This window comes from Sinohyriopsis cumingii, chromosome 15, assembly GCF_028554795.1.
Source record: "Sinohyriopsis cumingii isolate HCF-2022 chromosome 15, ASM2855479v2, whole genome shotgun sequence".
NCBI lineage: Eukaryota > Metazoa > Mollusca > Bivalvia > Unionida > Unionidae > Sinohyriopsis > Sinohyriopsis cumingii.
Genome location: NC_142975.1, coordinates 65,173,595 through 65,245,683, shown reverse-complemented (window position 1 = coordinate 65,245,683; position 72,089 = coordinate 65,173,595). Strand labels below are relative to the sequence as shown.

Here is a 72,089-nt window from a genome sequence, read left to right as displayed (position 1 = left end):
TGTGTTTTCCACTAAATATATATAATCATAATGAAATCAGATTCCATACATTGTGTTTTCCACTAAATGTATATAATCATAATGACATCAGATTCCATACATTGTGTTTTCCACTAAATATATCTGATCATAATGAAATCAGATTCCATACATTGTGTTTTCCACTAAATATATATAATCATAATGAAATCAGATTCCGTACATTGTGTCTTCCACTAATTATATATGATCATAATGAAATCAGATTCCGTACATTGTCTCTTCCACTAAATATATCTAATCATAAGGAAATCAGATTCCATGCATTGTGTCTTCCACTAAATATATCTGATCATAATGAAATCAGATTCCGTGCAATGTGTCTTCTACTAAATATATCTAATTATAATGAAATCAGATTCTTAACATAATGAAATCAGATTCCATACATTGTGTCTTCCACTAAATATATCTAATCATAATGAAATCAGATTCCATACATTGTATCTTCCACTAAATATATCTAATCATAATGAAATCAGATTCCATACATTGTGTCTTCCACTAAATATATATAATCATAATGAAATCAGATTCCATACATTGCGTCTTCCACTAAATATATACAATCATAATGAAGTCAGTATCCATACATTGTGTCTTCCATTAACTAAATCTAATTATAATGAAATCAGATTCTTAACATAATTAAATCAGGTTCCATATATTGTGTCTTCCACTGAATGCATCTGTTCGTAATGAAATCAGATTCCATACATATTGTGATCTTCAAACTATTCATAACTAAATCAGATTCCAAAGAATCCATACAGTGTGTCATCCACTGAATATAACTATTCATAATTAAATCCGATTCCATATATTGTGTCATCCACTGAATATATAAATTCGTAATGAAATCAGATTCCGTACATTGTGTCATCTACAAACTATTCATAATGAAATCAGATTACATGCATTGTTATTCACTGAATATAACCATTCATAATGAAATCAGATTACATGCATTGTTATTCACTGAATATAACCATTCATAATGAAATCAGATTCCATACATTGTGTCATCTATTGACGAAGATACATTTATCGTTAACAATTTAAATGACACCATATAATAATCGATAAATTGCAACGTTTGATTATTTATTTTTTGTATTTGCCAATAACAACAACAGCAGCAGCAATAATAATAATAATAATAATATGAAGCACAAAAAGCCCCATTTATTAGCTCTAAGCCTATGAAGTCTACATATCTTTAAATATGGTTTCTTGTGCCATAATATATTAAAGACCATACCAGACAGTTATCATTGGATCTGAGTCTGCCAGGCATACACTATTCATATATTTTAAGCTCTATGGGATTTGTGGCTGTGCTCTTCATGGTAGAGAAATTCCGCAAGCAACCATGAATTATCCGCCAACAATTTATAATATCATAACCTGAACACATGATTGAATAGAGCGGTATTTCATATTTCTAATTCGATGAAAATGAATATTGCGACAGAAAATCGCTAAATCCTTTGGCGCCTGGCGAGCGTCTCAGTCGCTATTTATATATACAGTTCTTTAATCAGAGGGAAATCATTTTCGAGTCTTCGTATTTGAAACTCGTTGAAATGGAGAAATTTCATTTGGAACGCCATTGTTATTATTAAGACCTAACTAATCGAAATTAAATGGCCCTTTTAAATAGCAATTCCTGTCTGTGTGCGGTGCGCTGTCGCGAAAATCTCTCTGAAAGACTAATCCTCTCGGTAACGCTTTTTGCTGTACCCAGTTGACCGACCGCATGGTGGGTAATTCGGGTTCATGAGGACAAAAATAAGCCCCCCTCCCCATATGCTCTTAAAATAGTAACAGTATGTTATGTTGTTCTAATTGTGTGAAATATCAATAAATATATAATACAGTAATGACACACTATAAATTAAAGAGAACCCAAAAGCCTTCATAGAGCAAGCAGGAAGTTTGTAACCTAGAGTCTTTGTAGTAGGAGTTGATTATAAAACAGCTTTTGTAATATTTAATATTCTTATAGTAAGTATTGATAAATTAGTCTAAAAGAATTGTCCCTATATCATTTTGTATAAAAGTCCAAAATATTTCTAAAGTTGGAATTTTATGTCAAAGGTGGGTAAATATTTCTTCGTATATATTTCCTTATAGAGTACAACAGTAATAAAATGAAATTCATTTTCGTTTAATTACAAATTTTATAGGACTAACAAATACTCTTATATATTCCTATTTTACCTCTGATTTGTTAGTTACCCCCTCTAAACAAAGTGGTTATGTAACAACATACCTATCTGCTGACAGCTCTTTGATAAACAAAAATTATATTCTCAATGGCCAATAGAAACGCAATCTTTCCATTGATTTAATTTCATTTTGCCCAGAATAGTTTCACATATGTAACTAAAGATTCTAAGAAGTATACTTTCATCATTTAGCCCTTACTTCATCAAGGATTGCCAAATCCATACGGAAATAGAAGCTGTTTAACACTGTAAGCCCAGTAATCACATGTTTCTCCCCATATTAGCTGTAAATTGTAAGACTGTTTGGCATTTTAGAATTCTAAGCCAACTTTTGAAAATACTTTTCTATCGTAAATTCTACATGCTAATTCTTTATGATTCTTACATACGAATGCAGATGTAGATATATCAAGAATATATTTACAAAATGATTTTGTTGTTGTTGTAGGGTTTAATGCCATTTTTCAGCACACGATAGGCTATACATAGCGGCCAGTATTAATGGTGGAGGAAGAACCCGGGGAAATCCCAGAAAGAACTACCTACCCACGAGAAGCTACTGGCAAACTTTCTCACGTACCCGCATTGGCTCAATCCGAGACTCGAACCCACGCAGACAGAGGTGAGATGGCAGTGATCCGTAACGAAGAGCGCTTTAGACCACTCGGCCACTCGGGGCCCCTACAAAATGGCAAATGAACGTTTTCAATAGCATTGGCATCATAAAACCACCAAACCTCAATCCCATAATTAAGGATGGTAGCTATCTATATTACTACTTCTACCACCACCACCAAAACCAAAAACCAAAGTCATCACCACTAACAACAAAATAATAATAATAATAATAATAATAATAATAATAAGAAGAAGAAGAAGAAGAAGAAGAAAGATTTGTCCTAAACCTTTCTGCACTTGGCAATTTTCAAGTATATGAGCACAATACCTGGATATTGAATAGAAGACGATAAATAAGGACGATTAGTGGCTTAGGACGAATAGAAACGAGCAAATATTTGAATTCCACGTAGTATTCTAAATGAATGCATGTCAATACGTGTTTATATCAAAGAAAAGATTAAATAAAATATATACAAGACAATGAGATAGCTAGCGGTAAGTGACGATTTCTTTATGTCTATGGAAATGGTGCAACGATAGGGGACTATATAGCGATGATGAGATATATAAGATGCGATTTGGGAATGCAAGGAAAATTTAACATTAGCCCACAGGTTTAACATGATATGACTGTATGGCTATACGTAAACATAGCATGTTAACATTAATATGACACTGCCGTGGCAGTGACAATATCCAGTGATCAAATATCCAACGACCATCACTTACTATCCAAATCGCGGTTGGACTGACCAGCACCCCAACACCTAGTAGCGAACGAAAAGGGTAGAAATATTCACAAATAACAGCTACAAACAAACAAATATAATATCACTTATGGTATGTAAATGAAGGGTGGCAGAATGAAGTCACGCACACAAACGCGCACACTATCGCATACAAGCAAGGGTAGGAGTGTTTACATGCACTACATGGGTAAGAATTTATGTTTAGATTGTTTTGTATTGAAACCAAGATACATCCAGAAACATACAGAAACACAAAGCACAGTTATTGTTGGAGTAATGCTTATTCGATTGTGTTCTCTGTAAGAGCATTTGGTGGCCTGAAAAGAGTAGTTTTTTAATTGACTGCTTTGATTATTTTTTTTTGTGGGGTGATGTCATTTGGTGAGGTTGTTGTTGTTGCTTTTTCGGCCTCTACTTTAATTAGTTGTTGAGCTTGACTCCACAAGTAGCACATCATCGTTTCTATCTTTCATGACGACATGGTATGATGAGACAGTGAGGCTAAGATTAGACTCATCTGTCATCTCTTAATTCTCCTCTCATTATTCAAGGGTTGTTCTGGAACTTGTTGTTCTTGCTGCTTATTGTTTTCTTACCTTTGCGACAGTCTCCGTTACACTCTCATCATGTTCACTTATTCATCTTTTCTGTTCTTGCTCTTCCGTCTGCACCTTCTTAACTTATTTTTCCTCTTGCGCTACTTCTCCTTTTACAGTTTTCAAGACATAGGCGTATCTTTGTTAAACAGATTGAGCCTAAAATTATGTGTATCTGTTTCCATCTTCCAATAATCCTCTTCATCCTCCACTTCTGTTGCTGCTTTTATTGTTTATCCTGTATTCAGCACATCTTCAACGTGGTCTTTTGCCATCTTCCGAAAAATACATCAAAAATGGGTAAATGCAACCAAATAATATTTTAACGATTTTAATTGAGTGCAATATGTGTTAGTGTGAGATTTTAGGACGGTAGTCAAATATATCAACTATGTTCATTAAGATAGTTGTTTGCAAAATGGGTTTTTGAGGCTAAAAGGAAGACCCCTAAGACAACTGCAAATTAACCCTTTCAAACTCTAACGTGAACGGACACACGAAATGTCTCATGTTTTTGGACAGTCAATGTTCGATCTCGTTTGGACATCTGCGCAGTCTGAATAATTGAGATCAGCTACAATATAGTTGTTCATCGGAGGCCACGCTGTGTTGCGTTAGTTAAGCAATTCTTTCAACTCTATCAGAAAATTCAACACCAGAACCGCAAAGGGACATGGCAGCTACTTCAACTCAGTCTCAAACGGATATCCACACCATCCAACAAATACTTGTCTTGCAACCCCGTGTCCAACATATAAGTTTTAATCTTTTTATTTTTCTGATTTACTTTAAGCGATCGTTAAATTCAACAGTGTAGTTTGAATCATCAACAACAATCAACGCTGTGTCGTTGAACCTGCCCAACATTTTAGGTTTCGACACCACTCAGGCTTTCATGTATGTGGTGTTGGTTTCTTTTCCGTGTGTCAAGTGATTTTCGAAGGAAGATCGGTAAGGGTGAGTGTCCATTGTGCTGCTGACTAGGTACAAATCCACTTGAATGATCAAGGAATGCATGAACATTTCACTTTGACTTTCAAGTAACTGTTATTGAGATTGATGTTGACTTTATTTTCAAACTCGATAGAAGATGAAGTGGTCAAAGATGAACAGGATGAAATTATACCCTTTGGGAGTTTGCATCATCAGTGGCATGGCAAACGTATCGATTTCCGACTTACAAAATTTCGGTGCGTCAATTTATTTTAGTAATAAAAATCTTTAACCTTTCATCTTTTATTATATTTTTGATTGTGTTTATGAGGTATGAAGGGTTATCGACGTCTCCATCTGTCTTGTACATTCAGTAACGAAATGGCTTCTCACGGAGTTTAAAGTGAATTTACAGGTATGTCTTCTTTTGTTTTAATGACACAGTTTCCTGTTACCATTAACGCTTGTTTGGGACTTTGCTGGTTAAAGAGTTCGTTATGAAAAAAAATATTTTCCTTGCATTAAGGCCACGTCTTTTAAAGCACAAAATACCGGAGTGATACATAATTTTCAAAATGGGTACTACAGTACAAATGCTGATTTTAACATATCTTCCAAACTAAGTCCTCATTGTCCAGTTACTACTAGGTAAAGAGTAAGTATATATTACATTCACTGGAGAATCTTTTCCGAAAAAATAGTTCCAAGTAGACTGTTCCTTAAAAGAAATATTCAAATAATAGAATATTTTGTCGCACATCTCCTTTTATACTAACATTCACACTGTCAAATTATGATTTACTGACAGGAGGATACAGAGGATGTAGAATATATCGGTGAACGTGATGCGTATTTCCTGCTTCAAAGTAAGCAGTTATGGCAGAATCAAACTTGAAAGGAATGAGTCAGCAGAGAAGCAGCTGTTTCCCACCATGTTGTACTCAACGATATTAAAGTACACGAGAAATTTTAGCCACATTTTCAACTCAATAGGGCAGCGAAAAATCTTGAGGCTCGTTCGATGTTTTTGGTGTATTTGCTGGGAACGAGAATTATGTGTACAGCGAAGATAGCAAATGAAATGGAAGAAAATGTGATATACATCGTATCCGATTTAAGACGACGAGAACGTGAATGATACCCGACAGGGAAACTATCAAGAAGTTTATCTAGTAATTTGCCAAATTGGTCGTTGATAATAGTTTTAATCGTTTCTAAGAGATGTCGATAATTAAAATAATACCCGCAGACATTCTCGTGTCATGGAAAACTGACTTGACGCTTGATGTTGTTCCGGACATGAAAGGGATACGTGATTCCTACCAAAGCCACTTCCTAATTCATTTGTATGGACTGAGGTAATTTGGATGTGAAACGACATCATTTGTTGTTGGGGAAAACATCCATAGAACAGCCACGAGGTAATATTAACTTGGATATAAGATTCATAGTTTGATGGTTCTTTTATTTTCGTCAACTTACCGCTCATCTTGAAGGAGATCCAGCGAATAATCCTAACGAAGGAAAGGCCACTTTTCACAACGGTCCCATCAGCATGGACAGAAATTCTCCTCGTTGAGAGAGTACGTTCGTTTTCACTGATAGCATTTTCGTTCTTACCATTTGGGGAAGAAACTTGACAATGTCCTCCTAACTGATAAATATGTATTTTGGTCAAATGATTCGTTCCTTTAAAGATGTTCAAAATTCGTTTGATTCTCTTTGAATTAATTGTTCTCGCATCGTTGCACTGACAAATTTCAATGTTTAACTAAAAGAAGAGGGATAACTTTGTTTTCGTTTTGAAAGGTGTATTATATATTTATTTTGTGTACTTGACTTTTCTCTGTGATTTAGGATAGATGCTTGGCCTACCTGACTTTTGCCATTCTTTCAAAATGTATACTTCGATTGAGTCCAGGGCCTAACCTTATTTATGAACATAGAATGTTGATGTACGTTTTGTTTAAACCGTCGTTGAATTTCTCCTTTCTTGGTCTTCATTGGAAATTTCATCGACGATGATATGATGCGTTTGACTAGAGTCAGACACTATCCCATCGTCTTCGCGATGAATTCATTCTACAAACGAAATTAGTTGTCCTTGACTTTCTTTGGGTAACATAGTTCAAGTTCCCATCATTGTAATACCATACGATAGGTTGTAAAGTACAATGAACAAAAGTAATATGTGTTTGATGAAATGCTCGACAAATTCGCTTTTGGCTTAACCACTTGCCCCAATAATAAACATGTAAAAAGGATGGCAAAAATAGGGTGGTCTTGGCAATCTAACTTTTCGTCACTCACTTCTAGAACGGAGGTTGCTGCCATAACTCTTTAAGTTATGATCACATTTCATGAAATTAACAAGACAGTTTATAATGTTAAAAGAAACAGACTTAATTTATCTTTTTTATGGTCCAATTGTAAACCTGTTGAAAGTATCCAACATGATATTCACAAGTCGTTTCAAGTATGAAGGATCAATAAGGTACGGCTGATGTGCAGAAATCGTTTTATAAATAATCGTAGTAATTTTGAAACAACGAATTTTTCGTGCACAAAGAATAATATGGAAGTTATGTCTTTGCATGTACTGTTCATAACTTTGGCTAATACAATCACTTCTTTTACATTATTTGGTTATCCACTAAGTCCTGTACGCTGTCAATCGCTTCCTACAACGGAATGTGGTGCAACACGGATAACAGAAATTGTGAGATCGACAGCTAAATATCCACTCAGATTTTGATCTCTATCACAGTCTTCCCCGAACTTCAATCTAGTTTTTCCACAAAAAATTCAGCGTCGGCCAGTGGCCTTACTGGAGGGGGGAGGGGAGACCGCACCGGGTGACACCATCAGAGTTTGTGACACCAAAATGACTATCTATAAAATTTCGGAATTTTTGTGCAGGAAGGATGTCCATGGGGGTGACACCATGAGTTACACCACATGACTGTCTGTAAAAATTTTGAATTTTGTGCAGGAATGAGGTCCATGGGTGTGACACCGTGAGTAACCGCACTGGGTGATACCAACACTAGTGACGCCAATGGCGTCGGCATTGTTGAAAGATCGTCTTCCTTTGTTCTTTTCGGCGTATATTTTAATGATGCCTTGCAGAGATTGGTATCGTTGTTTGAATTCATCTTGGTCTTCTGGAATATAACACCAAGAAGGACAACCGCTAGTTTCATGCTTCATTATCAAAACGTCGAAGACGTATTCCTGTTGAGATTGTTCTGCTTTAGGAAAGTTCCAAATTTCGTATAATTTTAACAAGCGGTACCTGCGATCAAGAGCGTGAAACAATTTTGCATTCTGACAAGGTTCATTCTGGGTCATCGTAGCGACACTTTAGGTCTTAATTAACGTTTCAGTTCACGTACGACATCATGGAAACATCGGGTTGACGTGGTAATGATAAGGTAAGACTAGATTCAAGCATATATACACATCCAAGCATACAATTAACATGTTCGATGTATTAAATTTGTTTTCCTTGAGATTGATTAACTTTGTAAAGCATGTGCATAGCACTGGTTCGAACTATACCGTGGATTCAAACGTTCGATGTTCAACACATCTTGCTGATGCATTGAAATTCTGGATCTGTTTTGAAACGTCGATCATAGTCGTGCTACAACATGTCTCCACAAACGACTTGAGGATGCATTTCAACTTATAATGTACGGCTTGCACGACTAGAAGTTTTTGCATTTCAACAATATAATGAACAGAGTATTCAGCTTCAAAATTATCAAACTTTTTTCTCCAAATTTTGTTATTCCTTTCAGTTCAATTGCACCGATCTTTTCTCGTTTAGAAAATCACGTGCTTAAATTTTAAGTTAAGACAAACGGAATTTTTAATGTTATATCAGCTGGTAAGTTCAGATAATGGTTTATGTTATGGTTATTTATTAACTGTCTGTACGACTATATGTATACGAGTTAATAGAGAATGAATACGGCTGTTGTATACAGTTATCATATATAACCTGTATAACATTACATATACGAGTTTTTCATCAATCATGCATTGATTTTTCTAACATTAATTAATTCCTGGTAAGTTAACTCGTTTTCAATAAAAGCTACCCACTAGGTTTCCCACCTATCGCAAAGCCTAGTTTTGTTATATCACTTAAAGATAAAGAAGAAAAAAACAGCTGGAATACCACACATTTAAGGTAGCAATGATATTGAAAAAATTAAATGATGAAAAGCATATTGTAAAAATATGACCAAATATTGCATGCAGGGGCGGATTAAGGCTCACTGGTGCCCTAAGCACTGACAAATCTTGGTGCCCCCCTCCTTTCCACGTACACCTGGGAAGATAACCCTAGGGTGCACCATGATCAAGAAACAGAACATTATGATCAATTTGCACTAGTTTCATCAATTTTTTTTTTACAAATCTTCGTTCGTTTTTTTTCTTTTCACCCTTTTCTCAACTTTGTGGTGCCCCCTTTGGCCCTGGTGCCCTAAGCAGGTGCTTAGTCTGCTTAATGGTTAATACGCCCCTGATCGCATGAAGACTCTATAAGACTGTGTTTATATGTATAAGAACAAGATAATTACATGTATGTAAAGATTAGTCCTTTCAAGTGACTTTCTGTGATCCAAAAATAATAGATCAGAAAATATTTTATATTTTGAATTCATATTGTAATGTTAATTTTGTTATGTTTATAGGTTACTGCATTTATATGGGGAAATACAAGCGAATTTGTTTTCCTCTTAATACTGCACGACCGTTGGAAGTGAAGCATTCATGCAAGAAAACGAGTTGGAAGTGAAATATTCATACAAGAAAACGAGTTGGGAGTGAAGCATTCATACGAGAAAACGAGTTGGGAGTGAAGCATTCACACGAGAAAACGAGTTCATATTTTCCGTACAAATGCAGTAACCTTTTCATTATATACTCCTTTTTTTATACTCCGCCTAAGGCTTAGTTATGAAAATAATACACTGCAAGAAACAAAGTAATTGAATTTATGTTACATTAAAAAATAAAAACACAATCGTAGATTCAATACACAATAACAATATAAATGCGCACACATCACAGTTCAGCGTCTATTGAACTTCGTCGCGCGCTCTACAACAGTTTCAAAAAATAATTGTCGTTTTTGTCTCCTTAAAACTGAAGTTTAGAGTTACTTCATATTGTGAATGAACGTGCATTGCAAAAACTTTTCCATTTTGTCTATGGATTTGTTTTTATATTGAACTCAATTCTGCTTTTCTGATTATGATGAACTGGATTATTGGGTCAATTCAGCGCAGTAAGGAGAATGGATTTCAGATGGAAACATACTCGAAATTCCAGCACGGTTTCGGTGTATATCAGGTTTTTCAACACGTCATTCGGATTTACAGGACTAACTAAGAAAGTACATTTTGAGACATTTCAGTATGCATAAATGTAAGTACATGTATCACCATTCTTTATGCCCTGTCAATTTCATCTCGCTGTTGGAGGGACCCCGCTATGACATGTATCATACAGAGTGTCTTCTATCGCTAGCACGACACATTTATACGGGGAAAATTGCAAAGTAGCTGTTGGCTTATTGGATCTGCGGCTCTTAGTTTAATCCCTTAACCTTCAGATGCATTTTTTCTCGAATCTAGTATTTTGACAAGAATTGCACAATGGTACGTCTCTGATAGATATGCGATAGCTGTTGGCCTCAATGTGATTTTCTATGCGTATTCTATATTTTTATAAACCCTCGAGAGCATTAGACATAGTCTGAACCATTCTATTTGCGAGAAGATACGAGTATTTCTCCTAAATGTTTCAATGATCAGATCGGTATTTTCAATTACTGCGTCTCTCACGTTTGTTGTTGACATAGCGAATGTCACATTCATTCGTGTGCTTGTTTGAGAGTTTCGTTTCTGACTCAGTGAACTCGTCCACATCGTTAACTTTTTCATCTTAACTTTCAAATGGACGAAACAGCTTGTTTAGTTCATTCACATACAAATCTAATTAACGAAAACCTAAATGTCTATTACATGAATGTACATTGTTTGTTTACTACGTAGTTCCTAAACACTACTAATTTTAGGACCATATGTCATGCACATGTGTGCAATATCGAGGTGTCAAGGTGTGCAGTATCGTAAAATGCTGCACGATTCTGACAATGTAAAGTTAACGAAGACAAAAATAAGAATATATATATATATATATATATATATATATATATATATATATATATATATATATATATATATATATATATATATATATATATATATATATATATATAGTTTCGCAATTACCAAGATTTCCGGTAACTTTTACATATACTTTTGATTCATCCAACAAGCAAGTCGAGAGAGAGAGAGAGAGAGAGAGAGAGAGAGATTTGGATTTTTAACGGAGTTTTAACAATGTTCCAGTCATATCGCTACGATGTCTGCAGTGTGGCAGTTTATAGCTGTCTAGCACTGGGGCGTAATGCCGCAGACATGTAGCATCATTTCAAACCAATCATATTATCCAGCCACCAGGCCGACCAGTCGTAACACTAACCTCATAATGCTGAGCACCAAGCGATGCAGCTGCTAGTACTATTTTTATTATAAGTCTTTGGGATGACTCGACCGGGCTTCGAACCCACGATCCCCGCATCTGAGGCAAACGTGAGAGAGAGAGAGAGAGAGAGAGAGAGAGAGAGAGAGAGAGAGCTATGTAAACTTCTTTCTGGTAATTACCTTTTGAAGAACCTTTTTAATAATTTTCCGACGTAATGTTCTTGAGCACACTGAGTCAAATAATCAACTCTGCAAGATGCTATTTTTCCTCTCTAATTCATCGAGTGCTGTTTGAACAGTCAATTGAATGTGTCTATTTTCATGGAAATCTTAAGTTAAATAACCGATTTAAGTTTAATGTTTCGGAAACTTTCAATATGGACTTACAGCATGCACCACTGCGTCATATTTACGTCCATTGTCGGTATACCAGCTGTCGATAAGGACACGAACACTATTAATAGCCCCTACAATGTCTTTACCCTTATAGAACTTAGACGAACTGTATCAAAGTATTGGCAATTACGTCTTATTCCTAATGTAATTTGCAATGGTCCAATAGGAATTATGCTTTATTTATTTGTTTATGGAGATTTCATATATCCCGTTAGTAAGCGATACCACCTCTATCCCAGACATAATATAAATGGAAAGCTTCATTAATTGAAATGGGTTAATTTGAAATCTCGGTTTAGTTAATTGTGCTTATCCTTTGCATCGTGCATATACCATTAGCTCGTTAAGCTAGTGTTTCGCAATTATCAAGATTTTCAGTAACATTCACACATACGTTCAATTCATCTTGCAAGCAAGCCAGTTTGTTCTAGCGATGAACTTCGCAAACACTTGACTGCAATCACAATAATTAGTAAGTTGAGTAGGCAATTACTTGGGTATGTAAGAAAATGAGTATGGGTTTTGGACGATAGATAAGATATATGTAAGCAGAGTGAACGATAGACAGACAGACATAAAAATAGATAGATATATTATATATCCGTACAAATAATAATCATAATAATAATAATAATAATAATAATTATTATTATTATTATTATTATTATTATTATAGTATTTTCTAAAAGGTTGATGGATTTTCTACAATATTTAAATGAAAAGTATTAATATTTATTAAATTTTCGGAAATGGAACTGATGTCATTTTTGTGAAATGACAGCAGTTTTACGTTAAATTTAATTCTTTTGTAAATATTATTTACACTAGTGGCTTTAATGGGAATGAATGTAATTAAACGCTGAAACAAATGCACACGCAAACACCCAAAATCAATCAGGTATATGCATGCTGTATGTTATTTGTTCTTGTATGAAGATTAACATAGGAAGACATTTATTTACATCACCGGCGGACACAAAAGCTATTTTTATGTTCCACACATTATTCATAATTACTTGGATCATTACATCTTGGTATATTGTATGAAGTAGGTAGAGAGTGAGAGAAGATGAATAGGAGGTGGAGATTAGCTTTTTTATTATTGGTTTGTATAGTTGATAATAGAAACCAGAACATTATATAATCTGTATATATACTCACACATAATGAGAGTTTATTGATTTTATTTCAGAAACGAGTCTGAAATATAATTAGTATTGAATATAAATGAAGTTCTGCATGCTAATAGCCAAATCGCCAGGTTCGAACAAAAGACGAAGGATTATCATAGAAATTCATAGTTTTTATTTATGGTTCATTTCTATTTGACTTGTAAAATTGCCATGCAGATTACAATACTGTCACTACATAAGAAACGATAATAAACAAAATCGTTGCAACGTATAAAACGATGACAATGATGGTTGGAATGACGAAAAGTATCAACCACGACGATGATGACAGTGTGGATATAGTACGCTAACTGGATTATCACAACAGTAACATAATTTAAAATGAGATTGGACTTATGATATGGATTTTAAAATGGACGATGACAAAGTTCAATCTTCATTCAAATATTGGTAATATTAGAGATTTTTCGACTCCATGAACAAAAGCAATGATAACTAAATTGAACACCTGCCTAAACTACTTATCTAAAAGTAGTTAAATCATGCATTTACAGTGCTATTAAACAGAAAGATAACAAATATCATGATTGTTACGTAATCGGGGAATAAATTTGTACACAAAGTCATAGTTAGTGAGGAAGTTCATTCGATACTCGTATCCACCAGAATTTATTTCTAACAGTTCCTTCATATAAAGTGTTATAGAAACGAAAAAAAAATCGTAATATATGTACGGTATTTATGCCAAAGCTAACAGTATATTAACGGGGGTGTCGGGCACCTTGGTCACAGACAAATAACAGTCATTTGCCGCCATTTCTATTTTACAGAGGGCAACACAAAAACGAAGCTTTGAAAACATGGGTACCTGACACTGACTCGTACTAGAACAGTTGAAAATAGAACCGACTCGTACTAGAACAGCTGTAAAACAAAATAATAGGAGCTACGTGCACAATATTTTTCATTCATAGTAATAACTCCTGTATACTCCATCTCATTCAAATGGGGCAGTATACACATGATGGCATGGAAATATCTAACATATATACAACGGTAATACTGTGTAGGATGTTCTCGTTTACAGGCATAAACCATAATGTACCATAATGTATTTCTCAACATGCTGGTATTTGATGGTACGATAGATTTATAGTGCTAAATACACTGTTATCAGCTCTGCTGTGTCTCCTGAGTTGGTCACGGATTGCAGCACTTACTAACATCAAAATACGCCTACCTAGCTACAAAACTACACATGGAATAACCATCATGCAGCATTTTATCAATGAAACCAGTATTTAGGTAGTCCATTGGGCACATGACGCATGCTCTCTTATCAGAAAAGGCTGAATACAGTCATTTTTTCCTTATGCACATGTGCACCCTTTTTCTGTATGTTAGGAGATTTGGGTAAGTGCCATAATTTAGCCACTGTCCATTTGCGCGCATGCGCATATAGCCGATCAGAATCCTGCAGACACTCGACCATTGTCGGGTGTTTGCATCAGTCCTAAAGCCACTGAATGCTCACGAGACTTCATCCTCAATGCTGCCAGGCTCTCGTCAGCAACATATCGGTCCAGGCTTGAGACTGAAACACCAAATGGAAAGAGTTGAAATATATCGTTGGTCAGTTTTGTGAACATATTCAGAAAGAATATACATTTTGATCAAGTACAGTTTATTGTTATTCATCCTGAATCTGGATTAGTTTCTTACAGATATAAAACGTTGTTAAGATCTACCTGATACTGTTTAAACAATCTTGCAAATAAATATGACCTGAGACTCGCAAAAAAGGAAGGCGTGGTTATTCGCCATGGCATGATATAAAACCATACGTACATTTTTATTAAAAATTCAAATTTGTGTCCTCTAACAATTCTAGTCATACTTTTAATTTTGCACATTTTATTTACCATTTGTCAAGTGTCCGTTGTAATGGAGGCTTGCTTTGCTGACGTCATTGTAATGGTGAATATGGTTGTTACCCGGGTAGCATCCGATTCCCCCCATGCTGGAGCTGACGGTTGAAGTGGGCCATACAGTACCATGGGAGGTATAGGCGTCATTTGTTGATATAGTCTGGAAGTTATGTACCTTTAAAAATATCAATGTCAGTTACTTTGGCAACAACTTTACAAACTTTGACAAGCATGCTAATATTCTAGCAGTCTAATACACAGTAACACCAGTTTGAATTTTAATTCCAGCAAGCTAAAATAAGTGAAGAAAACAGTTGACAAACTTTGTCTAACTTTAAGGTTCGAGAAGATGTCATGTGACAATTTTGCTTTAAAAATGCCAATTACTACTTCACAGGTTGGTAACTTAAAAACCTGCGCCCTAAAGTTTCATTTTGATAGTTCAAAAAGCTGTAAAAATTGTTTTACAAAGTAAGTGAAATCTTCGGAGAATTTATTCGAAGGCTCATACAAAATATCTCTGTGTGTGTGTGTGTGTGCGCGCGAACGTGCGTGCTTGTGTGTGTGCTTTACTGTTACCTGTGAGGGATGGTTGAAGTATCCCTCCATGAATCCGGCGTAGTGTGGGTCTTGTTTCATCGATTGCCCAAGGGACTGGTGAAGAGCTGGGGCCATGGAGGTTCGGTGCCATATGGCATCTGGAATAAATGAAGACGGCGCAATTGGTGTAGGATTACATTTTTGTGTTTATAAAGTAATGAGAGTCGTTTAAACACTCTTAAAAGTCAAAGAGTACATAGGCATTGACACAAATGACATACGAAGTTAAAAAGGTTGGGTTGGGTTGGTTTTTTTGTTGGGGATTTTTGGTTGGGGGTCTGGATCCTCTTACAAGCAGAGCAAATAACGGAGTATCCAAGAATATAACGAATGGTATACTGGAAAATACGAGACTTATTTAATCCTAAAAATTAGGTCACATTAACCAACAGTTTATATAATTTAGTTTCTTTCTTTGAGATACATGCACATAACAATTTGTATGACTTGGATCCAAGATACGGTGCATATAACGAACAGACAGTATAAAACACCAAATTACCCGAGAGTGAAAATTTGGTCAAAATGACCTACTTTCGATATGGTGTGATTATATACCTTCATATGCATCAACGCTGTAGTTTTCCTTAGTATAGGTGGAATATGGTCTAAGATAGTGACGTGTAACGAACAGATATCTAAAAGTAAATGAGTCACTCAAGTCCATTATGGACACATTGACCTAGTGATGGAATAGTTGAGATAAGCTACTCTCGTTATAATGCATTCACAAATCACTTTTCATGAGCGTACATAAATAAGGGTCCAAAGTACTGAGGGCGTGACTAATGAATTGCTAAAGAAAAATCAAAAGTAACTCAAGCTTAAATATTAGGTGACTTTGGCGAGGTCTTGGTATGGTTGAGTTACTTTCGTCAAGATGTATCAAAACGTTAGTTTTTATGAATGTATGTGAAATAAGTTACAAAATACTTTGGGTGTAATGAAAAACAGCTGAAAGTACTAAAGAAACTAAAGTATGCAAATTAAGTCAGTGACCTAGTTTAGGCACGACCGAATTACTATTTTTGAAATCCACCCAGCAAGCAATCAGTGTTCGTAAGCGTAGGTATTGAGGGGGTAACACAATAGTGAGTGGGTAACAAACGAACAGTCAAAACTATATACCCACCCCGATTTCGTTGGCGGGCATATACATCAGAGTTACCGATTGGAAATTTGACGTTGGAACCTGGGGCGAAGCCATGTTTTCTCAAAGTTTCCAGTGAAAATAGCTCACTAGAATTGGCATGTCAATAAAGCCGAGAAGAGTTTATTCATTAGGTATATTTGGTAGTTAGGTAAAAATATAATACTATATACTCGTCTAGCTCTGAACTCCTCACATATTTAACTTACAAAATACACCCAAACAAAAAACAAAATTAACGGTGTACTAAAAAAACCACTATATAGTGGTGCTTGACATAATTATATCTATCAAGGTTGAGACTGGGTAAATGGTGATTTATTTACTTGGAAATGCAAAGTGAGTTATCAAATTGTCTGTTGGATGTGAGATATCTTGTTTTGTTGTTGTTATTGTTTTGGTGTTTTACGCCTTTTCTCAGCAAAATATAGGCTATATATGGCGGCCAGTAAAACTAGTGGAGAAGAAAAAAGGAGGAACCTACGGGAATACCTCAGTAAGAACCACCGACCCACGGAAGCTACTGGCAGCTTTCTCACATACCCACCTTTTCTGAGCCCGAGACTCAAACCTGCACGGACAGAGGTGAGATGGCAGTGATCGGCAAAGGCGGGAGCTTTTAGACCACTCGGCCTCCAAGGGCCCGATATGAGATACAATTTTTTGTTGTATTCTGACCGATACAATTTACAGAGACCATGTCATCTCAATATCGATCAGGCAAAATCACAACTAACCTTGAGCCGCTGGAAAGGAATATCCTGTTGCTTCGTGCAGCATATAGGAGGGTCCATTGACACCTTGTGGAAGAAGACTGTTGAAAGGTGTTATTTGATTACTCCCCATCTGCTTTCTCCATCGGGCTCTCCTGTTGCTGAACCACACCTGAACTCGAGCCTCTGTCAACTTAGTTCGCTGAGCTAATTCTTCTCGCGTATATATATCTGGATAATGAGTTCGCTCAAAGGCTCTTTCAAGCTCCTCCAACTGCTCGGCGGTGAAAGTAGTTCTGCTCCTTCTTTGTTTCCTTTTCAGCTGAAGACCTGGTTCTGAGTCACAGTCCGAACCATCTAACAAAAAAGGATAATCTTTTTTTAATAATTTCACAAGACGTCACATTTTGTTCTGATCTGAGACGAGCCTTCTACCTCTCAGTACTCCCCACCCCCCAACAACCAACTTATTCATGCAAACCTGACCTGCAAACATGGACACTCGTCGGTGTCATTGTGTACCACGTATGCATTCCAAGCTGACTTTCCTGGAGACAACAGAATCAAATAGCTTCTGAGTAGTATATAAAAACTTTGCAAAGGTTTCATTTCTTTGCTGATGCGAAGGAAAATCTATGAAAGGAATGTTTCAGCTTTACTTACGTGACTGACACACGTTGCGGCGAAATGCAATTAATGACATCTGGATATTGTGATTTGCGTACAATTAGGTATTTGATTGACTTATCAATTAATTTAATGTATTCCTGTATTTGTTAGCGTTGTCCAATATCACGTATTATTGTAAGCCTAAAAAAAAGGTATTCACCTGTTGTAATCATGCATAAGTTCCAAGTCTCTCTTTTTGCGAGAACAAATATACTGGATCTCATTGATAGTGTCTACTTAAAGTAATGTTTACCGAAGGTCTCTGGTGATACAGGGTTTCCAGAATTTACCCTAATAGGTAATATACTTAGTTATGATTAAGGATGACACTCAAGTTACAGTAACCATTACACAACTGTCTGAGTAGATTATGATTTTATGGCGTTTAGATGCCACTTGTAGCTGTCTTATAAGAGTTGATCATATCGTCAAATATGAAATGTGTGTCGCTCATGTCCATTAATAATACCCTTTAAACAATGTATAGTCATATTTCTAACTACTTTATATTAGACAGTACCTGAATTTAAATGAGTTTTTCTGGACCTGACGAAACTGTTGAATATCTATTTGTAATGTTACTTATATTAATGTTTCAAAACTGTTATGTTGTGCTCTAGTTTATATTATCTTGTTCTTTATTTATTTATTTATTTATTTATTTATTTATTTATTTATTTATTTATTTCTATCAATGAGATTCGCTAAAATGATCAATCTACACTGCCATCTTCCCTGGTAATGCATCAATTACTAAGTGTTTACGAAGCTGCTTCTTGAAATGCGTGATGTAAGATAGGCTTTGCGATATACATCAGAGCGTATAAAACAAATCAAGTGGAACCCGTTATTTAGCAACTTAAGTTCTGATTCAGGTTTAAATAATGACTTTCCATGACAACAATTGTGACGGCTGCATGTATGAGCCCAAATAGTCAGCGGAGAAACTGAAATGAAGAGCTTAAAACTAGCAAATTTTCCAGGAGTGGCCAATGGGAAAATACGTTGTGTCATTTGGAATGGCTCTGAACGTTTTACAGGACTGGGGATTGTGACTTATTCGTTCGTTCTTCACTTTTAATGGTTACAGTTTTAGCTTTGGCTGATGGCGTCCTGGAGAGGTAATGTCCCTAACATTTTCGACAGTCACTATAAAATTTTTCACCAAACCGGAATAAAATACATGTAGATTTATTTGATAAAATTGTTTATAGTCTTTCTTTGAAAGGGGGCGGGGGAGTTATGGGGCTTGACATCTTATTAATTTTTATTGTACTAAAGCAGACTTTTGTTGTGTGTGACCAGGAAGTGACGTTGCAAAGTCAACTAATAGTGCGCCTTCTTTGAAAAATATAACATCATACCAATGCCCGCTCATTTTTCAACTTTAAAGACTAATCACAGACGAGCAGAGCATCCTGATGAACAACGAACAATAATTAAAACGCCATGATTCATAAAGCATTAACCTGCTTTTTTCGGGGTGGGGTTATCAATCATAGTTTTGAATGTTAAGGAACGTGTGGCTATGGCCAGAAAGTTTCCAAGACTTCATATTAATTTTACAAAGTTCCCGAGGAATCAGTTACAGATCGTTTTATGGATATGTGAGCTGTGGTGAATTATATGGATAATTTGTGTATTTATGAAGAGGGAAGGAAGCTGATTACACACAGTTTAGTGATATAAGATAATAAGTGCTACAAACATTCTGTACAGAGAGAGAGAGAGAGAGAGAGAGAGAGAGAGTGTGTGTGTGTGTGTGTGTGTGTGTGTGCGCGCGCAGTATAATCTCACACACCAGGTACAACACTTTCAGTTTTCTATCCAACCCCCTCTTTTCATTTGACCATGTAATTTGCGGTTTCGATCCTTTCACATTCTATATTTGTCAGTCCATTGAAAGAAAAGTCCAAAAAGAAAACAATGAACTTTTCATAAATATTATTTTCTTTATATGTTTCCTTTTAAACAAAATGTATAAAGCAACTTTCTCTCGTCGTTTGCACTCGGACACATTCTCCAATTTAACAATTATCAATTCTCTCTCTCTCTCTCTCTCTCTCTCTCTCTCTCTCTCTCTCTATATATATATATATATATATATATATATATATATATATATATATATATATATATATATATATATATATATATATATATATATATATATATATACTTAGAGTACCACGATCAGAGCACACCTTCCCGCTGCTCTGTACCCTCCACTGGCTATCCATTCAATCCAGAATCAATAACAAAATTTGTTCTCTGTGCTACATTTCACTGTCGGACTCCAGTCCAACATACCTATCTGACCTCACCCATGTGTACACACCAGCACCATACTTACGCTCTTCTTCTGACAATCGTATACTCATTATTCCCACTAATGAAAACAAAGTCATATGGACAGCGTTCTTTTGCATACCAGGGCCCAGCAACGTAGAATTAATTGCCCACTGAACTTAGACACAAAGACACAGTGATCACATTCAAGAGGGCTCTCATAGCTCACTTATTTCGACTGCAAGAACAAACTGAAAGATCTAATAATGTTTCCTACCTGAAATATTCTCAGCATGTTTTTATTTTTTAATGTTTTTCTTATTTCATGTGGTTTGTTTTTGTAATAATATTATTATGTTTCTTATCTTATAGGTGTTGTCTAATGTTGTAAAGCGCTTAGAGCTTCTAAAGATTAGGCGCTATACAAAGTCCTCATTATTATTATTATTATTATTATATATATATATATATATATATATATAGAGAGAGAGAGAGAGAGAGAGAGAGAGAGGGGGGGGGGAAGAATATCGTACATATTAGAGAATTTTAATTCTTATTTTACTGATGTTCGAACCCGGCAGGTTCGCGGGTTACGACACTAATCATCTTGCTTTCATGCACCAACTCAAAGACATATTTCAATGTTTGATACACGCTTAGCTTCCCCACCATCTTGGATATATTTACTCTCGGTTTCTGCATTACGTTCAGAGACATTTAATGATATACATGAATTCTGTTTCTAAAATGACCAAAATAAGATTTGACTCGAAGTAAGGAAAGCAAGCATTAAATCAGTTGTCGGTTTTTAGCATGCCTTCTTTTGCTGACTGATAGGATTACGACTTGGTGTAAAGGAATCGAATGAAATGGACTTTTAAAGGGTAATGCAGTTAAAATGGCGCTAGTATGTCTTTTATCAACGATATTTACATACATTTAGATATTAAATTTACGATGACTTTCCTTTGAAGCCACTTAAGTTTGTTCTCAGCCGTCCCGAAATCATGTGGTCGTAGTGCAGGAAAAGTAATCACCGCGTAAAGCATAGACTTTTATGCACGGTCCTTCAGACATAAGTATGATTTACTTCTCATTGACCGATTAGGCAAATGATCACACACTATTCTAATTTGATTATTTGGATCAATAGAGTACCAAAGCGATTGATAGGGTTTATCACACTCTTTTACAATCGTGTCGTGAAAGGCTCATATCTGATCTTTACAACTTAAAATTAGCTAGGAGAAAAAGAAATCCTGATATAAATAGGAAATTAAACTTAAAATCAGCTGATGAAGAATCAATGCTCTATTGAATATAGTCAACTTGCTTATCGCTTCACTAAGCGTGCTTGGTGTTGTAACAAACACACTAACAATATTTCGCAGTTAAATTTAAGTATCTATAGTCATGATAACTGCAGTTATTTAGAAAAACGGAAACTTTTTATTCGGCCGTACATAGTGGGGCTTTACACGATAGGCTTAAAATGGCGTGGAACAGCGGTATGAAGTTTCTTTTTTACCAGATTTCAGATATTTCGATGAATATGTATGTAAGTGTTTATATATGTATATATACATACATACATATATATATATATATATATATATATATATATATATATATATATATATATATATATATATATATATATATATATATATAGATAGATAGATAGATAGAGAGAGAGAGAGAGAGAGTTCTCTACGGAGATTCGAACCCAGGTCCGCGGGTAAATGGCACCCATCGCCTTGCCTGCACACTCGAGGTAGATAGATAGATAGATAGATAGATAGATAGATAGATGGATAGATAGATAGATGGGTAGGTAGGTAAGTAGGTAGGTAGGCACTGACAAAACTACAAAACTTAGGATCTCAGAACATTCACCGAGGGTTGAGAAAGAATGTATTACAAACCGCCGCCGCTATTGAATGTCCTTTTCTAAAAGTAATTTAAGGAACATATATTGGGGTCATTTTATTCTTCGCACAATGAGCGAAAGTAAAGAAAAAAGGAAAGTAATCAATCAGTAGGTTCTTGAAGGCATCAAAGCACAGTAGGCGCTTGCGTCTTTTCATGATCAAAGCGTCTGCCACGCGGGGAGCTGTCATCTCGAGACATTTCCCCACGAAGCATCCAATCAATTTCCTCTAAAAGTGCTAGTTTGATGCGCAAGTAATGTCCTAACACTCCTCGCTGCGGCGGACCTTTTTAAGAATCGTGAAGAAAATAACAAATTTATGACGAAAATTCTATGTTAATATCAACGTGAATCAGTACTTGGACGTCGGAAAATTCCCATAGGTCTTTTGTCAGTTTTAGTGGTACATTTTACGGTTAATAATTCCCATTAAATTATATACTAAGGGGAATCATTTAAAGTATGATATATGTGACATTTATGGGAATAAACTGTCGCTTTCTGGTTATAAAAAAATCACGAGGAGAAACCATCTTTTAATTAGATTTCGATTATAGAAAAGATTATCGTCTATACACGTCGCGGTCTCAATAGGGGGGAATTTAAATAAGGGTATCGAATTTCGGCAAGAAATTAAGACAAATAGGTTAATTTACACAGGTGTCTTTATACTGGTGGGCCCGGAACAGGTAAAAGTAAAGACGACATTGAATTGGAAGCTCGTCAAACATTGACTACTCGGGTATTAGTTGGCATTAGTGACCTTTAGAGATGAGATCAACGGGGTATTTTTGAGTGGATAGAAATTTGATTTTCTACAAATCTGTCGGTTTAAGTCATATGTGACGGCTTGCTGAGTTTTTAAAACTTTCATTTCATGTTGGCGATTATACACTTATTGAGAGCAGGGTTAGTGTCCATGACTTGTTTTATCAATGCCACCCAATATTGAAATTTTAATGTACTCAATGACATGGAATTAAATGTGACATCCAGCCGACATTTCGGGCGAACTTAAGCCTCAGTTCGGTTTCTGTCCTGACTAAATTTCATGCTAGCGTGACTGTATAAAATCTTCAATCTCTTTTCTCTCCTTCTGACATTATATCGTCGTGTTATGTTTTTAAAAACATCGTATAAACATACCGAGTGTACTTTGGACACTATTGTTTAGCGTTAGTTTCATTGTCATTTTAAAAATTTAAAAAAAAAAACATCCAAAAACTAAGATTCGTGGATTAAGTATAAAACGCTAATAATTATAACAGAACGATGAATGGAAAAGCAGGTAATGAACCAAATAAACAGTTTTGGTTTGATTTTTATGTATAAGATTAAATAAATTCAAATTATGTGCCAATATTACCATAGACATGTTTTCGATCCCCACTAAACTGTATTCTACCATGATATTAAAGATTCTGTAACATATTAATTCAGCTCATATCATTAGATTGATTGATGGGAACGTGAGCTTCTGATATTGTACGACATGTCTTGAAACACCACCTCTTCCACCCAAAGGCCATTGTCTCTCAATACAAGTGGTATCTCGCAGCAGGTCACAGCATTATATAATCAGTTTGTGCATTGAGAATCCAATCTCTTAAGGTGATCTCGCAGCAGAGATCTTGAAATAGATTTTACTGTACTATCTAAAAAAAATTAAAATACTGGAAGACGGTAAGAAATAAAATTAAAATATTTAACTAAGCTAAAACTTAAAAAAAGGTTTTTACATTTTGCTAATTTTCTTGAATGACGGAACGTATCGAAAACTACTAAATAGCTGTTTTTGAGGGACGGGGTGCAGTCGGGGTGGCGTTGGAGTTGATGCCCGGCCTTTGAGTGCTAACAAAGGTGAATTTATATTTACAAATGTTGTTATGGAAAAATAGATTATCAACAACATTCACCCGTACGAAAAGTAATTAACAGAACCAGGTTTAGGTCATTTATTTACATTCCTAATTTTTAAGAAAGCTTAAGAAATTAGGGCTTGCATTTTCCTAACGTTATAAGTGTGTTAAGTAAATTAATATATCACATTTGTTTCTTGTTTTCGTGTCTATTTCAATCTTGATCTTGAAACGAATGTGACAGCCTATAATGTCATGCTAGAATAAAGTTAAATCATCTTTTGACAAATTTTGATTAGGTGTAACAAAACTGAGAGGAACCGAGCTTTGTAAGCTTCTTTTCTATTTGAATTAGTGGTTCAGAGTATAGTCTGGTAGATGTGCTGGACTTTGACCTCGAGAAAATAAATGTTTTATTGCTTCAAACATATAGAAAATAAGAAATTTGAGATATATTCACATAAAATATCTAAATTTTGTTTAAGAAAAGATATTCAAAAAAATACAAATGCAGGTTATTCCGCTGATGTGAAAAATAAAAATGTCAAATTAGAATTTCCAGAATTGCCTTTCAGAAAAAAAAAGAAATATATATCCTTGAAACGCTGACATTTAAACATGAAAAGAGAATCTGTTTAAAATGGCTGGCCTTGCGTTTAAAATTTATATTTTTTAAGCTGGAACTTCATTGTATATAACGAATGTAACTGATAGACAGCTGCGAAAAATCGTCCAAAATGCAGAAGAAAAAACATTGTCGTTAATAATAATTATGTAGACATGTTTACAGTCATAACAACGAAACCTAAAATGCCAACCAAAGAAACAATAGTACCTATCATTAGAACACCAGAAGTTCCTAAAAAGACACATACCTACAACTAAAATCTCTCATGGCATTATATATATATATATATATATATATATATATATATATATATATATATATATATATATATATATATATATATATATATATATAATAATAATAAAATAAATAATCAAGCATTTATTGGCATGCATTTTTATTTTCCTTTTTAAAAAGATTATCCGCCTAGTTGATCTATGGTCCTAATTATCGCTTCAAATTTACATTAGTACAAAAAGAGAAAACAAACTCAGTATTATGGTAAGAATTAATATGATGTCGTTATCAGTTATTAAAGATATAACGTTTTCTGGTAATGTTAAATGCGAACCTATTACATTAACAATTATCAGAGCTGGGTAACACGAATAATTTGGTATTGCGGTATATCTGAACATACCGCGATACGTTCAATGGTACCGCATTTATTATTTTGTGATCAAAGATAAAGTCATGTTCTTGTATCACATGCGTTACCAACCTTCGGCTTATTCCTATGTAAAATTGGTTGTATTTTATAATCGAACATTTTCTCGTATCACGTGTTGCCAACCTTTGGCTTGTTCCCCTGTATAATTGGTTGCATTTGATATCTAATCATGTTCTTGTATCACTTGTGCTACCAACCTTCGGTCTATTCCCCTATAAGACTGGTTGTATTTTATCTACAAATCATGTTCTTGTATGACACGTGTTACCCACCTTCGGTCTATTCTCCTCTAAGAATGGTTGTATGTTGATATCATATATTGTTCTTTTATGACATGTGTTACCCACCTCCGGCTTATTGCCCTGTAAAACTGGTTGTATTTTATGATCAAATCACTTTCTCGTATCACGTGTTGCCAACCTTCGGGTTATTCCCCTGTAATATTGCATTTTTGACAGTTTGACATGATATTTGCACGTTTTGAATTGACAATATCAAAGACTGGGTGGTGTTATATCCATGTATATTTAAGCATGGACTGATTGTATTAATTTAATTAAGTCCTACTAAACAAATTAATCTCTCTCTCTCTACATTATATATATATATATATATATATATATATATATATATATATATATATATATATATATATATATATATATATATATATATATATATATAAAGATGTCACGTGCCGACGAACCCCGCTTATCTAAAGACTTTTACGGAAAGTTCCATATAGTGTAGTGTAGCTTACTACATATAAAGTGTGCTGCATTTTGATTCCATTGGAACATAGATTACATTTACATGTGGTCACTTTAAGCATCAAAAGACACCTCTACGCTACTTGCTGAACCTGCTCATCACATCTGGCTAAAATGCCATGAACTGTTATAGAGCTATGCTCCGAAAATGAACATGTGATGTTTTTACAGACTAACAGTCGGACAAATAAAATCCATATCCTCTGCCCCCGTACCGTATCATGTTAAGATAAAAAGGAATGAAAATAATCTAATATACAGATAAATGTGGATACGACAAAAATCGTTACAGGATTCTCAAAAATCTCGGATGAGTGTTTGTTAACAACTTTGATAATTGCATATTTCATCGACAACATTACTGTTCTAAAATTACACATGTTTGACGTCCAGTCCTATCCTAGTGTATGTGTGCGTGTGCTTGTGTGTGCAAGCGTGTTTGCTACCATACCAGATATGAAATAAGGCACTCCCGGTCTTAGCCGGTAAGCCTGTGCAACGAACGTACAGGGGGAATCTATAAATTGTTGAGATGGGATGGTTTTCAATTAAAACCCGCAGAATCACCACCCTTTTCGCTAAATCTCATTTCAAACAAGTTTAATTCGTCGTAAAATTTCCATTGATCTTTAACATTTGGGTTCAAAAGTATTTGCCTCATTTTCCCATCGCCGGATCGGCTTACCTGCTTCGACAGGTAGCATAATGTGGTTAGAGAACTGGGCGCGCGCCTGTTCTCCAAAGTACAAAAACTCTTAAGGGTTCTCTTTACGAACGTGACATTATGATCGCCAACTCCGTCAGGTTCCAGGTTACTTTTGCTGTCGGTTACGTAAAGACGACGGTAATACATCACTCACGCTCTGACGTGTCGATTACATCAGGGTGATAACCAATTCTGGACTGAACTGAAGACACAAAACATATCGCCAGAAGGCGCGTCGGTAGGGGAATCGGAACAATATCAAAATACGCGAAACATTCCGAGATGCGAACCCAAATAATTCGATATCGTGTCCACGCGAGTTGATTAGCTGGAAGAAATCAATGAAATTAAATTTAAAATGTTATCGACCGACTAACTGTCGTAATACTGCCCACAGCGACGTCGTCTTTTTTCTTTCTTTTGGATTTCACCCGCAGTGTCCAATATGAGAGGGCTGAACTTTTTTTTAAACCGGTATAAAATTGAACTAAACTAAAATGTCACTTAAAATAGTGACTATTACGTTTTCTACTTTGGTATTCAGCTGTAACCGCAGCCTATAATGTAGGTCGTAATCTCACTCGGTGCATGACTTATTACATTTTGTGAAGTTTCTATCAACAACATTATTACTACATGATGTTTTAAGTTTCGAATTTTCTAATGGGGAACTAATCATGAAATAAAAGTATACGTTTATTATTGTTTTTTTGTTTCTGTTTCATATTCCTCATATTATTTTCTTCGGAATTTGTACTTTTGTGATACGTCGCTTTCCACGTGTTCCGTCGTATTCCTCATACAACAGTGGCTTTTGTAATAAATAGAGGAATTATTGCCGGACCCCATTAACTTACAATGGCGAACCATTAGGAAAAGTTAAAATTAATTTTTCTTTTAATTTTTAAACAATGTATTTATTTATTCTTTATTTATTTATTTATTTATTTATTTATTTATTTATTTATTTATTTATTTATTCTAACTACAGTGTTCAACGGTATAGACATAAATATATCTATATCCTAATTACCATTCAGTAATTGAAGCAATTGTAAATGTATATTGAGGTAAACAATAAAAATGTTAAAGTCTTCAAAGGAACAATATTTTCTTTTACATGAAATATTATGACTGTATTCATTCAAATTCGTTTTTTACTTTAAAATAAAGATATGTGCACAAGTCTTCATAATTCCTGTTTCTGTCGGAATCACACAACAAATGTAACGACTACAAATATCCGAGAATTAACTGGAGTTTATTTTAAAGGAATATCACAAAATGCGTTATCAGTTTCACTCTCAACGCCAAGAAAACACATTAACTTCATCATTGTCAGACCAGCATTTACAAATGAGAGTGTATACACACACACACACACACACACACACACACACACACATATATATATACTTCATATAATAATATATCGCAGTTATATGCGTTTCTAGATCATATGCGCATCTTCATGCATTTAAAATTGAGTAAAACCAGTAAAATTTAAATCTGTAGGAATAGCAATCAAACAATAAAGAATACAATATATAAAACATATGTGTATCATTTCTTCCCTTTTTAACATGGAAAGTACGGTTTGAATCGAAAGCTGACTATTCGTGTATAACGATTACATTTATCAGTAAACACTTTTGTTCAATCAAGTTTTTGACTGAATCTCAAAATTCCGTTCTAATGAATAATATTGCAACAGATTTGAGTTTATGCGCTAGAATTTATATTGGTACTGTTATCCACGTTGTAAAAGTCTTTACTGTCGTTTTCAACGCATTGTTTTATTAAACAAAAATATTTACGCTTCATCAAAATAACGTCTTCTCTCCCAGAATCCTATTGATCTGCATAATTTATTTGTCTATAAGAGAAAAATGTTCATATTTATATATTTACAGATAATATCACCATCACCATTAAAACAATTGCAAATAAAATCAGAAATATACAAGTCTGATCAATCACTACACTGTGGCAATGATGGATGCAAACAAAAACTTTTTAAATGATTTGAATATTTTCTACAGTTTTTAATTGCTTTTACAATTTTGATTCATTTTGCTATAATGATTATTAGAAACGTAAGTTACAGTTTGAATATTTTATACAGTTTTAAAATTATGGGATAAATTTTACTTAAACGTTTTACGAAATAAAAGTTATATTTTGTATTCATTTCCTTCTGACAGTTCTTCAAAGTAGATAAGTATACTGAACAGTTAAAATTTGTATTATTATCTGCATTAAATGTAGCGTTTATTATTATTATCAAATTTTTTTAGCAGTAGTAAAATTAATTGATAAATAAACCATATAGCTGAGAGATTTGTAACACACCCAAACCCCCCAAAAAACAAACATTGTTTCTTATAAAATGAATTTAAAAAGTGTATCAATACGCTAGTCATTCATGATTTCCTCTTAATTATTCTCTTAAAATCCTCTTTTTTTTCTTACATAACATGCAGATATATGTGGACACGTGCATTTCTTGGGCGAAAATATCGATGTTTTGCTCACAGTATATTTAATTGTATTGCCTTCACAACAAGAAATTAAATTACAAATAAACAGTGCCTGTATATAACGACAAATACGGTATCCATACCATACAATAATGGACCAGTAATTGAAAGACTACAACTGTTTAACGTTAGGGTGTGAATTGCAATTTCAAAGTTTTGATGTGCAAACATTTATGTTTCATTTTACCCCTACCGCTGCCCGTAAGTTCTTCATAAACCACATCTAAGGGTACAGATACATTAACTAAATAAATACGTCCCCAAACGGATCTATAGTTACCATATCTAGGGGCAAAATCTGTGTAGGGACCGCTACATGAAAAGGGCTTACTGAGTTTCCAGATGGGGTGGATCCAAGCTAAGGAGGAAATTTGATTTGCCATTTTGTTCTGGCATCTGGGCTCAGCCAGCAAGTCTTAGAGTCAAGGAAACTGGATATCCTTGCAAGTGACTAATTACTTGGATAATATTATTCGCTGCGTTTAAATTGCCATTCTGACGAAAATTCCCTCTCGGCATTATTTTTTACCAGGAAATAACTACAAATGCATTATAATTAATCATAAGAACAAATTCGGAAAATCATTTGAAATCTTAAATAAAAATGAAATCTTAAATAAAAATAATTCTTCGTTCCTTAACTTGGATTAATATGTCATTCTTTGTCTAAATCATTAATATTTGCAGACAGTATGGCTTTCACGTCCATTAACGGTTTCATGTAAATGCATCATAAAGAACTTATTTCAATTGTACAAATACATTTTGCAGCTCAGATCTACTTGGAATGGAAACCCGACAATCTGTCTTCTGTACTAAGCCGGACTCAAACCCATGCGATTTTGAAAAAGGAGAAAATTATAACTGCCTCAACCATTTCTAGTTTGCCTGACCCTCTATATAACAAAGAACACATTTTTTAAAATAATTTTTTTTTGCAAGTTCAGCACTGCGCATTTTTAGTATAACGCAATGTTTTTCGGCAGGCCATAAACGTACGGGCGACGAAAGTGACAATTTAAGCATTCCGTTACCCTAATTTTCCGCCCTGATGTTCCTGCGATGCCTACTAAAGTGACTAGGACTGCGAAAACCAGAGTATAATGTCTCTGATGAAACAATCCAACGTGAAATTTCAATTATTTCATCATTTTTATTTTGTAATTTGATTTTCATTTGCAGCAAGTAAACTGGAATAGAACAACGCTCATACAAACAAAAGCCGGTGCACATTAGAAAATGGCGATATGTAATTAGCACTTGTACAGTATGTCCTCGTATGTTTGTTAATTTGGATTTTTGTCTTCGTACAATTTAAAATAATTGAATGTATATATGTAACAAGTAAGTGGTGTTTATGGCGATCATGCTTTCCAATTTAACACTTAAATGAAAGAATTAACCTGATTAATTGAAAATAATATCGACTGTCGACCGTTAATAACTCGAATAAAGGTGATCCAGCATAATTGTTCAATAGTGTTTCAAAATGTGTATATGTGTATGCTGAAGTTTGAATGGCTTAAGATAAAAAGCAAAAGAATACGGAATTTAAAAAAGACAAAGAAACTACTTTGTCCACACGTGAATATATATATATATATATATATATATATATATATATATATATATATATATATATATATATATATATATATATATATATATATATATATATATATATATATATATATATATATATATATATATATATATATATATATATATATATATATATATATATATATATATATATATATATATATATATATATATATATATATATATATATATATATATATATATATATATATATATATATATATATATATATATATATATATATATATATATATATATATATATATATATATATATAAGAGAGAGAGAGAGAGAGAGAGAGAGATGCTTCCTAGAGGCTATTAGTTTCATACTAAGTTTTCGTTGATGAAAAAAAAAATGTATGCTTAAAAAATTAAGATGGAACTTAGATAAAATGTCAAAATGATCTTTAACTAGACACGTGAATAGGCCTCAAGGTCTCGTCAATTCCCCTCACAGCACGATCACCGAACAGCTCGATATCGAGTTAACTAGCTAGAAGCACTTGTGTAGGTGGCAAGTATATTGTCATAATTAGTCCGATATCAAACAATCAGGCGATTGCGTAATTGAGACCCGATATTTTATTTATTCTAACATGGCATGTAGTAATATATCTGTTTCAATTTCACGCCTCCAATATCAGAACATTATCTGAATTTAACGGTGTTAAAGAGAAAACACTCAACGGGGTTATGATAGTCGAGAATACCACAAAGCATCGCACTGACCCATGAAACTAATCGCTGTTAATTGTTCAAGATATCTGTGGAGGGCGAGATTTTCATTACTTTCTCAATTAAATCAGGACCTAAATAAGCTTAAACTGACTCGAAGGAGATATTATTAATTGAGAAAAATATTGCTAGCATCGGGAGAGAGAGTTTGAACGGAAGAGTGTGTGTGCTCAAGATAGCACTGTTTGCGATAATTCCAATTCAGCTGTAGTTTCATTTTATATTAACAAATATATATGTAACAATACTTGGCAAGGTAGTTAAAAGAAACAATATAGAGCAAATACATGTATTTATCTCTTGCAGCATACTATTACAGTATACTAATACGTTATCTCTTGCATCATACTAATACAGGGGGCCCCGAGTGGCCGAGAGGTCTAAAGCGCTTTCCGTTACGGATCACTGCCATCTCACCTCTGTCTGCGTGGGTTCGAGTCTAGGATTCGGCCAATGTGGGTATGTGAGAAAGCTTGCCAGTAGCTTCTCGTGGGTCGGTGGTTCTTTCCGGGGATTTCCTGGGTTCTTCCTCCACCATTAATAGTGGCCGACATGTATAGCCTATCGTGTGCTGAAAAATGGCGTTAAACCCTACAACAACAGCAACATACTATTACATCATCTATTACAGCATACAATACATTATCTCGTACAGTATACTATTACAGTATAGTAATAAATTATCTCTTACAGCATACTATTTGACTGGTCCTAACTTTTATTAGGTTTAAATTTTGTATATTGCAATGTTTCTAGCAACAAATAAGCCCATGCAATAGATTTGCAACGTAAAGAACAATTTCGAATTATATATATATATATATATATATATATATATACACACACACACACACACACACACACCCAAGCTGTATTTTTTACTTGAATGGAACCGATAGTGTTTTTATAGCAACCAAGATCTTGATTTGTATGACAGAAACACTAGAAATCATTAAAAGTCTGGCAATCGTTTAAAATATCCAAGAGTACAGTACATCATTATGTCTCGAACATTCCATTTTTGTCTTTGGTAATGAGATATTTTTAATTGTTATAAATATTTGTTTAACGTCAATATGAAGAAGAATGTTAACTTTCGCAAACGTATATTTTTAATGGACGTTTCTATTTAGTAAACAAAATAGAGCCCCAACGTAGGTAGGTCAAGGTTTGCAATATTGAAAATATCACATATTAGATGGTCATTAAAAGAAGGTTACGCTTTGCTTCGCATGCGCAATTTCAGCATGCCAAAGAAAAGCAACATTTTCAAACGCGTGTATTTTTATTAATTTCTTCAAAACCTAGAAATCATAAGGGGAGTCGTTGTTTTATAATTTTAGCTGAGTCAGTTTCATGGTTCCCACAGACATACATTTAAATAGTAAATAGTCGAAATATCAAATATATATGTAGACGTTCATTGGCTAACTAGAGGTTTCCCATCATGTCGAGCTCAGAAACGTTTGTCGTCATAGAAGCAAACCCCAAAACAATACTTAAGTTGACAAAAGAAACACAGGACACAAAAGCGAAGACGTTTTCATGGGGGATCAATACAAAATCAACTACGAAAGTAAAGAATAGACACAAAGATGATACAATGATCCTGGAAATGCATGTATATATATGTATGTATGTATATATATATATATATATATATATATATATATATATATATATATATATATATATATATATATATATATATATATATATATGTATATATATATATATATATATAGAGAGAGAGAGAGAGAGAGAGAGAGAGAGAAGAGAGAGAGATACAGATAGACAGACATATAGAGAGACAGACAGACATATAGAGAGACACTGAGACAAAAATACAGATAGACAGACAGAAATAGAGAGCGCCAGATTGACAGATTAGAGGCAAGATAAATTTACCTTCGTCCTCAGTTTCTGTCTTTTCATCAGGCTTCGAGTCACCAAGTATCCCGTCGATGCTGTGTTTACCACCCTTGTCGCTTTTCTCACCATTGTCACTTTCGTGTTCCTCGCTGCTCTCTCCTTCAGAGCGGTGAGACTTTGTCCTTAACACTCTACTGATGGAACTAACGCTTGGAACACTACTCCTATCACACACATTGTCCTTCAGCAGCCTGTCCCTTATTTCCCAACTAAAAATACCCGGATTTTCTTTCTTGTATTGTTCTACCTTCTTTTCGACTTCAGGTGTTGCCACACGAGGTTTACTTCCCCCAATAACTCCAGGGCGAATACTTCCGGTTTCCTGGTACCGTTGCAGAATCTTGGAGACACATCCATGCGATACTCTAAGCTGGCGACTTATGACGCACGGACGGACACCTTGGGATGCTAGTTCAATTATTTTAAGTCTGATGTGATTCGGAAGAGGGCGACCATTGATGAAGACACCACCCAGTTGATTGACTCTTCCTTGCCCTGAAATTTTGAATTTCGAAATAAAACAAGTTTATTTTTGTATACCTTAATAGCTTGAAAACGACCAAACATCACTGTATTTACTCTTTTTGTTCTTTTTTGCTTTTCGTTATACCACAACCATTTTCACCACTAGGTGGAAACCAAATTGTCTCCACTAAGTGGAGTAAAGTATGCGTGACTATAATTCCTTGAATGTATCTTGAAACCATTGTGACACATAAAAAGAAGTTTTGTTTGTTGTTGTTGTTTATAAGAGTTGATATAATTTAAATGTTATCAGAACTAGAGCATTGTTTGTTCTCGTATTACTTTCAATATGTTCATTGGTATTAATAGTTGGTTAATTTACAGTAAATTAACCACTTATTAGTATTCGAGGATAAACATTGATTTTGTTCTGATACTGAATACACTAAACTTATGTCGAAATTTAATTAGCATATATATTTAATTTTATTTAATTAATAAAATTTGAATTTTTTTATTTATTTATTTATCTATTGGAAGAAGGGGCTCTTTTTATGTCGTTAGGAAGTTTCGACTAAATTTATGATATTTTACTGATATCAGTATAGATGAAATCACAAAATAATGCCTTGTTTTTAAAAAATGTTCATGTCTTGTAAGACCATTTATTGTTTTACAGTCATGAACGTATTATATTTTAAGAGAATTATCTTCAAGGAACATACTTAAAGAAGATTATTTTAATCGCACACATAAGATGTTGTAGGACGAGTGCGTGCATCTTAATATCGGTACATTTATAGATTATTTGCAAGGTATTTTATTATCATTTTGTATGCAATAAGTGACGATGCATAAACTTCCTCTCTTGAAAAGCCCATATACCTTATTGTTAATTGCTAGTTCTTAAACCACTTGGCGTCATTTTATATATCTCTAAATGTTCAACACATTTATCCATATTCTTTTGGTAAATGAGGCTATTATTTTCAATATTTGTTTGATATTAAATATGGCTTTTAACGAAGCTATATATATATATATATATATATATATATATATATATATATATATATATATATATATATATATATATATATATATAAAGTGCTGAAAATTCAAAGCATTCTTATCCACGTATAATTCATGTGTATTTAATTCAGTCCTATCTGTCACATTTCGTATAATTTCTTCCGCTTTTTTCCACCCAAATTGTCAACTATTGTGGAAGTCTTTGTGACTGCTGCAAGTGGGAACTTGCTTGTAGTTACTTGCTGCAAATGAAATTGCAATCGATTTCTTTATTTTATTTTATCGTTAGGTTGAATGCAAATTTTATCTGAATAACTAAAGAAGGAATTGTTTTAAAATTATACTGTTTCTAATACGGTTTCAGTAAACACAAAATCTAAGCACTGATCTCGCATATAATATTAAGCATATATTGTCTTTCAGGACACAACTGGCTGCCTTATCATATTATCCTTAATCCTTATTCTTACAAAAGAAAGTAGAGAAAGATGCCTCAATGATAGCATTTTATCTTGTAAGACAGTATTGTACAATGTACCTCTCTTGCGTTTGCCTCCGAAAAGGATTTTGTCTTCTTGAATAAAAACGCATACATGACTTCAAATAGGAAGATCTGGTAGAAATAAATCCCTAAAAATTAGATCCATAACAATTTTACAGCTATTCTGTCTATACAATATGGTTATCTCTTTTAGAAGTGGTCATTGATCTAAATTTAATATTTACCATTTTAATAAAATATTTGCATCGATTTTCGAGAAGACTAGCAGTAATTTGAAACACAATAATCTAAAAGATCGTTTTCTAATATGTTTCAATAAAATTATCTATTTAATCCTACATACATGCAGTCAATTACATTATGTCACCGTTTCAAACCTTGTGTGATTATATGCTAAAGATTTGACCTTGACAATTCCACGGGTGAAAGTTTAAACCTAAATTGTAGGCTTTTTCATAAGTCATTACGAAATCACAATTTATATTTTAAAAAAATTGCAATTGCCTCTAAACAAAATTTATCAATTTCGTTGAAAATATATATAATCATCCAAATCCATACCTTTTAAAAGGGCTTCAGTTTCCATCCGTGAATACTCCATAACTAAATACTAACTCTACCTGAGGTTGTACTATTTGTGTTTAAGGACTATCATGCCAGCACCTGTAAACTTTGACATGAGGTACTTGTAATGCGAGAATTGCAAATGTGACCAGAATTTGAACGACTTACTCTTAGCATGCAAATGAGGTTATGAATAATTAATGTCTGAAACAAAAGCCGATTCACAACTCCAATAACAAGACGAATAGCTGGGGTAACAGGCTGGTACCATACAGCTACTCTTCTTCTCGCCAAAAGAGGAAAATGTTCGCGAACCCGCCCACCAGTTGCTATCGCAATAGTATTGGGCACTAATTAACTGGGGCCAATAAAACAAGTTCATCAAAGGAAGATCGCCTTTCCAGCTTGACAAATTTATAAACTCCCATCTCTTTGTGTCTTGATAGCCTCTTACAACTAAAATATATGGGTGATTGAATTTTGATCGAGCGAGGTAATGAATGAGGGACGAATTACCGGGTCTATTTAAGAATGCTCACAATGTAACCTTGTTCCCAAAGAAGCTGATGGCAACATCAAAGACGCGTAAAGCTGATGCTTTGAGCGTTCCGATAGAGCTGCAGACGTTATCAAATGATAAAATAATTACACGGGAAGTCCTGTTACATTTTTAGGGAGGAAACGTGATTTATCCTTTCTAGGGATGATAGTTTATACAAATTTTTATTCCATGCTCAATATCGGCTGAAATTAACAGTTTAACCGAAGTGATAGTAGGAGTTATGTGTATATATACATGGGATCAATTAAAAACTGTAACTCTGGCCCTAATGGCAGAAACCTATCTACCTGCCTGCCAGCCTGCATACATACATACATACATACATACATACATACATACATACATACATACATGTATTGCAATGAAGATTAATTCATTGTCAAAGTGTATGAAACCTTTTGGTGTGTATTATTACTTAAAACCTCATTCTTCTAAAACCATTTCTTTAAAGCTTGCTGATGCATTGGGGTTGCTGTGTCTCTCATTAATGGGTTTGATTAGCGGACATTCGAATATACAGATTCTTTGCACTTCATACTTGCAAACGTTACTATTTAAACGCGTTATGTCGTGGATTCAACACAAAGTGTAATGTAATGTAAATTCGAAATGGAACATTGAAAATTCAACATTGAAATATATTATTTTTAAATCGATAAATAATGGATGCTCCCTATCAACAAATCAAATAAAATTTAAGTTTATATTGTTATTTTAGCGCTCGTAAAATACTGAATTTTTCATATAACATTTGACTGATCATCCACAGTTGTGTACTGATGTACTACGCTGTTGCTAATATCTAGCCCTGAGTTAAATGAAATCATACTATATTTATGAGTAGCATATCGAATGAAATTAAATAAATCTAACTATTATCAAATCAAATTAACCATTTTGTAATAGCTATTGTATTTTAATTCATACTTTGTTGACTGTTCGATACCTGTCACAAGATGAACCAATAACACATGTATGAAATGGTTATCACCGATTACCTTGAACTATTACATGTTTATTTCATTTCTTTTTCTCGTATTTTTCAAAATTGCAGAAGCATATCATAAATAAACAAAATCCAAATTTAAAACTGACTGGCTTTAGCGACCAGCATGAAGAGTGAATGTGAGCTCAGACCACGGAGATGTTAGGAAGGGGACCGATCCGCCGTAGTGTATGGTTCCTATGTAACGTCACGCCTTGTAAAACAATGCCGTGGTTTAATGCATTGGAAAATACCCATGACATTTACATTAACCCTGGGAATGCATATATTTCATGGGCATGCATATATTTCGAATTTGTTACCTTTCTCTGTACATCTCATTCATCTTCTCAATGTTGTTATTTATAGTATGTTTCAATTGTCCAGGCCTAAAATGTAATGTTGTTTACCTGTTATGTTTACCTCCTTGTCTCCCTCCCTCACTACTCATCTCGCTATCTATTTTTTTAATTTATCTATCTATCTATCTAAGTTTTCATCATAATAAAGGCAATCCCTTTAATATGCGTTATTCTACAATCTCAGGGACAAAAGCTGCAAATCAACTATGAATAAGTTGCCGTCTATATCATGAATGCATCTATATCATTTTGTACAAATAAAAATATAATTTTTTTGTTATCTATAGCAGTGGGCCTGACACGTTTTCATACCGTATTATATCATGAATGTTGCGAATTTTGTCTGTAAAATTCTAAGATAGCTTCTGAGACAATTTTCCCTTTGGGGTAAAGTGTTGGTTTTGTTTCAATTCTTTCAAAAAGGTTTTAATAAAAACATAAAAGAAAAACAGCATTTAACAATATATCTAAGGCGCAGTATAAAAACTATATTTTATTCGAAGGAAAACGAAATATGAAAATATATCATAATTGACTAATTTACATGCTAATGAGTGCATATCGTGAAAAAATAATTATATTATTATTATTAGTAGTAGTAGTAGTAATAGTAGTAGTAGTTTGATGTTTGCTTCATGTTCATAATACGATGGTGTCATTAGTATGATTTTTTTAAAACGTAAGTAGCATACAAAAATTGATATGAATGTCAAGGTTATGAAATAGTTCAATACTGCATGGGACATTTTAGTCACGTACAAAGCTAATACTTCTTTCTAAAGATACAATTCATGTACCTCGTGAACATCTAAATTTCAGAGTATATTGAATACGTTTGATAAAACATTAATCTGATTTCTTGTACATTAGTGTGACCAGAAAGGTATAGCGAGGAGTCGATGCTATGAAAACAAATGAAAAAATAAGGGATGGGACAATATCAAAATATGCACGGAGGTATTTATACATTTGCTCGATACCATGGAAATATTAAATAATATAGCCAAATTGTTTCAATCTGAAATCTAAATAATCGCATGGCAGCTATACCAAAAGAGCCTGTAATTCTTTATTACACACCTTGTTAAAAGAAAGTAAGAATTGCAATTGGACGTTAACGTACATTCCTAGTCTTCGCGCATGTATCAGCGAACATATATAACATTACAACATATATGTGATTGCTTATGTCATGAAGTGTTACCTTCAAGAGGGAAAGTTGGCATGAACCCCAGCCCTGCAAGATGATACTGAAACACTGGATTCAACATGATGCTGAGGAAGGCATCAACTTCCGAACAGATAAGACGTTTCAGACAGGTAACTCAGGTGTTTAACCAAGCAGACACGCTCTCAGGTGAATCTGGCCAGCAGATTACTATTTCACCTGCTAATGTGCCATAAAGACGTTTCTCCACAAGCGATTGATATCCCATACCTGCATATTTCATGGCTGCGGTTGGTTAAAGTAAATCACGTGACAAAGGATGAGACTTTTATTTACCTGTGTGAAATCTACCTTACGAATCAGCCAGAGCAGAGAAAGGTCAATCATTGCTTTTTTCTGAACTGTGGACAAAGAGATGGGTTGGGCCCAAGGGATGGATTTGATGGCATTGGCTCCTAGACATTTATAAACTTGACATGGCTGCTTGAGGCTTTGAAAACCTTAATTAGGAGGCGGACATGTGCTTGGCGATGAGAGACATACAGATTCAACGTTTATCCATGCTTTTAACTGATGCTATGGAGAAAAACGTTATCTGGTAAAAATGAAATTAAATAGAATTATGTAAATTTTTACCACCTCTATTGCCTGTTTTATTCCTTTGATTACGAGAATTATTTCTGAGTTGGTGCATTAATGTCGCAAGTTATTGCTCAGAAAGCAGAGAGACAGAAAATTCGATATTTCTAGAAGGACTGCTGTTTAATGGTCTGTATGGAACAAGACTTGAGACCATAGGTTATAAACTCTGCTGCACAGAAAATGGTGAGAAACATTTAAGAATTCGCGCTGTACTTATCATTATAGGAGATTACAGAAACAGATAAAGTTTTCTGCAATGTATTTGACATTGTCCCAAATACAGTTAAGCTTTCGATATTTATTGAATCATGGTTAGAAACGTCCATAAAATTATACATTCAACTTTTGGTTAAAGTTGCGGCTTTACAGATTCTTCATCATCAAACAAAAAGCAACTATCTTTTGAGAATTATTTCCCAAAGTATTTTTAAGTGACTTTGAACAGTACCTCAAGGAAATGAAGTTTTTCAAGTGAAATTATTATTTCTGCGCTCCTGATTCTAAATATGGTAATTTCAGAATATGGAGAAAAGCGTTATTATCTTTGAATGTGCAAAACCGTTGCCTACGCTTATCTATTAAAATAACCCACACCCCTATTTTTTAGAATCAAAGTTAGTTCCGCTTCGTGCTTTCTTAAATATAATAGTAGTACGCTGCTGCCGTTAACAGTTGTACTCCTAATGTTCTGTGTGGCGTTAAATAACTATGAATGGTGGTGCCCAGATGATGTTTAGTTGGTTGGTTAGTTTAAATCAGCACTTTCAACACAACATTGACTACATTATGTCCAAGAAATATTAGCAATGTGCATTTCGAAGCAGCCAAAACGGTCTGGACTGTGAGGTTGCCGTTGAAAGAAAATTCTTTCAATTAGTACATCGTCAGTATGATATTATTCAACAAGAAAGTTAAATTTGTTTAACATGATGTTCAGATTTTTAAAACTATGATATGACTATATTATACTTCAACATACACGGTGTTTGGTCATTTGGTCGTTATTCTCTTCCTTCTTATCTTTTTGTCTAAAAGTGAACATACCCGTTACAAGTCATAATGTTTTTAAAAGGAGAGTTAACTCAGGAAATTAAGTTCAAAACTGTCGACTTGAACTTTCTTTAAGTAATCATATTTGCTTCGTTTAGAACTTAAATCGAGTAACGATACGTTTTATTGATGAAATTAAAGAGAGTTGTAGATTCTGACAGGGCCATTTCTATTGACCTGTTGTAAAACAATGGACACGGAGTGTATTCATATATATGTGAAACTAGTTATGACGCCTTATAATAGCTATTTTCTGGTTGCTAAATATTGTACTTTTTAATATATATGTATGTATGTATATATGTATGTATATATGTATGTATGTATGTATATATATATATATATATATATATATATATATATATATATATATATATATATATATATATATATATATATATATATATATATATATATATATATAAATTTACATGTATAAACATATATATATATATATACATATATATACATACATAAACATATTATATATATATATATATATATATATATATATATATATATATATATATATATATATATATATATATATATATGTGTGTGTGTGTGTGTGTGTGTGTGTCTGTGTCTGTGTCTCTGTGTGTCTGTGTGTGTGTGATGCTGAGTGACTACATTCAATGGGCTTCAGAGGAAATATAAGCCTTAAGAGGCATAGGTTTCTACCAGGTTTCTATGAATTGACAAAAAATATCTGTATCTTTTGTATAAAAAAAGTTGTCGGTCAATTTTATTCAAAACTGGACCGTATATTTACTCAGTCCTTCAAAAAGCCACATTTTTAAAACTTTGTAAAGTTTTTCCTTTCATATGAATATTTAGAAATTTTAAAAAATTAAAATATTATAGTGGTCTTTTGAAAATTAACGTTGGAGATAGAAGTTGTTTAGTAGTTGTATGTGGGATGCTGCTGCTTTGATTGTTATCCCCAAACATATAAGATCCCAAGAAATGATGTTGTTATGCCCAACCATGTAAGATCCCAAGAGAGAATGTTGTTATCCCCAAACATGTAAGATCCCAAGAGAGGATGTTGTTATACCCAGCCATGTAAGATTCCAAAAGAGAATGTTGACATACCCAATCATGTAAGATTCCAAGAGAGAAAGTTGTTATACCCAGCCATGTAAGACACAAAGAGAGAATGGAACATATATTCGTGCATTGATTATTACTATTTGATAGGTATGATTGTCTTCTTTTGTGACCTGTATATGCTGAACATAGAAAATATTACATCCCCATTTATATATATATATATATATATATATATATATATATATATATATATATATATATATATATATATATATATATATATATATATATATATATATATATATATATATATATGGGAGAGAGAGAGACCGCTAGTGGTTAGAGCGTCCGTCTCGGAAGCGGTATGTTGTGGGTTCGATCCCCGGCCGAGTCATAGAGACAGCGAGAGAGCGATACGTCATGGTGCTGTATGTAATATACATGTACACATATTAGCACTTTTCTGATGTGGTTGCATATTTTTACTTGCATATATCTTATATCAAACTACTTTAAAAAATTAGTGAGAGAAATAAGAATTATTGCAGTTATAAATAAAATGATTATTGGCTTAAAAAAAACATAAGAATATTATTATTTTAGGTACAAGAATTGTTCCCCAAGACTCTCAGGTATAAAATCAAATATCCCTTTCCAAAAGAAAAGTACGTCGTTAGTTAACCTCTAATTTTATTTGACAAACATAACTGCTTGTATTTTTAAAACATTCACAGGTAAAGTTAGCTTTTAAAATTTTCATGTGTGGCGATACACTTGCTTGCTTCGTGCTTAGAAAAGAATTTCATTGAAAAAATATAAAAGAACATATCCAGTATAAGGTAGACAAGAGGATTTGTTTATTTTAAATTAAAACCGATATTTGCCTTGTTGCCAAAAATTCTTTGAAATTTTAATTGGGTGTAATAATCTTTGAATTTTTAAAAAATTTCTTTTCATTTTTTATATTTTTGTTTGTTTGTTTATTAATAGTTCATCTTATATAATTGTATTTACATGTATATAAGTCACATTATTCACAAAAGATGTTTTTCCTATCTGCCGTTTCAACTGGTTTTCCATATAGGTCTTGCAGACTCATTTGCCGTCAATCTTGAAACAGTCCACTTCTTTTTCTGTTTCATGCAGTAGGCATTAGGCAAATACTGGAGGCTAATCGTGACCAATGAGTTCGACCATTTCGTTCATTAAAAAGACATTAATTTACATAGCATTTATTTCCAACTGTAGGGCAGATCTAATTTTCAACAAAATCTACCCTTAAATGTTGGCCTAATTCATTGGTTAGACCATACGCCGCACGACTCCCCTCAGGTTGCCAAGCGGAGACTGGTCCCAGATGGAAAAGGGGCCAAGTACCGTCTGGGTTCTACGGAATTACGTGGGGCCACGCATATATTCTGAGACTGATGATGCGATAAATCAAAATCAATCGCTTCTTAGGAACTGTATATGGAAGATCAAAGGGAAGTCTCGTATAACTTAACGAACGTATTTAGTGGGGAACGCAATTCTCTCTCTCTCTCATTTGTCTCTAATTTTATTTACGAAACCTACTACCTTACACCAAAGTTTTGATAGTTGTATCAGAGGAAAAGCACCTAAGTTAAATGATTTGTTTACAATCCCTTCGCATTGTATACTTTCATAATTTGGGTAAAAGAATTATGTTTATGATTTAATTTAAATACATTTTAAAAATTCAAAATTATTTCTTAAAAGAATGAAGAATTATTATTAATTTTCAAACATTTAAATAGACCCTTGGGGTATGTATAGAGTTTTTAAATGTCTTAATTTCATTTTAATATAATTTTGCTTTTACTTTTCAGTGAACAGTATGATTTAAAAAATATGAAACGTTTTTCTTTTCTTTTTTTCGATATTAAATTAGTTCCACGTGTCCATGCAATATTTTTACTCTATGTTTGTTCGGTGTTTTTCTTTCATTCATTCATCTCTCTTTTCTGTTATTTTTTTGTTTTTGTAGATGTGATTTGGTACATTGAATCAATTATAAGTCGAACTCAGTTGCGATAACCTAAACTTTATGTGCAGAATAGTGGCTATTACTGATCCCTTAGGAAAATCAACTCGGTGTATTTTTTTAGACACATGATTCATTTATGCATGTACACCACATATTTAATCCATGTATTAACTTTAATTATATGAGCATAGAATAAAACAAATATCAAGTTTATGATATATCCAATTGCCGGTGTTAATGTTGAAGTCGGGGCTGTCGCTGCGTTGAATTACTTCATAGATAAGTTTAAGATGGCGATATTGAGATAAAAATAAAGTTTTGTCTCCTATAAATTAATCGTAGAATAATTGTGAAATCTTATTTCAGACGTGTTAAATTGCGATCGTTAATGCAAAAACATCTTGTTTTTGCCTTTTGCAATGAAATGTAAAGTTGTACCTGCTGATGCTGCTCCTAATATATACAAAATTCAATAATAATAATAATAATAATAATAATAATAATAATAATAACAGATATATAGATTTTCAACATATTGCGATGTCAGGAATTAAAAATTATCGTTTATATATTTAATATTTAAAACTCAAATGGGATAATATGTACATTTGTTACGCAATCTCTTTTAACTTGTTTCTGTTTTTATAACTTTATATACTATATATATGAAGAAAGAAAAAACCAAAGCAATCAGTATCAGCTTTCTTGTCCATTTCCCTCCTTTTCTTTTCTCTATTCGGAATCAAAACTTCAAACTATCGACCACATTTATTCTAGATGATTTACATTTGAGATAAAGTGTCCGATCTAATGGTCAATTGTCTCAGACAAATATGCAAAGAATGTGCAGTTGTACAAGAAAAGCGTCGGAAAGTCAGAAGATTGTATGTCAGATTCCATTTCAGTAACAATAATCTTAAGGGTGAGACAGCGTGACTGATTCTATGCTGCGGTCAATGTTGATCAATATCATCACGTACTCACTTTATACGCATATTAGCGTATTTCTAAGAATTTGCAACATTTGTGAAGTCTCTTTAGCGGTCGAATTGTCCTGTCAATGTCCACTTGTTTAAACTCTAAAATTCTTTAAAATACAAACGTAGTAGTAGTAGCAATAGCGATGATGATGATGAACATCATCATCATCAGTAGCAGCATCGCCGTCGTCATCATCATCATCATCATCAATAATAATAATAATAATAATAATAATAATAATAATAATAAACATCAATAATAATAATAATAATAATAATAATGATAATAATAATAATAATAATAATAATAATAATAATAATAATAATAATAATAATATGAAGAAGAAGAAGAATAACAATAATAATAATAATAATAATATACAATTCTAAATCATTGACCGCGGGAATAATCCAAAGGAAGGATAGCAAAGAGACTTGTAAGTAAATAGATAGGTGGATCGGAAAGTACGAAAGTATTTGGCCAGAATTCGAAACAGACACTGATAACAATACAACGATAAAGATAAATAAATACAAATATGGTCAGTGTCATTCGGTATATGACAGCTTACTCGACATGGAAGACTCAGAATATTCTTGCATTTCAGTGAATGTGTACTGAAAAATAAATTTGAAGGAATATCATGATATATAGACATCTACTTAAACATAAGAGAAAGATAGAAAACAGACAGACAGACGAACACACAGATGACAGGTTGAATTGATGAATGGCTTGATGCATATCTACATGGGTACTAACATAAATCTTGTTTTAGTTGTTGCACAATGTATCTGAGCTTAGCATAAACTAACCATTTCTACTAAGTTTATGACTAATACCAACGGTCGACAATGAGCTTTATTTTCATGTATTCTTTTTTTTTGGGGGGGGGGGGGGGGGCAAATTCTGAGCTTAAAGAAAAGAATATACTTTCTAGAGTATACGTTTCTACATGAACATTTACATTGTAAGCTTGCAAAAGTCATATGAAATCAAATTGTATGCATCATCGTCACTAATTCGTAACTATTCTACATGTTGACTTAAAACTAACTATATGTAAATATACGAAACGCATGTGCCCTTACGCTTAACTTGCTTTGTATATAAATCATCAATAAGGTGGTTCCGTTTTAATAACATTGATTGTTTAGTGAAACAGCTCCAAGAGTGACTGCTTCATTGCAGCAGTCATTGTTACTCAAAATCAATTTATCTGCACATAAGCACAGTGGCTGCTTCAATGCAGCTGTAATTGTTAAACAAAATCATTTTATATAAACATCGGCATATTTCAAAGAATTTGCAAATATACTAAAACTTTGCAGCGCTCTGATCCGTAAAGTATGTTAGTCTTGTGTCTCCTGTCAACGTCCAAAATTCGTACATATGTCTTCCGATTTTAAAACTCAAAAGTTGTTCATAATACCAACGTGATGGTAGTAGTAATGATGAAGATAATGATGACGATGATGATAATGATGACGATGATGATGATGATACCAACGTATATGCCTTTTTTTAATATGATGTAAAAAATTGTCTTCTTAAATACTTGCAGTTAAATGTCCGAACGTATGCAACCTTGAGGCTAAATACTGTATATAAGTGATATTTTGTTATTTTGTTATTTTGATATTTTGTTATTTTGATATTTTGTTATTTTGTTATTTTGTTATTTTGATGGGGGAATGGTTTACCATTGATTATTGTTTTATGTCTGTCATCAAGGCTTTCTGTCTATGTGGACATAGTAGATACAAAACCCGCCAATCGTATTAGAATGGACAATCACGTATCCTTACCGTCTGCTTTTAAATTAATAAATTGAAAACAAAATAACAATCATTCTCTTTAACTTAATTGCTATTTCAGTTTTGTACGTTCTATGATTTACAACAGACTATTTTGAGGGGTTGGGGGAGGGGACGAAGTTGGAGGTGTTGGTCGGTGGGGTGCGAGAGGGGTGAATTTGGTAGAGAGCATACAGGAAACCGTCAGTAAGCAATGCTTCTTGTTATGTTTTAAACCCGAATCTATATCGCAATTTTTTTTAACCTATTAGCAATAAACCTACTCGTATAGAAATTATGTCTAATTAAAGGAGCGATACCAAGACACCCTAATTTTTTTGTTCAGTATTGCAAATTTCAAGGATAAATATGACAAAGGTTCGTCTCTTCTATTCTGTATTTTAAACTATAATAAGCCGGAATTTGCTCTTAGAACATAATGAAAAATGCATGCAAGATATGACATTTTCACTGAGTCACTCGTGTTGAAGGGGGAGAGGAGTGTCATAAAAAACAGTACAATTTAATAAAACTTGTTGATTGGTTTTCAAGTTATGAACAGGTCAATATTTCCAAGGTATGTAACTCATCTTAATATTTTTTTATTTTGATAATACTAGAGAGGCATTGTAAAATAATTTCAGTATACTTCAACAGGACTTAATCTAGTTTCTATTTTCTAACTTCAATAACTTATATCAAAGTTAAATTTCGTCTTAAGATAAATTTCCACATTGACGAGTGAGAAAGAAACAAAATTATTTGTAATAATCTTAAAGTCAGTTTATTTACTTCTAGTTCTATGTTAGTTCTATTCTGAATTGCCCGATTCTGTTAAGTAGCATTGGATTCTGGTTTACATCTAGTGTTTTTTTTTTATGGGGTATTGAGTATTCGATACATTTTACTTATAACGCTTGCGTGCGGTTTCACTATCCCATGGAGAACAAACTATATTTCCTTTGATACTCTGGCAAATCGTTGGAGCTAATTAGAACATGTCACACCAGGAATCGGCATCCAGCATATCTCCCACCCCAACCAGATAATATTGACCAAGAACTATTTCACAACCTTTGTTCTACGATACATACAACAATTAGATTGTATTTGGAATATACACAAGACTCGTCGTTGTTAACTTTTCAGGCTTAGTAATTTTTTTGCGATTTTGGAATGTTCAAATTCTTTTTGTTTTCGGTATCCGTAAGCAGAAATTTTCTCGATTACTACTCGGTTTGCGAAATCACTTTATATTAAACGATCTTATTCATATACTTGTGCTAGACGGTCAACATTGTACATAGTCATGTCTCAGATAATCAATATCTTTGTAAAAACTGAGGTTCTGATCTTAAAATAAATGTTTGAAATATATTTTCCTAAAATTTGTACGGCACTCACTAAAGTAACAATTAATTATGGAAATAAATATAAATAAAAAGAATGAAATCTTAATCTAAATGACAGTGAAGATTTGATCAAAATCAACTGAGTATGTTTAATGGTCTAAATATTTAAATATTTAAACAAGAGGTAACTCATCGCAAACTTATTGCCTTCACTAATCGTATTTAATTAATTTTGCCTTCACTTGATTTGCAAACTCATTGAAAATGATACTTAACGAAAGTTATTTAATTAAATTTCTGACAAAATGGAAGTTTAAATTTAGTTTAAAATTAAATCTGGATTTTTGTAGAGCTGAGAGAGAATAAAAACAGTCTGGAGTATTTTGTTTATAACCACGTCAATTTAAAAGTGTCTCGTGACATAGGATGCATTCGTAACTTCGAGGCCAGTGTTCCGGATCACACCATGAATGTATGCCGAAATCTGCCACTGAGACCACCTCAGCTAATTACGAAACAAGTATTGGCCAAGAAGTTTCGAATGCATGGAATTATTTTTCCATTCACAACTTCTCAGTCAATCCTGCGCATTTTCACCTTTGTGGTCAGTCCTACGTATCATACCTGTAACGTATGCCGATAGCTGCCAGTAGTTGCCGCTCAGACCACCTTGGGCATTAAAGAAGGTATAAGTTTTACTTGGAAATACTACTAAAATTATAAATAAATTAGGCAAATGTGTCTCACCATGTTCCACGTTTTGTTTTATCTTAATTTATTTACCATTAATCTGCATTATTAAGGCGATTAATCCTTTAACAAAAATCAAATCGTATGTATGATATTTGTGTTTTGGGGGATTTTTAGCGTAACTGTAACAATTTTAATTACATCGCTACGATGTCTGCAGTGTCACAGTTTATAATCATGTCTAGCATTGGGGCATCATGCCGCAGGTATGTAGCATCTTTTCTACTCAGTCACATTATCCTGATACCTGGCCAACCAGTCCTAACACTAACCTCATTATGCTGAGCGTCAAGCTAGGCAGCTGCTAGTAGCATTTTTATAAGTCTTAGGTATGACTCGACCGGGGTTCGAACTCGCGACCCCCTCATCCGAGGAGGACGTTCTAACCACTTAGGCCACCGGAGCATTGCGTATGATATCATCAAGATACATAAAATATTTATGAGTTTGACATAGATCATATTTATAAAATACTTTAAACTGAAATATCTCCAAACGTTCTTTTTACTGATTTTTTTAAAAACGAATTTGGAGGGTATTTTGGCGGACATTTTCAAACTAAAATACATTCGTACTTTTTTTTTATAGCGAATTTTGAGGGATTTTTCACTGTTGATTACGTTACGATATCCAAATTTGTGTCGATTAGGTTTGTTTATAAACCTCAAAGTCCTTTTAATAATAAGGTGCCATACCTAATTTCACACACACACACACACACACACACACACACACACACACAAATAATGCATAAACCCACCCACAAACACATAATACATACATACACACACATACATACATACATGCATGCATATATGTGTGTGTGTGTGTGTGTGTGTGTGTGTGTGTGTGTGTGTGTGTGAAACAAGCTGAATACACATTTTGCAGAAGCTAGACATTTCTTTCGAGACCTATTGGAAATACCAAAAATTGACTCTTTAATCTTCACTCGCAAACATCAGTCAATGCAAAATCAAAGTTCATCTTTTAATTCAAACAAAATGCCAGAAATGTGAAAATAACTTATATCTGTTTGTTTGTTGAGTTGGGTGTGTTTTGTTTTGCTTTGAATTCGAATCCCACTTATATATGGTACTGAAAGGTATCATTTCAATGTCAAGTCAGTCTCTGTCATTATTTTGCGTTTGTACTTGCTTCGATACAGAGTATGTTAAAACAATTAGTGTATTTTGACAATATATTCTAGACAGTGATTTAATGTGCAAATAATATCAGTTTATTCAAAACAATAATATGTCACATTAAGTATTATCGACAACACTATTGCAATTGGGTTTACATAATAGAACAGTTTTACCATTCCAATTCATAAAATTATAATTTACCACTTGTTTTTCTTTTCATCGCATGTTCTATTTGCATGTTTGTTATTCAGACTGAGGAGATTCCGATAACTCAAACTCTAGTCTCCGGGATGACCGAAACATGTCATGCAACATATCACATGATCCACGATAACTCCAACTATAGTCTCTGGGATGACCGAAAAATGTCTAGCAACCTATCACATGATCCGCGATAACTCAAACTATAGTATTTGTGATGACCGAAAAATTGTCTAGCAACATATCACATGATCCACGATAACTCAAACCATAGCATATGGGATGACCAAAACATATATAGTAATTTATCACATGATCAGAGCCTTGGCTCGGAACGAAAGATCCAATACACAATTAAGACGGAGACTGGGCAGGTTTCATCAACAAGAAACGTGAACTTCAATGAAAGAACGAAGAAAAAAAAGCTTTGCGACATAACCGCAATTAAAAGTGGCAAATTTGTCACTACATTTCACCTCGATGGACCATGTAACCACCGTATTTAATTGTACTAATATTTTACTAAAATTATCCTTATTTTGCAAGTTTCCATGGTAGTCATTAATTTTATCATAAATGTTACTAAACGTGATCCTGTTTAGACGTCTTCTCCGCCTGAACTTGTAAATTAGCCTTGCGTGTAACCAAATTAATAATGCTGATAGACTTTAGTGTACACCATACCAAGTCTTGATGTTTATTGACTAATATAATATCAGAATGACATCTTAAAGTTTATGTCTTATAAAGCAGAACATGTCTAAACCACAGTCTAGCGCAATATATGCATCTTATGGAATACAAACAGTCAAAGATAAATCTTATGACGAAACGATGACACTTATTTACCGTGGCATTAAAACAGGTTTACGTCAAACTGAAGGCTGATTTATGATTTACCTTTTTTTTAAATTTACCTTTAAAATCTACGTTGAAATTTGATATAATAAGCTATTCTCAAACTTCAAACTGCAATCTCAACCAGGGCACAGCGGGCTTACATAATTGACGTAAAAGCTTGAATAACTGATATCAAATTAATATGCAGAAGGAGTAAGTGGGAAGGCTAGGTTTTACTTGCTATGCCTTTTTGATCACCCATATCGCACAGAATGTTAAGTCGAGCTCCTAATCGACAATCTGGCCGTGCGCCACACACAGTCTTGGCGTAAAGCTGTGAGGGACAATTGTATGTTTCACGGCGAGCTATGTCGGGGAAGATATTAATCTGAGACGTATTGTACACTGAGCTAATCCATTTATACAATTTCTATATCCAACAAAAGCGAAATATGAAATCAATTTATGATACATTCAACGTATTAAGGTTGCGTTAAAGGCCCGGTTCGAAGATTCGATAAAGTTGGTCTTAGGCGTATTCCTTGCCTGACTCCATGGCGCCGATATTACAATGAAAAATCGAAAGTGAATGGTGGGCAATAGGTGTTACATTAAGGAGTTTTCCACACCAAATATCCCGCGATCTTATTTCGCAGCGTGTTAACTTCTTTCTCTATGTAGGCAAACAAAACTTGTGCACTCAATAGCACTTCGATACAACATAAATGCAAGCTTATAGTAGCAGAAGATAGGAGTTTAGGCAATTCATGCTCACTTATTGCTTGATTTGAGGCTGCAGAAGAGAAGCCCATATCAACTAATGGTTTATATAGGTGAAAGGTAGTTTATTTGTTATATAAAGAAGGTCATTCAATATTCCTAAGTTTATGCAGACGTTTAAGAGATCACCAAGTATTTCGCCACAAATATCAAATAAATATGCTGAATCGAGACTTCAAGTGCGTGAAGCACGTTTTAGAAAACACAAAGTTCATTTCTCTGCAAGCAGTATTTCATTAAAGACTGATCCTAAATCAACGTCTAACAAAAGTTTATAAAATACAAAAAATAGGTCACATTCATCTGGTTATGGTGAGATGACGTCATGCACCCTTTTTTAATAGGTGAACATGACCAAAATAATGTACAATCAAAACCAATTTCATGTCATTTTATGTAAAAATGTGTGTGTGTGTGTGTGTGTGTGTGACTTATCTTTGGTTCCTGTGATCTTTTTAATCCCCTATCCAAGTAAAATATTGCATCAGCAATTATCTGAAATTCCCAAACTATAACAATGTAAACCTAGTCTCGTTAAATAACCTGGTACATAGTAATAAACCATAAAGATGTAATATGAATTTAGCGTACATGTTGAAGGTAACATTGCGAACGATGGCTGCAACAATAACGACAAACCATCGCAATTTAGACTGGCGTCTTTATTGCTAGAGAGACGAGAAAATATGATTTTGTCCATACATAATGAAAACAGAAATAGAACAGAACCAGAAGACGACTTTGCCTGTGTGCATTTGGAATTTGAAGTTTATTTTATTGCCCTTGGTACAATCGGTTGAAAAAAAAAATAACCTAAAGATGGCCATAGAGGTTTCAACCTAAATTCAAACTATGTTATGAAAAACTTTCTGCAATGTCGCGTTAAGCAAACTGATGGCAGCCAATCAAAACTTTTACAGCTTGCATCCACGTCTGTGATCTATGGTTTGAACTACAGTTGTTTCTGAATTCCAACACGTGACCCGTTTGAAGGGTTTCGTCTAAATCTTTACTCAGATAGAAGTGCAAGATTTCGGTGATTCTTAAACGAAATCGTAACTATAATAATAAGTTATGACTGCATATGCTAACCTTTTACTTCATTAAGAATATGGCAATCTCACAGAAAGTTGTATTACTTTGATGATAAAATAAAATGAACGTGACTCATCAAGATTCAATGCACATATAAGCCCTGGTTGTTGTGTTGTTGATCTAGGGTTTAACGCCATTTTTTAGCACAAGATAGGCTATACATGGCGGCCAGTATAACTGGTGGAGGATGGAGGAAGAACCCTGGAAAACCCAGGGAAGAACCACCGACCCACGAGAAACTACTGGCAGTCTTTTCCACGTACCTACGCTAGCCGAGCCTTGGACTCGAACCCACGCAGACAGAGGGGAGATGGCAGTGATCCGGAACGGTGAGCGCTTTAGACCACTCGGCCACTCGAGGCCCCTATAAGCCCTGGTCTAGTACGTGCAAATTACACAATGGTTGTACAGGTATCGGATTCTTAATATGGTATGTGAACGTTCAAAATTATGCATTCAGGCATGCTATACATTTGTTTCCATCACGGTATCTCTAGAGTTACGAACAAATAAAATGAGTCAGTGTATTCAGGAACTAATGCAGAGATTTCAGAACTTATTTTTCAAAGGTTCTATGTTGTTGCTATTTTTAAACAAAGTCGAGACCCAAAAAATTTGTTTTAGCAGGCTGTATCTATGCATCACAATGAAATCTAAAAGATTGACACGTACCAAAAAATTGAATTTAAAAAGAATTTGAACTTTTGTACACCTAACCCCATTAAATGGGGCAAATAGAATGGATCAGTTACACCATGTTAAAAACCCATTTCCAACTCACCGTTTTACGTCCACTGTATTTGCTGGCAGATTTTCCCAAACAATGGCCCATTACAGACAATGTTTATTAGTATTTAAGCGAGAGCTCGTCGATACCCTCACGAGGGCGTCGACGTGTTAATAATGCAATCACAATTGTCATAGTTTCGTACCTTTTGCAGTCTCTTAAACGCACTTGCTCTTTACTTGACTTCAAATTATACATTTTACAGGTCTATTGACTAGGTAATAAGCTACAGCAGTGTATATTCGCCAGCCGATGATTTTCTTCAATGGGAAAACGCTCTTTGTCGCCATGGGTAAGGTTTGGTCCACGCTGAGTTATCGGTTTTGCATATCCCATTGAAAAAACAGGATGGTATTAAAACTAATTAGAAGGCTGCGCTTATACATGCGTATAATGCTAAATCAGTTAGTTAATATGCAAAGATTACGGTCATGTGCACGCTTTGTGTTGACAAAGTAACTAATCGTGTTAATTGACATGAATGCAAGTTCATTACAGGAGATATGATTGGATAGACATGATCTGTTGTACATTATAGAATTTGAGAAATCTGTATATGTGCCATGTTGCAAGGTGGGTTCCACGTAAAGTCTGATTATTAATGTTTCCAAGAGCTGAAAGTATCCATCATATTTACAGCTCTTTTCTTTCGTCACGCTCGAAGCTTCGACATTTTCAACAATTGAAAAAAGGACAATGTAAGGATTAAATTATACCTGTATGTTTGTGCGTGCGTGTGTGGATTCATAAAGTTTTTGTGTGGTAGAAAGACGCAAAATTATAATAAACTGCATCAGTTGTAAATATTGCTGTATTTTTTCCCCACTGTTATATCTCATGTTTGTCAAAACATCTCCCTGTGTGATTTTCCAAGAGAAAGCATTTCTTTGTAGGGCAGTTAAATATCCTGTCTCTCTGTAAATCGTGTTATAGCCTCTGTGATTGTTTAAAACCATCTACTATTGAACGGGAATTAGCAGCTAACAATACAATGGTATGTGATATTTCGACCAAATATGTAAAAAATTGTATTTACCATGAATCCGTGAGTGTGACTGAATGTTATCGAGAATTATTCAGAACTAACTACAGGTGATTCAGTTTCAAATTTAGGAAGACCAGAAAATGTATGTTTAAAGTCTCATTTTAATTATATATTTTTTTAAAACATACGGAATGAAAGACTCAAAAACTTTAAAACGGTCCCAATATTACTTTCTTTTGTCATTTTTTAATCCTACATATCTAAACAAAGAAAGCTGATTAAGTTGATTTTTTTTTTCTTAATGCTGAGGCAATTAAAGTAACGTGCCTTGCCCAATCCTACCTGGACCGATCCATCGGCAGGATTCGAAGTGCCTTGCCCAAGCCTACCTGGACCGATCCATCCGTAGGATTCGAAGACGCAGCTTTATGATAGCGATTCCGTAAGATAATCACTGAGCCAATGATGCTGTTAGCAAATGAAATAATTTCGTTTTTGATTTAGCTAATACATAGCTGTCTTATTTTAATAGTTATTTTATACGCAATGCATTTTTTGTACACATTAATTGAATTTTCGAACTTTTTCTTCGGGAAATGTTAGCTAGCGTGGAATAAGGCTTTTGGGTGTGTTTATCGATGTATATAAGGGGTTATGAACAGTTATGTCAGTTTCTTTGGTAACCTTTCCTTCGTGATTAATTTGAAACAAATACACATTAAAACTTTCAATGAAAAAATGTGTTTTCTTGTTAACACACTAGGGGCTAGCCATATATTAGTCGGTACATGCAGTCATGGTATGCAAGACTGATCGCCGTTTCGCAGTACACATTTGAAAATGAGAACGAACAGCAAGAAAAGAACACAAAGGCTGACATGAAGATAAGAGCAAAGATATGTAATATCTTTATAAAAATATAAAGAATGGTTAAAATATAATCATCAATCAAATTTAAAGACAAAAGAAAGCTTGATGGTTGGGCTTAACAACAACACAAACAAAAACAATATTACTACTACTACTACTACTTCTTCTTCTTCTTCTACTACTACTACTACTACTACTACTAATAATAATAATAATAATAATAATAATAATTAATAAACAGTACAAATATAACGAAGACGGTTAAATCGATATATAACTGGTGGGAAAGTTTTTGTTTGAATGGTTGATAACGAAACAAATAACTTTAAACTCATAAATAACAGGACAAATAAATAGAGGATATCAAATCGACCATTATTTAATACTGAATTTATGAAACGAGTTGAATAATGTCCAGCTTTCGCGAGCCAATTCTGCATTGGATCACGTGTTATTTTGGCTCTAGGTTAGAATCCACTATATATAAAAATCCCACTGAATGGCTCCGTCCAAGTATATTTTTCTTAATGAGCACTCTGCATTTCCAGAGAAAAAAAGTCAACGAATGAAATAATTTGAAGAAATAAATTACAGCCAAACCGACCTTCTGGACACAATAATAATACAAATTGATTCAGCTAGAGTTTTAAAGCACGAACGAATAACTTTTCCAGTGACAAGAGTATATAGTTCTCTACTGGACCACAGGTTACAATTAGTATTTTCTTTTTAAAAAAATACCGAACTGCCACCTAATGGATATAACCTTCTACAAGCTTCTTAATGTTTACAAAATAAAATGTTCACTCTAATTAGGAAGTCTGTTACTAAAATTATACTAAATATCCTGGACTCCGTCAGGTACGAAGTTAAATTGTACGGGAATCCCAAAAACCTAGACCCAGAATTAAAAGAAAGACATATTTACTTATATTAATGATGATACTGATGTTGAAGCCATACAGGTAGAGAATATTTTAGCTATGTATTTGTTTACAAGATAAAAAACATAAATAATTCAGTTCCAGAAAATATAAACTTGATTTGGGACAAGGTCAAGTCCAGCATATAATGTTACATTACAATATATATATATATATATATATATATATATATATATATATATATATATATATATATATATATATATATATATATATATATATATATATCACCATGTCGGCCAATTCTGCATTGGATCACGTGTTATTTTGGGTCAAAAATACATTTTGTATCAAGCAAGAACGACTGCAATTTAATTAAGAAAGTGATATTCATAAAGTGTACAAAAATATCCCACAATTCGACTCAAAATGCATATGAAAATGTGATTTCTAATATCAACATGAAGACACACTCCATAACCTTCTTGAACCAGTAACCTAGAAAATCCAATTTAATATGTATCTTTTAGAATCATATAAATAAATACATTATTTGCAATATGTAAATGTTTACCTTAAAAAAGATTCAGCATCTTAATCCAAGTTTCCAATCTTACAAAAAGTTGTCCCAAACGTACAAAATCGTCTATTACCCAATGTGTCAACTTGCCGCTAGAATGGGATTCTGAAGAAATTCCCCGCAGTATAGGCTGTTTCTGAATTTATTAGTAATTTGTTTTTCATAAATAAGACGTTGTAAATGTATTGTATCCTATTCACTGTTGTTTCTCTTCAACATAATAGCTTTCTTCTTTCTAAAACCGCTAGTGGTTAGAGCGTCCGTCTCGGATGGGGAAGGTCGTGGGTTAGATCCCCGACCGAGTCACACCATAGACTTCCAAAAATGGTGCTAACAGCTGCCTCGCTTGGCGCCCAGCATTGAGAGGTCAGTGTTAGGGGCTGGTCGGTCTGGTGTAAGGCTAGTGTGACTGGGTGGGACATGATGCTATGCGTCTGCGGCATGATGCCCCAGTGCTAGACATCACTATAAACTGCAACACTGCAGACGTAGCGATATGAATGAAAAATTTTTAAAGTTACGTTAGAAATCCAAATCACACACACGCACACACACACAAATGTTGAACTTCTAAAATGTTGAACTTCACTAATTTTTTACATTATCGGTTTAATTTGCTTAATGCCTCTTGCCATTTCTTGGCATTGTTACGTTGAATTTTGTAAAACTAACTATAAGCCTGTCCTAATTATTCGACTGAACTCCTGACAGAAACAGTCAGAAGTAATGTATTTCATTTCAATAGCCCAATGGATAAACATTAAATCTTTTCAAAGCAGTGCGCAGAATAGGGCGATATCTCGCGAGTCATGAAAACACGGGGTGGTATCCCGTGCGTCCAAAACTAATATTATTTTGAACAGAATATTCTGGTGACAATTTCAAATGGTAGGCATTGCAGAACTTTATTTTCGTCAATCGGTCGAATTCGGTATGAGGTTTGCTTCAGTATTGGTGTATTGGTGACGAAAACCTTAGGTGCACAGAATTTCCCGACAGCAGCATTGTTTATATGTATATATAATATACGCTTGTATTGCCCCTTTTCCCGACCTTTCTAGGAACGCACAATTTGTTCGCAACAGGCTCTGTGATGATTTAGATAGCAGTTCTAATCCAACGTATATCACGGCATGGGGTACACGAAGAAGACGGACGGATCTCCATTTTGCTATCAATACCCTATATTGACCAATATGTAACATTATAATTACGTAAAATCTGCAGTACTATACGTATTCTTATAAACATATTATCACACCTATATTTCCCTGTTAACCAAAAGTATGTATGTATGTATGTATGTATGTTTCTCCTTTGCCCTAATATGTTTATTTCGCGGGTTTTATTTCTTTTCTTTTTCAAATCAGCACGGACAGCCATGATTTCTACTCTGATAACATGCATCTTATGCAATATACATGCGAATAATATTGTAACTATCATACAAGACTCGTTTCGTTCGTTTTATCCTTTCAAACATATGTTTCCTATATTCTGACTGAATAGTTATTTAATTTCGCTTAGACCTGGAAACGGTCTTTCTCGTTCTCAGGTTAGAATAGTTCCAAGACAAATGTGCCTGAATGTGGATGCGTACATGTTTGCTAATGACCCAGTTAACACTAATGATGACTGCTATTTTAATTGTTTTATGAACAATGAACTTTATGGATGCATCATCTTTGTTATTGCATACCTATTATTCTATACGTAAATCATATACTTAATTTACGAAAATTATGTTTTGTTATAATCTTTTAAAGCAGCAACTATTCTATTTAAGCGTGTGCGTGTATTGTCTTAATAACATTGATAATACTAATATCATTTGCATCGGATTTGGATTTAAACCCGGGATCTATTCAATGGCTCTAAGTCAGACTGTTTCGAACAGGATAGCGGTATTGATTTTGAAAATATCCCATGTATAATAAATTTTAATATTGGATCAGTACGCAATAAGCTGCGCTGTATTAAAGATGAATTAGGTAGTTTCGATATTATCACGCTCACGGAAATCCATCATAATTCAGGTATGTCTAGTAATAATTTAATATTCTCCGGATTTAAGAAATCTACCAAAGACCAAATGGAGAGAGAGAGAGAGAGAGAGAGAGAGAGAGATCTTCGCTAGCCATGGTTCTGATATAATAATCATATCTACACCTTGGCAGATCGAACAGAAATTTTAGTGCGTTGTCCTAGCGACATCTATTGGATTTCATGAGTATTTAATGTCAAGCAAAAAATAGCGAGTAACTGCGTTACATTGTACATCACCATAAATGGTCGAGGCAATTGACTTAAAAAGGATACTTTGTAAGTTTAACAACGAAAGAATGAATACATACCAGAAGGGAGCCATTATATGTGTATTTGCGTGAAAGGTATTTCTACAAACAAGGACCGGCAGTGGAACATTGCTTATTTTTCAGTCCATTCAAGTTATGTGCTCCCCTTGTCTCGATCATATAGGAACAGTGTTCAAAATTGAGCAAATTAATTTTGATTGGATGCGGTGGCATGCCGCCTCCTTCACTGAAATCACGGACCCGAAGCACAGAAATATCTGCTCGATACTCCAAGTATACATATGGTTAGCATATCGGAACCGTGGCTTGCGAAGATGGTTGAGACAGTGTGTTGATTCCACTCTTTTTCATTTATAAGAAGTTTTGCGAGAAGAATACAATTCTGATGATGACGACGACATGACTAGTAGATGGCAACCACTTCACGACAAAGCATTTATTACAGAATGATGCGGAATCCCCACCCCCGTATACATTTCCATTAAAAAAAAGTCTTCATTGTGGTCAAGCTTAAAAATATGAGACGTACTTTCAGTCTGTTTGCTTATGTATCTTTCAGATCAAAACAATACATAATGTACGGATACTTATATCTTAAGATATGTGGATTGTTAAAAGTCCGCAACTAAATGAGTGTGTATGGGGCTCTGACATCTTCGCTAGCCGAAATTCTGGTATGATAATTCTATCTACACCTTGGCACTATCGAGCAGATATATATTCCTGTACTTCGGGTCTGTTAGCTACGATGTATTAGCCTCAGCTTGATTTGTTGTGGTTGAGGCTACGAACTGATCCCATATCATGTAATGGAGCACACACAAAAATCATCACTGAAGTCAGAAAAACAAAAGTGTAGAGATCTACTACATAAGTATAATCATGTTGTGAAAGAAGTTTGGCTTAATTTGAATGTATTAAACCCTAACACGATAAAATAAATTGGCATGGTTACACTAACCTCACCGTGTCCGCCATGACAGATAACGCGAGACTCTCGCCGTGACCCCTATTCTACGTAAGGCTCGCCAGACCATATTTGGATATTCTACGCTATGTTATTATCAATCAAGTGACGATTAATGGCTTTTTGGTGGAATTTCAAAGTTACCGATAAACCTTATTTACTTTTATTGCGCAGAATTTCTGACTCGAACCGCGCCATATTTTTTTACTACGATTTGTTTACGTTTCCAAAATAAGGCCTCAATGTCCTTATATGGCACACAAACAAACGAGGCTGAGAACGGAAGTAATCATTATTTGAACTAATACGGTGGACGATCTAAAGGAAAATATCGGATATAAAAAACAGTAAACGAGATTTTACAACTATTTCTACAATGTTTTTCGATACTTCCGGTATTAAATAAAAGGACTACTCAATTTATTGATTATATGCAAGGAATATGTTGAAATTGTTGATATTAAGCTAAAAGATTACCGGGTGTGAATCACATACGGCTTGCTCCATTGACACATATATGATCATGTTAGTACCCTGTCCACGAGGTAGGAGTAAGGGTAACTAATATTAGTACTACGGATCTGTGAATTTCACTGGATGCGACGGCAAACCACCGCATCCAATCAAAATTAAGTTGTTTAAATTTGAGCACTGTGCCTACATGATTGAAACAAGTCGAGCACACAACTTGAATCGACTGATAAATAAGCAATTTTCCAGTGCCGGTTCGCGTTTGCACAAGTACCTGTCACTGAAATACACCTGTAACGGCTTACTTCTGTTACATTGTCATACTTTCGATGTTTAACTTCCAATGTATCCTTTTTAGATCAAATGCCCACACCATTTTCAACAGATGTACAATGCACTACGCTTTTGATTAGATGGCATTACGTACTAAAGGATTGAACCTATTAAATCCAATAGATGTCACTAGGACATAGCAGTAATATATCTGTTCAATCCGACAAGGCGTAGATAAGGTTATCACATCGGAATCGTGGCTAGCGAAGATGGGGGTTCTGATCGCAGTTGGACTAGGGTCACAATTCTTTTCCATATATAGTTGTTTGTCAGTATTTTTCAGTGTGTGCAAATCCTAATAAATCATTGTTAATTTAAATTATCTCCAAAATATAAACTCGCGGTGAATTTCTTGCATTTAATTATCCGGCACATGTTTAGAAGCTAATACACAGCATTATTTCCATCTTTAAGAAAACATGTTTCATTTCCGGGCCATTATTAATTCATCAGTACTCATTGTCCACTGCCGCCAAAATATACACAGTCATACCACAATGCCATATTCTAAAACAAAATATTGTAATCAATACCAGTAATACCCATATTTAAGCCAAGTGTGACCACCAAAAAGAAAGAGATGAGAAAATGTTCTGAAAATAGACTGGAACTTCATTAGACTTGGAAGTACTAATTTTGACCAGGTCCAATTATAAGCCTAGCCTGGTACCTTGTCCTTCCATGATGGTCAGGCGTGCACCGTAGAATGGCTCATGGAATCGGGTCACAATTAATACTTCCAATTCAGTACCCACGAATGTAGCTCTAGTCTTTGTTTAGAACATTTTGTCCTCTCTCATTTTGGTATTGACAGAAGAGTTATATTGATACATTAGGGAATTAAAGGTAATTGTTTATTCTTGAGAATATGAGCTTATGGTGTGGTTGTCTGTGTGTGTTTCGGCGACAGTGCAAGGTGAGTAATAATGCCTCAGCGATGATCCGGAAGTGAAATATGTGTTCCATTGCATGCTGCTTTGTTTACAATCCAGCCTCTCAAAAAAAATGCCGGTGAACCTTTGACAAAAACTTCACCGTGAAGTCATCTTTGAAGGTGTTTTAGATCACCAACTGATTTTTTTAATTGATTGTCACACAGTGGAAAGGTCAGCACTGAGAAATAAATGCAGAGAACATATAGTAAAATTGTGTTCTATGTCCTCATACCAGTGGAGAAATTCAAGATGGCGGAAAGAATACAAAATACATGGGCAATAAAATAAATAACATTTAATAATTAATTTCCATCTTTTTTGCCGACAGCATTTTCGTTGTATTAGTCACACCTTAGCCACTCAAAGAAGTACTACGTTTTTGTTTAAAGGGTCAGTATCCAATACTGTCATGTTTAGCCTTTTCGTGTAAAGGTACGTGCCTGGCCGAGTGTACAGAGGACCATGATGAGAGGCTAGTGTACCAAGCTATTGTTCCTGGATTAGCGTACAGAACATAATGGGAGGCTAGTGTACCACGCAAGTATAATCAGTATTAAGAATGTAAAGAAGCTTCATAAAATTACAAACTCTTAAAGTAGTACGATAACGCCTTTAGGTACTCAACGTTTGAAGAAGTCATCTATAAAGTTCTAACCAGCCCTATAAGCTGGGACGGACAAAGAGTTGCCCACAAATAAAGCTATTAAAATCAATGGCTCTAAGTGTCGTATGTTGTAGACTTCTGTGTTATAAAGACCTCGAGTATTTCAATTAAATTTGGATGCTCGATTATGATTTCGGTGATTTCTCTGACAGCTTTATGGTCGAAAATCTTGACATGCCAAAATAATAATAACGTAGGACTGAAAAAGTTAAGAATGGTATTGTAAACAAAAAGTGTTAGTGATTCCATGACGTTAATCCTTTAAAACTGTTAATGACACGGTGGAGTAATTCTTTTCATTCATTGCATTTGTGATTAAAATGGACATGCATCATTGTTGCTTTTAGACGAAGATCTATGAAGAAAAACATCGTGACCACCAGTATTTTTATGCTGATGGGGGTGGCGTGGGTAGGATAAGGTGGGAGGAGACAGACAAGCAAAACGTCAGTTCAAGTTGATTGCGAACACATTTATTGATGACTGCAATAGCTATGTAATTTGTTTCTTAGTATAATAATAATAATAATAACAATAATAATAATTCTTACTACGTTCTCATCGATGGATCTTTTGAAAATATCGATAGTGTCTAATTTCAAATCAAGATTTTTCTCTTTTATCTTATAATATTAGTTTATGAAAATGACCAACTTTAATTTATGGACTCTCTCTCTCTCTCTCTCTCTCTCTCTCTCGTGCAAATTAAAATTATTAAAAAAATGAGATCATTTATTGAAGTACAGAACCGCGATAGTTCAGTTGTTAGACCATCAGACTTGTAATAAAAAAATCACAGATACAGTACTGTCCCAGGCCAGCCCAGGACGATTACCTCTGTGTCCTTGGGAGAGGCACTTAGCTCCCTTTTCCTTCGCAACCAATAAACACAACCAACACACAGAGCTATCGTCTTAAGTAACGTTTATTTTATTTTTAAAAACCAACATTATTACCCATTAGAAGGTAGAATGGAACTACATATGTCCTTCAGTTAAGTATGAAGTCCCAGTGAGAAAACATCGGCATAGTGAACAATGGATTCAAAAAGAGATGTATTGAAAGCTTGAGTCGGGTTTATAGCTGCTAGACGCAGGAAGAAAATGGAAATGTGAGGGGCACCCAACATTTGGGTTACCTATGTTAATGTTTAGACAGTTTCACTACAACTATTATTAATTCAAAAAAACATTTCCATACTAATCGTAGTCTGACGTAGGTTCTCATTATACAATGCAATGAAACACTGGTCTTCTATTGTAGTCATATATGTCAGACTGATCTCCACGCAAGTAACCAGGGTACATTATCCTGGTTTTCTACTTTAGTAATACACGTGAGAATGGTTCTCCGAGCAAGCGACCAGGATATATTATCCTGGTTTCCTGCTGCAGTCATGCATGTTACAATCGTTCTTCAAGCAAGTAACCAGGGTACATTATCCTGGTTTTTTACTGTAGTAATACACGTGAGAATGGTTCTCAAAGCAAGCAAGTAGGGTACATTATCCTGATTGCCTAATACAACCATTCACATTAGAATGGTTCTCCAAGCAAGCAACCACGGTACACTCTCTTGGTTTCCTAGTACAGCCATGCACATAAGAATGGTTCTCTAAGCCACCAACCAGGGTACATTATCCTGTTTTCATACTGCATCATTGCATTTTAGAATGATTCTCCAATCAAGTAACCAGGGTACATTATCCTTGTATCATACTGCAGCCATGTATATTACAATGGTTTTCCAAGCAAGCAGCCAGGTACATTATCATGGTTTCCTACTGCAGCTATGCACGTTAGAATGGTTATCCAAGCAAGCAACCAGGGTACATTATCATGATATCCTACTACAACGATGCACATTAAAATGGTTCGCCAAACAAGCAACCAGGGTACACGATTGTGTCTTTTTATACTGTAGTAATACACGTGAGAATGGTTCTCCAAGCAGGCAACTAGGGTACATTATCCTGATTTCCTAATACAACCATACACATTAGAATTGTTCTCCAAGCCAGCAACCAGGGTACATTATCCTGGTTTCATACTGCAGCCATGCATATTAGAATGGTTCCCGAAGCAAGCAGCCAGGATACATTATCCTGATATCCTACTACGGGTCTAGGAAATTACCCCCCGGTATATTACCCCCCCCCCCCCTGCAACTACCCCCTTGCCATTAGCCCCCCTATCAATTACCCCTCCGGTATATTACCCCCCTGCCATTACCCCCCCCCCCATATAATTGTTATATCCCAAGAGTAAATAATAAATTAAAATAAATTTCAAAAGAATTTATTTTAAATTTTTATTTTAGTAAATGAATCTCAGCCTTGAAAACATATACTTGTCCTGGAATATTCAATAGTAAAATCATCATATCATAATGTTATATCACCATAAAATATGTTATATTCATAAGATTACAGCTGAATGTTATGTGCAATCCCTCGCAAGTATATATATATATAGTTTTTCTGGAGCATGCGCATAGAAATAATTTTTGCTTGAAGTATATTCAGTGAGGTGAAGCCAACACAATTGTATAGATGGACCACAGATTAAATTGCTAAAATCATTTTTATTGTTGTGAAGCCAATACTCTAATCAGATTGTGTTTGTGTACACTTAATTAGAAACCATTTCTGCTCGAATTTTATTCAGTGAGCTGAAGACAAAACAATAGTATAGATTGAGCACGGATTATCAGATTGTGTTTGTGTACACTTTAATTAAATTCGTCGTATTTGCTTTAGTTCGATTTTGTATCTGTATGTCTAAATGATGCTAATGGCAGGGGGTAATATGCGGGGGGGGGGGAGGGGTAATTGATAGGGGGTAGTTGCAGGGGGGTAATATATCGGGGGGGGGGATAATTGATGGGGGGTAATGGCAGGGGGGTAGTTGCAGGGGGGTAATTGACAGGGGGGTAATGTCCTGCTCCCCCTACTACAATCATGCACAGTAGAATGGTTCTCCAAGCAAGCAACCAGGTTACAATATCCTGGTTTTCTAGTGCAGCCATGCACATTAGAATGGTTCGCCAAGCAATCAACTAGGGTATATTCTGTTTGTGCCGTTAACAGAGCTATGGCAAAACGGACTCTTGAAAATGATTTTGATCAGGAAATTATTCCTTTAGCCGACACATATTTGATCCGTTTTTAGATGAGGTAACCTTTGCTCCTCGTATTGATCAATCATGATCAATCATGTTGTATTTATCACATTGATCCTCTTTTACCACTCATTCTTTCTATTCTAATCAGGGGACAAACTATAATCACTCATTGTTGAGGAAAAATATCACGAGATCTCTTATTTGTTTCAAAATACTACTAGCAAAACTGAAGCCACACAAGTACCCGTCTGTTTATTTTGTAAAATATGTTTTTTTATGACTGCTGCTGACAAGTGGTCAGTGACCTATCAAATTGTCATCCTGATTATTAGCTGGAAATTCTTAGTCTAGTACATGAAACTCCATTGGCTGGTTATTTTGGAGCCAGTAAGACCTATCAAAAGATATTTAATCATTTGTATTGATCGAAAATTACAAGTGATGTTTACAAATACTGCAGATCTTCAGACGCTTGTCAAATGGTAGGAAAACCCAATCAGAAGATACATAAGGCTCATCTGCAACCTATTCCTACATCTGACAAATAATTTAACAGAAAATGATGGTAGACTGTGTCGATCTTGCATCTAAGACCAAATTAAGCAACAATAATTTTTTACCACAAATTGTGCATCCACAAAATATCCAGAGGCAATTTCTTTAAGCAATATTAAAAGGAGAACCATAGTAAAATCTTTGATAAAGTGGGTGTTACTGTTGCCTTTCCAAATTTGTCCAGTCTGATCATGGGTAATATTTCTTCTGGAATTTCCTAACGAGTTATGCATGAATTAGGCATCCAAGAATTTAAATATTCAGCCTATCACCCCTTAAGTCAAGAAGTTTAAGAAAGATTTCATCAAACTTTGAAGAATATGATATGGTCAAATTGCTTTAAAACAGGAAAGATAAAAATGAGGGTGTTTTTTCGCTTTTGTTTGCTGCTATAGAATCTGTTTGAGAACAAGTAGGTTTAAGTCCTTTTGAACTTGTTTTTGGACATACTGTTTATTAAAAGAGAATCTCTTTCAAATCAAGATTCAAAGATTAATCTTCTTAATTATGTCTCGTATTTCAAATATAAGCCGTCAAGGCTTGTGAAGTAGCAAGAACTAATTTTCACTCTACCCAGTCAAAAATGAATTTAAGGTATGACAGAAATGCAATATATTCAAGGTATATATATATATAGTATGTATATGTATGTAAGCATCTCTTATTGACTGTATGTGTTTGTACACGTGATAGTTTTGATTTTATTGCATATATCAAGCATCTCATCGTCAATTTCTGTAACAAACATATGTGTATGTAGTGGCTGATGGCCACTCAGCTGAATATAAACAGTGATCTGTCTCCTGTAAAAGAAATTTTTTTGCAACACACAGTGCTAATGAATAATAGAAATCATAAACAAACACAACTATAAATCTCATAGTTATAACAGTATTATGAATAACTAAAATTTGATGTAGAAATAAATATAATTAGGAAAATCCATCAGACACCTGTGTCAATAAAATACATAAAATGACCATCAGTCACATGGATGCTACCATTCCATCATGGGTTGACTAAGTAGATCTCTTTCTTATAGGTGTGAAGCATTTAATTCAACTATCATAGTAATAATTTAGTTGTTTAACTTTCTGCTCTTAAATATGTCAGATGTCTGCAAAATATAAATATTGTATTAAAGTGTGTATATTTATATTGAAATATTAATATTTATACTAAAATATTAATATATATATTAAAATATTAACCTCATACTAATACTTAATTATATACTCATTTAATTTAGATACTTCTGGTCACAGTCCTAGTTTTTACCAAGCATATTTGGTCATCTGGGTAACTATTAATTTGGCCAATGTATATTATATTTTACCATGCTATTTAAATTTTTAAGGCAGAAAATACTGTAAATCTACTTTTGTGCAATTATAAATTTGGTTCCAGATAATAAAAACTTAATGTCGTAAAATGTTAAATGCAGGTCACAGTGACCTTCTTTTGCTGTACAGGCAGTAAAAACAAGATTCATAAAGGCATCAACATTTATGAAAATTTAATCCAAGATGGTGAAGTATGAAATATGGGTCACAGTGTAATAAACATCAAGATACATCCCCTCATCAAGTTTCACATTTCCAGATATAACAGTATTATACTAGGTGCAAAAAGTCAACTAAATACAGCAACTTAGCCTAAACCAGTAACATGTAAAACGTAAGTCACTATGACCATTATTCTGAGAGTGCAGTACTAATATAGATAAATCATCTAGTTTTATCATTATAAGATGTGCAGTTCTTGGCAAATAAACTTCAAAATGTTTTTTAATCAAAATCAGTGAAGGATGTCCCTGGGGACATTTCGGTAAACCTGGGCAACAGTGGTAAATGGAGAAAGGGAAGTATGGGCTCATATATTACTAAAACTATCAACTGAATTAAGTGATGTTTTATTTAAATATTTTTTAAAACTAACCAATTAGGTATGCTAGTTCTTGAACCAGTAATGCCATCCAGGGACATAATCCAGTGTATTTAGTTTGGTTTGGTGGTTTACGTCACAGCAATACAAGTACGTTGATCAATGCTGAAGCAATTGGAGTAAAGTAATGTGCACACACCAGAGTAGCTGACCCAGCAGGCTGGCCCATTGTAGGATTCAAAACATGTACCCTTTTGATTGCATGACTGGCAGCTCCATAATTCAGTGGACAATGGTGGTATCAGGAACAAGAGGTGTTAGATCATAGCATTTAAAAACTCTGAAATGAACCAACATGAAAATTAGCAACAAATGATGACAAATAATTGAACAACTCTTTGGATAATAGCTCCTAGATATATAATAAAAAAGATCCCCAAAGTTATTCAAAATAAAAATGTTATTGTAACCTAATTATTGAATCATGGCCTACAAAGATTCAAGAAGTTTCTAAGTAAAAGATTTAATGACCATAGAATAATGAATCACACTAATATAGTGTTAAATATAAACCTGTCTGAAAAAATTTACAATTTCTTATATTATTTTGACCCGGACACAGGGTCTACTGTTAGTATAACTAGAGAAATGGTGGACAATTTGCTTATGTAAGTACATGTATACTTCTCATCACCTGCATTCCATCCCTTCACCATGATGGAGAAAGGTAATAGTAAAAAGGTGCATAACTCTTCTGAAACTAGTGAACAAAATGAGTGGTCAGTATGCATATCATCTGAGCATATTGTGTACGAAGTTTCACAGCACATTGTGGGCATAGTGTACAAAATGCTTCACAATCCAATCTGAGCATATTGTGAACAAAGTTTCACAGCAATTCAGTCTGAGCATATTGTCTATGAGTTTCACAGCAATCCAGTTTAAACATATTATGTATGAAGTTTCACAGGAATCCCCTCTGGGCATATTGTGTATAAAGTTTCAAAGCAGTCCAATATATGCATATTGTGTATAAAGTTATACAATCTGAGCATATTCTGTGCAAAGTTTCACAGCAATCCAATCTGAACATATTGTGTGCAAAGTTTCACAGCAATCCAATCTGAACATATTGTGTGCAAAGTTTCACAGCAATCCACCCTGGGCATATTGTGTATTAAATTTCACAGCAATCCACTTTGAGCATATGGTATCCAAAAGCGTTACAGTAATCCACAAAAGACTGCAAGAGTAGCCAGAGTCACAAAATTCTATTATACATTATTCTTCTTCTGGGGTAGATCTAATAAGTTGAAAATATATAGTTGTCCCTGGGCAACAGGCTCTGAAAATCTGGTTGCCCTGCATATATTTATGTAGTTCCATTAAATTACTGATGTTGCCTCCACGATTATAGTGTCTAAAATAAGACAAAATCCTTGAAATCTTTAAAAAATATATATGTTCAGTTTTTTAGGGCAAGGAAGAATCAATGACATTTTCTTCTTCTTTCTTTTCTTGTACTTGTATCACTTGTATGAATGTGTATACATTTATGTGCACATATGTGCTTATGACTGCACAAGCCCTTGTCAGAAGAGAAAACATTAAGGAGAAATTTCAACAGAAATAATTCAAGTTTACTTCTTCACCGCATTGTGATTTGTTATTGGAATTTCACTGGAATAAAATAATACATCTAGTTTGATCTCTGGTCCTGGTAATTAAGTCCTCTGCAATAATTCAAGTTTAAGTTATACGTACCAGTTTTAATTTTCAGTTCTCAGGCTAATGGAAAATATGTTACAAGTCTATACAGTAATTCATTTGAGATCTTCAAAGTACTGATTAGAGTAGTTCCAATTGCCACCACAATACACATAACTCATAATCAGTCCTGCTGATGAAACGTGTCACAGGTCTGTACACACTAATTTAATCTTTCAGTTGGGTTTTCCCTGGCTAGAAACCTATCCATATTTTATGTTTATCTGAATTTATACTCTTACATTCATGTTATCTATAACCTGATTCTATTATTAATCCAATTTCTAAACTGTCAAGTAACTGAAAACTTTCCAAATGCGAATTCTGTTTATACAGTAGTCTTTACTTCACAAACCAATTTTGTTGTTGTTGTTGTGGGGTTTAACGCCATTTTTCAGCACACGATAGGCTATACATGGCGGCCAGTATTGATGGTGGAGGAAGAACGCGGGAAAACCCCGGAAAGAACCACCGACCCTCGAGAAGCTACTGGCAAGCTTTCTCACATACTCACATTGGCTGAATCTTAGACTCGAACCGCCGCAGACAGAGGTGAGATGGCAGTGATCCGTAACGAAGAGCGCTTTAGACCACTCGGCCACTCGGGGCCCCCACAAACCAATTTATTTATTTTCATAGTTAAAGTACTGCAATTGCAGTGTCATGTGACAAATTATAATAAAAATACAGGGCCCTTTTGGTATTGAAATTATAGCTTGTGATTTTTTTTGTCAACAGCTCTGGACCTTTTGTCTCCCAAAAATATTTTCTTCAAGCACTGATTAGTACATTTACTCTCGTCTGTTTCATAGACTAGAGCTAAAACTTAACTGCTTTACATATAAAAATGTCCTCCACACTTATTTTTACTTCTGTAAAACAGCGATCTCAATACAAAAAGTTTTTAATAACACTAATATAATTATTTATCTTTAAACAAACCTTTCAGATACATCAAAATATTAAGAAACCTAACAGAAAGTTTAAAAATAAAACATTTTGGGTACCTATCTCTCTTGAAAACATTCTCTAAAAGTGACTAGCTTTCTGAATGGCCAACAAAAATATGTATGACACCACAAAAAGAATTCTTTTTCTTTCTCATTTTATGCCTTTTAACTGCTGAGTGTTGAAACCATCCATTTTTAAAAACAAAACTCCAAGATAATCAAAATCATGTTTAATGAATACAGATGCCTAAACACAACACCTGAAATGACGTTATGCGACACTTTACCAAGGTGTGCCAGACAGATGGACAAGGGCAACACTATATGCACTATCAATGTCATAGTGGAACATGCAAATTTAACTCTTCTCGGGTACTGTATTCGTAAGCAAAAATGATAAGTTTGTTTAAATACAAAATTAATGTTAATTTAAACTGTTGCATACACAGGTCAATATAGCTTTTAAAAAACACGAAATTAGTGGCATCATTCAGCACATTCTTAAGAAATATCCAAAAAATTGGGATGGATAGAACAAGATCCATTCATGCTTCTCTGTGTGATTAGTCTCCCTTTATAGACATAAATCTGAGCCTTGGCCTTTACATTGCAATCAATGTCCAACCACTGAACATTAATTAGGGTGTTGAAGAACAAGTAAATACAAAGCCTGGTTAAAAGTCATGTACACATGTACAA

The 72,089-nt window shown here is 34.2% G+C and overlaps 1 protein-coding gene across 1 annotated transcript; it reads right to left on the bottom strand.

The window, feature by feature from the left end:
- Positions 1-13,421: 13,421 nt before the first annotated feature.
- Positions 13,422-39,859, bottom strand: LOC149781961 (paired box protein Pax-7-like). The gene is made up of 6 exons (XM_089934809.1): positions 39,664-39,859; positions 33,964-34,482; positions 17,680-18,012; positions 15,772-15,890; positions 15,187-15,367; positions 13,422-14,858 (listed from the first exon to the last, which is right to left on the bottom strand). Exons 1-6 carry the CDS (start codon positions 39,728-39,730, stop codon positions 14,731-14,733), a joined length of 1,347 nt encoding a protein of 448 aa, XP_089790935.1. The 5' UTR covers positions 39,731-39,859; the 3' UTR covers positions 13,422-14,730.
- Between the last annotated feature and the right edge of the window lie 32,230 nt (positions 39,860-72,089).

What these genes read in the sequence shown, in the direction of transcription:
- LOC149781961 (XM_089934809.1), bottom strand. Translation starts at nt 39,730, where the DNA reads ATGTTGAATCCAGTGTTTCAGTATCATCTTGCAGGGCTGGGGTTCATG. An exon ending in GACAGAAACTGAGGACGAAG is followed by an intron (nt 18,013 to 33,963) that starts GTAAATTTATCT and finishes CTTTTTTGTTAG; the next exon opens with ATGGTTCGGACTGTGACTCA. An exon ending in CAACGGACACTTGACAAATG is followed by an intron (nt 14,859 to 15,186) that starts GTAAATAAAATG and finishes TTGGTGTTTCAG; the next exon opens with TCTCAAGCCTGGACCGATAT.